The sequence below is a fragment of the Schistocerca cancellata genome, chromosome 6 (genome assembly GCF_023864275.1).
Source record: "Schistocerca cancellata isolate TAMUIC-IGC-003103 chromosome 6, iqSchCanc2.1, whole genome shotgun sequence".
Taxonomy (NCBI): Eukaryota; Metazoa; Arthropoda; class Insecta; order Orthoptera; family Acrididae; genus Schistocerca; species Schistocerca cancellata.
Genome location: NC_064631.1, coordinates 122,679,506 through 122,751,594, shown reverse-complemented (window position 1 = coordinate 122,751,594; position 72,089 = coordinate 122,679,506). Strand labels below are relative to the sequence as shown.

The 72,089-nt window shown below is 40.4% G+C and overlaps 1 non-coding gene across 1 annotated transcript; it reads left to right on the top strand.

Moving 5' to 3' along the window:
* The first annotated feature begins 50,531 nt into the window (after positions 1–50,531).
* Positions 50,532–50,606, top strand: Trnas-cga (transfer RNA serine (anticodon CGA)). Its single transcript has one exon. It is a non-coding gene; the product is annotated as a tRNA-Ser (tRNA).
* Positions 50,607–72,089: the final 21,483 nt, after the last annotated feature.

Sequence of the window (72,089 nt, the reverse complement as noted above, 5' to 3'; positions counted from 1 at the left end):
TTCACTGTATGGCTCACTTAAGTATTGGTTTTGTTGGACCATGTGTTCAAAAAATTGCGTGACAGTGGGAAAATTTGAGTTCTCATAATTCGGTTAACTAATTTGTTGATCCTTGATTCCGCGCTGTGTCGTCTTCGACCAATACGCTGACAGAAAAGCATTCTGAAATTCTTCTACCGAATAGCATTGTCTCGCGATCGGTCTCATACGAGTTGCCGGTTCGCCTTCCGAAAAACTGCAAATAAATTCAAGTGTATGTGTTACGGGCCAAGTCGGTGGAAAAGCAAAGCTAAATTCTTGTATCCAATCTAATGGGTGAATCTGTGTTCTGTCATTTTTAAATACTTTAAATTTTCTCATGGATAGAAAATGCTTGTAATCAAAATTATCGTCTCTGTACGTCTGAACAGGTTCAGGATTGTATGAGAATCTATTTGTCTGTGACTGTTCGGGATCCAACTCACGTACTCTCTGTAAATTACCTAGATTATACTGGCTGTGTGAGTCTGACAAATGTTCGGAGAGTGGCGTATGCTGTTATGTGTTAAAGGCTGAAACATTTTTCATCTCTATTACCTCTTGCTGTATAGTTGACAATTTTATACGTAATGTATTATTGGACGAACCTATCTCACTGATAGTCTGCTGTAAATTTTCGAATTCAGGTGTAACGAAATCGGTGAAGTATCGTCTGATTTGCTGTCCTTATTACTTTCGATAACGTCAATACGACTGGCTAATTCATCATATTTTTCAGTCAGTGCTTTTACCTAATCATCGTTTTTATTACCACAAGCATTAATTTGTTTTTGTATTTTACGTGTGGTTTCGTCAATTTTTTAACGTCTGCTCTGAGGGCATCAGGATCCTGTATTAGCTCCAACTTTTCAAGTATGTTGGTCATTGTCTGAAAGTCTTATGTGTGTGTGTCTGTTATTGTTTTAAGATCGGAGATTTCATCATGCAATTCGGTATTCAACTGTTTGATTTCGTCTGATACCGTAGCAATATTGTTGTCTACGAATGTTTTTGCTTTCGTAAACAATTTGTAAGTAGGCTGCTTATGTTTTCTTATTGGCAACGTTACGTAGCGCTCTGTATGAAAATCACTGGCTCTACTGTGTGCAGTCTGTGGCTAGTTTGCATTGTTGTCTGCCATTGTAGTGTTGGGCAGCGGCAGCTGGATGTGAACAGCACGTAGCGTTGCGCAGTTGGAGGTAACCCGCCAGCAGTGGTGAATGTGGGGAGAGAAATGGCGGAGACTTGAAATTTGTAAGACTAGATGGCATATATATTATGATTATTAAGGTAAATACATTGTTTGTTCTCTATTAAAATCGTTCATTTGCTAACTATGCGTATCAGTAGTTAGTGCCTTCAGTAGTTTTTATTTAGCTGGCAGTAGTGGCGCTCGCTGTATTGCAGTAGTTCGAGCAACGAAGATTTTTGGTGAGGTAAGTGATTTGTGAAAGGTACAGGTTAATGTTAGTCAGGGCCATTCGTTTGTAGGGATTTCTGAAAGTCAGATTGCGTTGCGCTAAAAAATATTGTGTGTCGGTTTAAGCACAGTCTTGTGTAAATGTTCAAATGGGGACGTTTCATATGTCGACCCTTAGCCGAGGATACCTGACTGGAATCTTATGATTTTTTCTTGTAGTTTGTGTAATTAGTGTAGATTTTGTTTATTGCTATTGCGTAATTGTAGAGAGAATCTCCTTTGTAGTTGCAGTCTTTCATTGTTGTACAGTAAAACAGTTGTGGTATGCATGTAGATTTGCACCAAGTATTTCGCAGCTGCGCTTGCAATTAACTAGACATTATTTTCAGTGCTATGTTAATGTGTTCCCCTATTTTTTCTCTTCAAATTGTGTTTTTCTGTGTTGTCGTGTGAAATATTGTGACAATAATGGCGTGTGAAAAACGTAACACTAGGCTCCAAAGTAAACTGAGAAATGACAGTGAAGACGAAAGCAGTGTGTTAACGTCACCATGTAATCAATTAACTAATATTCAAAGTTGTAATTTGGTAACTGTTCATAGGGAAATGGAGCGGGCGTCAAATAATGGTGTAGACAGTGAAACAGGTAGTAAACAGGGAAGCATTATCGATCGATCGGTCGGCAACAGCTCGCCTCAGGAATCGGGAATGACAGAACACAATATTGCAAATACTGTAGTCTCAGGTTTTGGGTTCTCACCGTTTTCTCAAATGAGTCAAGACACATTTTCCGCTTGTCAAAATGTGAATGTTGCCGGTGCAAATTCACTGCCGAAAAGCACTGAGGAACATGTTTCAGACACCAGTGCATTGTTATTACAATTTATGCAACAAATGGGACAAAAGCTTCAAAAGTTAGACACAATGGAACAAAATCAGAGACAAACACAGCAACAGTTAGACACAATTGAACAAAATCTTCAAAAGTTAGACACAATGGAACAAAAGCTTCAAAAGTTAGACTCAGTCTAACATAAGCTTGAACAAACACGTGGATATTTAACTACTGAGTTACGTAACATTGAATCGAAATGTCAAAAAGTCTGTAATGATGTAAAAACACAAATTTGTGAGCATTTTCAACCTATTTTTTCGCGGCATGAAAATGTATTACAGGATCACGAAGCAGCCTTAAAAGAACTCCAAACTATTGTTCATGAAAATCACGACACCTTGCAAGCTAAAATTGACTCAGTTGCATCTGCCGATTTGGTTACTCAACTTGCAAAAACTCAAGAAAACTTAAAGGACACAGTAGATACGATTTCAACACAAATGGACATTCTGAAACTTGGTTCAGAAAAACACACTAAGGAAATAAGTACACTATCGGAGAAAGTAGCCGAGCTTTCGGATCAGTTCACTAACTTATCTGCAAAGGTAGATGATGATCTGAATGACACAAGACCTGTAGCCATCACTGACACAGAAGAGTGCGAACAAATTAGGAAATTCATACAAAATCAGAATCAAATTAATACGCAACACCAAAGAGAAATCCGGGAAGCACAAGATCAGCTGAGACAGGTAATAGAAGAATTACATATTTCAGAGGCCACTCGCGCTCCAATACGGGAAGAGGGACATAGAAATACGGAACAGCCACAAAATAATAACTCAGGGCACTTCGGAAATTATGAAAGAAATTGGCAAGGTACACCGAATTTTGAGATGGAACCGCCGACACGACGTAACAATGACCGATATGCTACTCGCCGACACGATGATTTTGACTATAAGCTGTTCATTACTACACATAAATTCAAAACGTTTAAGAATTCTGCCAACGACATTCATCCACAAGTGTGGCTCAATCAGTTCTCTCAATGTTTTCCTCCCAACTGATCAGTGGAGCACAGGTTAGAATTTATGTGTGGCTACTTGGAGAATGAACCAGCTGTAAGAATGCGATCGGTCATTTACGATTGTCACAGTGAAGGAGAATTTTACCATGCGTTCCTCTCAGCATATTGGTCTCAAGCTACACAACACCGAGTAAAACATAGCATCATAATGATGAAACATTTCGAACAATCTGAATTTTCCAGTCTTGTGTAATATGTTGAAGACATGTTGCATAAGAATCAGTATCTTTCAAACCCATACAGCCCCTCAGAACTCATCCGCATTTGCTTAATCAAACTGCCTGAACATTTACGACATATTATTTTGGCAGGACGTTGCAAAGACGACATTGAAGCTTTTCAGGGACTGTTACAAGGACTGGAAATTGACACTGACAATCGCGGAACGCGAAAACAGGAGCACAACAATTACAGATCACAGCCGTCACAATTCCGCAATGACAGAAATAATATACGACAAGGCTATTCTTTCAATGTAAATCGTGACCGAAACAGACACCACCCGTATGACAACCGTTGGCAGAGTAGTAATAATCTCAGGGAAAGATCACCTCTCCGTGGTAATGACTATCACAGAGACAATAAGAGAAACAGACAATATGGGAACCAAAATAATTATTATCAAGGGAGACAGAATAACTTTAGATGCAACGGTCCAGCGCGCAGTTACGATTCAGTGAGAAATTCTCCACCACGTGACTGACAAGAAAGAAACTATGGAATCTACCAACATGACGACAGACGATATGATCGTAACGACAGATCTGAACTGCATCAGAACTGGCGGGATTTAAACAGGGCAGGGCCCTCTCGTCATGATGAATTTGTAGAAGTTAGGTCTCCAAATCCCAATAACGACGCGCGCCAACAAAGAGACAATAGGCAATGACTCACACCGCTGGCAGCCACAAAACGTACTTATGAAACTGACGACGCAGCTGCCGTAGCTAGTAATTACGTAAAAATGGAAGACATTAGGGACATCTTACTCCAGGAACACGACGTAAAACATAACAACATTTCATATCGTGTGATTCACATTTCTGTAAATGACGTAAAATTTACGGCAGTACTTGACTCTGGCAGTCCCATTTCAGTAATTAGTGAAACAGCTTTTAGCAAATGCAACAAATCGAACGATTGCCCGACACTTCCGTTACGTAAGATTAAACTACAAGGTGCAATCTTTGGAAAAAGTGTAGATGTACACCAACAAACCAATTTAGAATTCTTTTGCCAAAGCTACAGCTTCTCTATGAACTTTCTTATTGTTCCATTATTCTCGACGGAAATTATACTGGGAGTAGACTTTGTGAATGAATACAAAGCAATCTGAAGCTTTCACGATGCTGAAATAAGTTTAGAGAAAGAAGGTAGGTCAATAGCTTTGAAATTTGAAGACTGGCTCTCAAACCATTATGAAGAAATTAATCGGCTTTACCTTCTGTTAGACAACAGTTCGGAATTTTCTACGGAACTAGACACTAACAATCAGTCTGCAAGTACTGACAGGGATGATATCGATGGCATATTTGAAACTAATGAGTTAATTCAGAATAAAATTCAAACAATTGAGAATTGTAATGACACTGATAGGCAGGAACTTTTTGAGATTTTAAAAGCACATTCCACAGTTTTTACTTACAAAACAGGAACAATCAAGGGATTTCAATACCAATTTCGTGTTCGTGTTTTTGTGTTAGACCATACATAATTCCAGCACATTATATGGACCGTGTTAGAACAGAAATACAATCAATGCTTGATGAGGGCATTATTGAGCCTGCAGTAAGCTCATACAACAATCCATTACATGTTGTTGAGAAGAAAAATGGATGGATCAGGCTTGTCTTAGATTCGAGACAAATCAATACTATCATTATTCCTGAAACAGACAGGCCGCAGACGATGGAAGAACTTCTTCAAAATTTTAATGGTGTAAAAGTGTTGTCTTCCATTGATGTCAGATCCAGCTTTTATCAGATCGAACTTCATCCAGAATGTAGAAAATACACAGCTTTCCTTTGTTTCGGCGTTTGTTATCAGTTTCGGAAACTTCCTTTTGGTTTGAACATTTCTTCGGCATCATTCATTCACGGGTTAAATTCCATATTACCTGAGTTTTTAAAACGTCACATCACCTTATATGTGGACGATATTCTAATAGCAGAAGCTTCATGGGAACAACATAACCGCATCCTCAACAGTTTGTTTCGTATTTTTGCAGAATCTGGAATTACAGTTAACTTGGAAAAGTCTGAATTCGGTAGGTCTAAGGTGAGGTTTTTGGGACATATTATTTCTTCTGAAGGCATGCAGCCAGATCCTGAAAAGTTAGAAGCAATCAGAGCCATTCCAGTTCCACCCACAAAAAAACAAGTCCGCAATTTTCTAGGTCTCGTAAATTTTTCCGTCGTTTTCTGAATATGCAAATTCATGTTACACCAAAACTGTGTTCTCTCACTGGAAAAAATACTATTTGGAACTGGGACGAACAAGCACAGTTGGAATTCAATTCTTTGAAAGAATCGCTACTTAATGCGCCAATACTAGCTCATCCAGATCTGTCACAAGATTTCTGCCTTAGCACGGATTCTTCTAAAGTCGGTCTTGGTGCCCATTTATTTCAAGAAGCCATAGACGATTACATCACTGTTCAGAAAACCATTGCTTTTGTTAGCTGAGTGCTAACAAAATCTGAAAAAAATTATTCCGTTACTGAATTAGAGGCTTTAGCTATCGTTTGGGCATTTAACAAATTCCGTTTCTTTCTTTCTGGCAAGCACGTAGAAGTATACAGTGATCATCGTGCATTACAATTTCTTATGTCTTCAAAATTAAATCTTGACAGGTTAAAACGTTGGGCATTGTTTCTGCAAGAATTCCGCTTCACAATAGTCTACATTCCCGGCAAGGAGAACATTGTTGCGGACGCGCTGTCACGCGCACCGGCTGGGCTTGAGAAAAGTAACACAGAAGGCAACCTTGAGAAAAATTTCAGTATTCTTTACATTCAGAAAGTCGCCTTGAAAACTTCATCACCACATCTTTAAAGGACATTGCTCATGAACAAGATAAAGATCCGATTTGGAAAGACATCAAAAGTAAATGGCATGAAAAGACACACACTCAGATTCGGCATTATTACCTGGTTAGAAACAACATACTCTTCAAACGCTGCACTGTTGATGACAAGCTATGGGTACTTTGCATTCCAGACGATTTTGTTAATAAGCTCATTTGGTACATTCATTTCAGCTACGCACATTTTGGCCCACGAAAATGTTATCATATTCTTCGAACGACTTGTTATTTTAACAATATGGAAAAGCGAATTCGAAGAGTCTTGTGTATTTGTAAACTTTGTCAAAAGGCGAAACCATCTACTATCTCACATCGTGCTCCGTTGTTTCCTATTATTCCTTCTAAATTAAAAGAATTTGCTGCTGTTGATCTCTTGGGACCGCTTGTCAGAACATCTAATGGATTTTCGTACGTTCTAGTCGCTGTTGAACTTACTCCAAAATTTGTTTCTTTCACACCGTTACGTAATGCCACTGGACGGTCTGTATCCAACACCTTTGTTAAAAATTTCTTACGTGAAGTTGGACACGTCAGTAAAGTCATTTCAGATAACGGACCGCAATTCAGATGTGCTGTTTGGTCACGCATGCTTCGGAACAATAAAATCAAACCTGTTTTTATTTCATTGTACTCACCACATTGTAACCCGTCTGAAAGGATTATGAAAGAAACCAATAAGCTTTGCAGACTTTATTGTCACAGAAAGCATCAGCATTGGGACAGATATTTACACTTATTTCAAAACATGCTGAATGAAATGCCTCATGACTCCACTGCTTTACCACCTACTCTTGTACTGAAGAATGAAGAACCACCGAACAGAATCAGGGAGCTTGTACCTTTCCAGAATACACGTAAACTTCGACACAAAGACATAATTGATTTGGCTCTTAAAAATATAAAATCTGCAGCAGACAAAAGGAGAAAACTACACGGTAAAGCAAATGCAAAGAAATTATATATTGGTCAGAAAGTTCTCATTAAAGCTCATTCATTGTCACATAAGAAGAAACACTTGAGTCACAAATTCTTTCTAGTTTACAAAGGACCTTACAGAATCCGACGTATACCACTTGATAATTGCGTTGAAGTTGAAACTCTGCGTACTAGGAAGAGTAAAGGTATACACCACATTTCACATGTAAAACCGTTTATTGAAAGATAATATGCTTTTTAACTTTGTCTTTACCATAAAACGTTTCACTTCACGTTACTAGTATGCTTTAGAAACTGTTGCCATGCAACAATGTTTGAAGTTAAATATCCAGTCAAGAACCAAGAGAACTTATTTAAACAGAAATTAAGAATGCATTGTTATTGCGAACAGACGACACAGTGTTATTGTCTGTGTACATTCTTGCTTGTTAGTTGCACGATTATGTAACGACTATAAGGCTCACATACTTAGAACATATACTGGTACTGCTAATGAGATACTAATGCAACATTTTGGTTTACTTGAAAATACATTCTGGATTTTAGGTACTTTCTGTGAGATACCAGATGAGACAGTGGTTAGTTTATGTGACAGCTACACGATTTTATCACGATGCTACTAAAGAGTGACAGTTTACAATGTTGCTTTTGCGGTGTATCTGTTTTATACCTGCACAGTTTTTCTGAATTATTCTGGAAAGTAAAACATGTTTTAGTAGTAACTTTTGTGGTATAGCGACAAGGAGACAGCCTTTTCCATAGCACAACAATACGTTACAGCACAGTACTTACATCATCACAACAATAAGCGTAATAACTAAGATATCTATACGCAAAGCATTTCACTTTTGTTTATCATGAGGTAAGTACATTGACTTCTGCAGAACTTAGCTTTCGGAGGACAATAACTACGACACTTCCACAGAGATTATCTTACAGCAAGACGCACATTTAGCGCTACAGGACACGTATTTGAGTGATTAATTTTGTACTTAAATCATTTATTTTTAAAGATATTTGAAGTACAATGATACAAAGGTTTTCCGTAATACATTTCATTCCATTCTTGTAATCTGTAACACCAGAGGGTTTAATTACATTAATCCTCAGGGGGGTACATGCTTACTTTGTGTATCATAAGTTTGGCAAGCACAAGGAGCCCTGGCTAATATGGTATTTGCTTATACAACTTTACACATCGGTACCATATTCCTCTAACACATAAATTACATAGGTATCTGATCATTTAACTGAGAGAGACAAACTTTTTTACTACGGCAGTGACAGATGTTTACGTAATTACACAGTTGGAGAACTTCACACTTACGAAATTGTATTTTGTCTGTACTTTGTGAACTGTTCATATTTTTTTTGGAACCATTGTGATACTATGACAGCTTCGAATGTCGCATTTGGTATGGGGTCATGATTTTTAAAGTATGTTTGAGGTAGATGACACTTTTGACATGAGCAGAGAATTTTTTTAGGTTTTGAAATTATTGGAGGAAGCTACGACGATTTTGAGAGTTGACTGAAGTGTTATGATGTTATTATTACGATGACTATGTGTATTATGCTGTTGCGGTATGTTTATGAACAATAAGCTGATGCTATATGAGTTATTTGATTATGCTACGTATCTGTTATGATGAAATATTGAAGTGTCGATGATTAAGGTAAGGAATAATGAGTAGTGGTTAGGGACTCTGGTTTGTGAAAAAGGTTGTTGGAAACCAAGAATTGTACTTTAAGAGTTATGAAATGTATGTAAATGCGTGAATGTATTACAATGCCGACGAAAATTTTTTGGACACTGTTATATCAATAGGATTTTGTTTCTACAGCTTTGTAACGCAAATTCTTGACCTGTGAAATATTTTTATATGAGACTGTCACTGTATTGCAAACTGGTGTCGTAAATATTTCGGTAAGAAAGCCAAGTGACCTTGACGAAATGCGTCTTGAGCGGCCAGCTGTGCGTCGCCTGGAAAAAAGCCATTAGTGCCTTTCAGAGGCACAGGTAGAAAAAAAAAGGGAGGCCATTTCCTCGCTATTGACATTCCTTTGTAGAAAGCATCGTAAATACAACGCCCTCAAACTTGAAAACATGATAACACTGTGGAGCTCTTAATTTATGATATTTACTGCAATGCCTAATGAAATGACGAGAAATATTTTTATGTCTATACACCTGATTATGACTACTGTCTTTCTAGTTGAGAGAAATGCCATATGGCTTGCTTTATGTATTTATTTACTCATTTTGTTTAATATCTTGTTTCTAGGTGCCCTGCAGCATTGGTTAAAATAAAATTTTATAGATGTACTAATATAAATATTTTTTGCCTACAGACCCAGTAAAGAATAACTTTGATGTACTTCAAAAAAACGAAGGAGCACAAAAACACATTTCCCTTCACAGGAATTGCATACAGAATTTTCTTTTCAAGTAGTTGGTAATTTCTTTTGTAGAATATATTGTGATGCATCACTCTAGTGTTAAGAAGTGACATAGGTATTAAACATGGCCATTTTTACTGTAATATTTTTTCTGCTTGAGCTTTTTCATGTATAGATATAAGTTATTGCATTTGCTGCTGCTGTTTGCCAGGAATAGTGCTACTGAATTTTAATTTGTGTTACTCTTCTAAGCTAGTTTTACTACTGATTTATTTTTCTTGTTTGCTGCACAGTGCCTTATCTTAGATGTAATATTGCAATTGCTTTGCCAATTTGAATTTTTTGTCCTTGTGGTTTGTGTTAATTTGTTATGTGCTGCTGCATTGCCTCGTCCCTTGGTATATATATCTGAGTTCAGTAGATTTAATTTAGCTTAAGAGGGGGTAGACTATATAAGAAACTAACTATGATGAATTGGAAGAAATGCATTGAGAATATATAAGAAAATGGTTTGGCCAAAAAAGTAGTGTACAGTGGCGAAAAACTATTTTTGAAAGAGGATGTGAACAGAATACAGAAAGCAGGGTTAGATAGGACTTTTTGTGAATAATGATGAACGAAGGGAGATCTCCATGCAAAATACTGCCATAAAACAAACCCTTCCTTTCTATTTGTCTTATCCCTCTATGTGTTTGTGTACCATTGTGTATTTGTGTTTTTCCTGTCTTTATGTGTTTAGCTGATGTTGTTATGTTGTAGAATTTTTCTAATACTATGTTATTTACTTTGTAAATATGCTTAGACATTATTTATTCTGTTTTGTTTTAATGCTCATGTGTAAAGTTGATGTTTCAAAAGTTATTATGATCTTTTATGTATTTAATTATGTCATAATTCCTGTAACACTGATGTATATGTTAGTTCAATTCTTTTGTAATGTCCATATTACCACAAATGTTATCTGTATTGTTATGTTCTTTAATGATGTATTTTGTACCTTTCTTATTGTATTCTTATGTTATAACATTGTAATTGACACCAGTTCATCAAATTAAGTAACTTGTAAGCATTCATTTCACTGCACACATTTCTGTTGGTCATAGTATATGGACAATATGTGAGAAGTAGGGACTGTTAGTGTTTGCACATGTGTTAATAATTTAGCAAGTGACTGGTTAACAGCATTTCTGGTTCTAACGACAATTCCAAAAACTTTGTGAGTGCACAAGTGGTAGGTTATGGACTTGCTATATTATCCGCAAGACTCTTCAATGGTGATTGTGCACCTGCAGAGTCACAGCAGATGGCTGCTGGCCATCTCTACAAGGACTACAGTGGGTCTGCATCTCTGATGGCCCACCAATATCATTATTTCTACAAGGACTGCAGTGGGTCAGCACCTCTGGTGGCCCACCAATACCGTAATCTCTACCAGGACTACAGTGGTCTGCTCTGTGATGACCTACCTACCAATATTCTTCGAAACTTCGAATGACCCTGCTGTGGGTTTACTCTGTTGTGGCCCATTACCTGTCTGCATGTCGAGAGTCAGCACTGTCTTTCTGTTAGAAGGACAACACTACTTCTTCAATACTGCATGGAAATCCACTACTTCCATGTGCATTCTCTTTTACTACAAAGACTTTGAGAAAAAAAACGGCAGTTTCACTGTGATGAATGATCAGCACTGTCTTTATGGACTGTGAGAAAATTTTAGCTTTTGACCAACATTCTATCAATAAGTGTGTGCATTTGATATCTTTGTTATAGTAATTATGAAAAAATTTATCAAATCATTACTGGCCACTGCCCAAAACAATTTGTAAAATTTTTTGTGGGGAGCATGGGGGCTAAGTAAGTAGGCTGTTTATATTTTATTATTGGCAACGTTACGTAGCGCTCTGTATGAAAATCACTGGCTGTGCTGTGTGCTGTCTGTGGCTAGTTTGCATTGTTGTCTGCCATTGTAGTGTTGGGCAGCGGCAGCTGGATGTGAACAGCACGTAGCGTTGCGCAGATGGAGGTGAGCTGCCAGCAGTGTTGGATGTGGGGAGAGAAATGGCAGAGACTTGAAATTTGTAAGACTGGATGGCATAAATATTATGATTATTAAGGTAAATACATTGTTTGTTCTCTATTAAAATCGTTCATTTGCTAACTATGCGTATCAGTAGTTAGTGCCTTCAGTAGTTTTTATTTAGCTGGCAGTAGTGGCGCTCGCTGTATTGCAGTAGTTCGAGTAACGAAGATTTTTGGTGAGGTAAGTGATTTGTGAAAGGTATAGGTTAATGTTAGTCAGGGCCATTCTTTTGCAGGGATTTCTGAAAGTCAGATTGCGTTGCGCTAAAAAATATTGTGTGTCAGTTTAAGCACAGTCTTGTATAAATGTTCAAATGGGGACGTTTCAAATTTACGCTTATCTTCCTGTCTCTGTGCAGTAATTGTTTCCATTACTTGTTGCTTTACTTTATTCTGTACCTGTATAAATTTACGGTAACGCGTTTCATTGGTGATTAAAACGTTCATCAATTTGGCTGTTCTGTTGGTCAAATTTCGCGTCTACTTTGACATCCATTGTGCGTGAAAGTTCTGCTGGCATTAATTTAAACTCGTCGCGTAACTGTGTTGCGTTTTCAGAGCATAGTTCAGCGACTGCACTAATTTCATCTCTGAGTAATTTAGTTGTGGCTGCATGTGTACTACTTAATTCTTAAGCAACAGACCTAATTTCTTCACTACTGTTACTAGCATTAGCCTTAATCTCCTCACGTAATTGTTCTTTAGTATCATGACATTGAGCGGCAACGGCTATAATCTGTTCACTAAGTTGTTTGTTCTGTTCATTAAGTTGTTTGAAATTGTTATCTTGTTTACCATTAAGTTGTTTGGAATTGCTGTCTAGGTTTTCATTCAACTGTTTGGAATTGTTGTCTAGTTTCCCACTAAGGTTGTCATGTTTTTCATTAAGTTGTGGCAATACTGCCATCATTTGATCCAAGCCAAAATTAGCTGCTGTATTCTCTGTGCTGCGTGATGGTGTATATGCATTTGTCACGTTTTGTGTACCGGTAACCATTTGGTCATTCTGTGATTCTTGAAAAGGTTTGCCAATCGGATGTGCACTGTGGGTCACTACCTCGGAATCAAATAAATCTGACGTATTTTGACTACATTGTTCATCTTCGTGAGAAAAATTTATCTGTTCACAATTCAAAGCGGGTGTGTCAAACTGCGCAGCGTTCATTGTATCGGAACATGCCGCGTCACCAATTGTTACATTTACGGTGGACATAGTTGAATTTGTTTGCTCATCATTAGCATTAAAATCATTACTAGTGATCGGTATGCACTGATTATCTGTAATTAGGGGATTATCGCTATTAGACTGAGTGTCGCTAGTATTATCCGTCAAACTATTCGAGTCGGCTATATCACACATTGCACACCGCAATGTACTGTTAACAGTTTTTCGCGGCATTTTTCTCAAATCAAAATTAAGCACAAAAAATGAAACAAAGGCTAAGCAAAAGTGGAACAAACACAATTACAACAAAGACCAATAAACTGCCGATGATCTGTGAAAGTAAGAGTGACAAATTAGTAAATGCGTTGCACCAGATGCAAACTACATTTAAGTAAATAAGAGCAGATATATGACTACTTCTCAGAGATTCACAAAGAAATACGTTCCTATCCGGTTGTCGCCAAGTGAAACCTCCCCACAGAAAATAAAAATGAATATTATTGGGTTAATGATTCTAACTTAAGTGTAACGTCCCCACAAAATTCATTCCTTTCACATTTGTAACCTCAGAACAAATTTCATTCACATTTAACATCCACACAAAATTTGTTTCCCATTTAATGTAAGCTCGAAACAGAAAAATTCCTAAACCTCGTAATATAAAATAAATTCAGTAACCTGGTAGAATTTGGACAACAGCAACGCTGCGTCATGGCCCTGTAAGATCATTCTGAATAAAAAAAGGAAAAAATTCTTACCTTAATAAAAACGGCGAATATATCTGCTCTTATATAAAATTTTTCCGGGACAGCTCTGTGCAATGCTGGCTGATAGATTTGTCATTTTATGAAACGAAGCAACTGATGTTTCTTTTGCAACAATAGGAATGATCATGGATTGAAGAAATTAGTAAATTCTTTAAATTGAAATGAATGTTTTTTAGAAATTACTTTATATCACGAAGATTATTATTAGGACATTTTTAAAAGATTTACATGGGACTTTACATAACATTACTAGATATGCGCGAGGCTGCTTTTTACCTTATACAATAATACTCAGGCTCCGACATCGCTGCACCGCGACCAGCCCAATCAACATGATACACCCGACTGGACAGACTAGCGCAGACAGGCGACTGCTCACCAGCAACAACTTACTGCTACTGCTACACAGTTCGTACTGCAGTCAACACTGCTCTTTGGTCTCAGAATCTCTTCTAGCTAACATATCGCAGGCTGCACATACCTCTTACAAGTTACACTTTTACAGTTATTCCTTAATCCCCTCGCCCTCCAACGCACACACTACTACAATGAAAACGTCTAGACAGTCAATAAACGTAAGTGGTTTCAGTCTAGGAAGTTCTGTCTAATGACAACTGGTACTCGGAGTGTTATGGATCTTAGGTCACTTTGGCTAAAGGTGGCCAGTAAATCTTAATTTTGTTGGCGTAACACTTCGTTGACGCCAGATCTTTCCAGTCTTGGATCTGTCTAAACAATTTTCCTAGAACGTTTGTAACAAATGCGAGTGTCCACAGTTAAACTGAAATCTTTTCTTTACAGCATTCGTATTCATAGCTGTGTGTGTCACTCTTCTTCAGGGAACCTATATCGGAAGAGAAAACAACTTTGCAGCCTAATATTCACAGTAATATTTTAGACTGTGACGAGTGCCTGAAAGAAACCCATCACTTCCAAGAGTTAATTTACGTGGCGGCCCTTTCCTTGGTGACAAAATAATATTAACAATAATTTATTAGTTATCAATAAAATGTCTTATGTTAAACTAATCACACTCCCTTCACAAGACACTCCGCACAACCTTACGAACAACATGTTGCCACTACTGTTTTACCAAAAATGATGCTGTAAAAGCCGTTGATGTGTTTGAATCAAGAAAATGTTGACATGCCCAGTCGACCAATATCTGTAGAGGAAATTGCTGACGTAGCCCAGAACGTGTATATTCAGCAGACCACTTAAACACACCAACCTGTGATCTAATAAAGCCGGCCGCAGTGGCCGTACGGTTCTAGGCACTCAGTCCGGAACGGCGCAACTGCTACGGTCGCAGGTTCGAATCCTACCTTGGGCATGAATGTGTGTGATGTCCTTAGGTCAGTTAGGTTTAAGTAGTTCTAAGTTCTAGGGGACTGATGACCACAGATATTAAGTCCCATAGTTCTCAGAGCCATTTGAACCATTTGAATTTGATCTAATAAAATATTTTCCCATACACGAGTCCTTGCGAAATTTTATGTAGTGTTTCACATTAAAAATAGTTAACTGCTGGATTGGTCTTAGTTATATACTTGCAATGGTATCAGATATATTCAAATTTAGGTAAAATCTACATTTTATAATTTCTCATTAAAATCAACATAGTGACATATTATTATCTTGATACTGATATTAATATTGTACATCAGGACATCGAAAGATGGCTTACAACAAACATTTTGTCACTCAATAGTCAATTAAATAATATTTGGTTCATAACTATGTAAGTCCTCAGTTTTCCACTTCTAATTATTACTTTAAATAGTTTGATATTATTAATTTAATTTGTAATGTTGTCAGAGGAAGTTTGGGTTGAATGAGTCATGTATGGGACATATGATGTTGGAATTTGTTGATAACTGATCATAAATCAGTGTGTGAATGGTATTGTGCAGTCGAGCAATGAGTCGTATACATATTGTCATATTCTCAATGTAAACAGTTTATGTATTTTAGCTGAGATATCTTTACTTCCCTCCTTGAATCGATTTCCGTATACCTGTTTCAGCAAACATACAATGCAAGGATAATCACTAAATTAAATTTAGGACATAACAGAACCTGCCAGTGAAATGCTATGAAGCTGACTGCTGCAACCGATTAGCGAGGAGAGCGATCTCCAGTCCTGAAGGCGAGAGAGGTTTGCATGTGTCCGTCTGTGCCGTTTTCGTGTTTCAGTATTTCTGTGAAAATTTATGAGTTGCTCTCCCCAAGAAGCAGGAAAAAAATCATAAGAAAATGTGTAAAATTTATTTCCGAAAGTTTTGATATTTATTAGAACATTTGGTGACCTTCTTGGGATGAGCTAAATAATCCCGCTTCACATACTATGAAGTCGTAGCCCTGAAATTTCAGAGTACGAAATATGAACCTTGTAGCATGTGAGGAAGCTCAAGAAAAATATTCGAAAGGAATAATAAATATCTAGAACGTGAATGGATGACTCTGGTTTTCGTTGCTGAAGGACAGCATCAGGTGACGGACGATGGAGACTAAGCAGGCGGTATCGAGTGATCGAGGTTTAACTGGGTTATCGAAAGGAGAGAAAATGATAGTGTAGACGTGGAGAGAGAGTCACATATAGTCATTCAAGTACAGTGGCGGTGGAAAAGAGACAAGAATTAAAACAGAGCTTATAACGAGTCGTGTACTGTTTTTCATAACTGTACACGTAGTATGGTTTTGATCTATGTAATATGAATGCAGAAAGATGTAAATTTATTTGGTTTATGTGTCATGGAAAGTGTAACTAGCTCTACGAAAGTTGAGTAAAGTTGGTCTGAACAAATTTTGACTTAACTGTTACTTGTGATAGTTCTCTTAGTATTTCGTATATATTTGTAATTTTTTGAAAATAGTGTGACAAAACTAAATATGGAAACTGTTTTGTATTAATCTGAAATTTCCAGCTATCTAGTTTTGAATTTGCTGAAAAGATGTACTTTGACGATAAGCAATAGTCACTAACAATCTAACAATGGTCTCCTGTGTGTAGCATGGACGTATTTCTTCATCAAGTAGTGGGATCCTACAACGGACAATGCATAACTTTTAGTGCAGGCAAAATAACTGCATTAATTATTCACGCAGTATCTATTAATTTTCCGTAACTAAAATTGCTCAGATTTCATAATGAAACTGTCCTTTTTAACGTGAGGAGTTATTTTTTTTAGTTTATGGTTATCGATTATGGCCGTTAATGATACCAAGTGGGGTGAATACTTTTGTGGCGGCGTTCGTAGCGACAAACACTTCGCTGTAGAAATGGCTTACGAAGTCACCGCCACACTTTTAATAGCGGGCCGACCGGTCCGCTGGAACAGTGAACAGAAAGATGAAAACCCAAACACTCTGATTAAATAAAAGTCGGTACTTATCTTTATTAACGAAGATACAGAAACACAGTAGTGAACTCCGTGTCTACAGAAATCTGTCTAGTTCGAGTCGGAGCGGCTAGGTCAGCGTCGGCTGACGACAAACAACAACTCTGCTGCGATGAACACACAACTGACTAGCAAGTACACACATCGGTGGCGAGTATACCACTGAGCGGCGAATACAGAACTGTCCTAGCGCTCGCGACTCCAGCGCTTAAGAAGCCAGAAGCCAGCGGTGGCGCGCGCAGACTTGCGGCGATTTCCTGTATCGCTGGCGCTGCTTATGCGGACGGCGTCCGGACTTTGATGCTGCCAACCTTTTGGCAGCGGGCTCGGTTGGCATTACTGGCTAGGATATAACAAATACCATTTTACGTTTTAAATGGTAATAAAAACAGAAAGTGTCATCTTCATATATTCTTGCAGATTGTCAGTTCGTGGGAGAAATATTAATGAATTTTGGAATGGCGAAGTTAACGTTTGGTTGGGCGTACTGAATAGTTCAAAGAGTTTTGTCACCATCACATACCAAATATCCCATTACAATATAAATCACGTGAAATATCCAGTTGTTTATTGACTGACAACAGTGGCGATTCTTTGGACAGCTAGTCGCGATTTCTATACTTATGCTGGCTGCCGGTGAAAGACTATGGTGCTTGAATGGAATAGAGCAAAGTCTCATACATTATTTCATTTTGGGTTAAGAATTGCATAACAGGGGTACTTGGTAGCAGCATGTCTATTTGGTTCAAATGGCTCTGAGCAGTATGGGACTCAACATCTTAGGTCATAAGTCCCCTAGAAATTAGAACTACTTAAACCTAACTAACCTAAGGACATCACACACACCCATGCCCGAGGCAGGATTCGAACCTGCGACCGTAGCAGTCCCGCGGTTCCGGACTGCAGCGCCAGCACCGCTAGACCAGCATGTCTATTTCAACAATGAGAATACAGGAAAAAGGTTTTCTTGAAACATGGTGTTATTAAATAGCTCCATTTCCACACAATAGAATGAAGCTACAGGAAGGTAAACGACAGAAAATTTGATGCATCGTACTGAAGCAAAATGCAACTCGTATTTTGAACAGTCTGGATCACATTATATGTCTCTTCAGGGTAAGCCGTACATCTCAGAAGCTAACTAGTAAAAGTAAAAACTTTCCAATGGGCGGAAATGTCGCACGCCACGACAGATAATATAACGGAATGTTCGGTGAACAGAGTGAGAATTATTGAAATTAAACTGACAGTATTCTCACGAAGCTAGATGGACACCGTGCTGCAGCCACCGTAATACATTACGCGAAGTGAATAGGATAGGTATTAACTATTATTGACACTAATTATCCTTACCACACAACTTTTATTTCAAAAGGAAGAAAGGTAGTTGTACATAGGTCCTAATGAATTGGTACTATACCAAACTCCTGCGTTACGTTCTATATCTGTCTGCCTCATAGCAGGACGTCTTAGAATAGCACTGGTGATGGTTCGTTAAGGCGGCCGCGGTGGTCGTGCGGTTCTAGGCGCTCCAGTCCGGAGCCGCGCTGCTACTACGGTCGCAGGTTCGAATCCTGCCTCAGGCATGGGTGTGTGTGATGTCCTTAGATTAGTTAGGTTTAAGTAGTTCTAAGTTCTAGGGGACTGATGACGATAGCAGTTGAGTCCCATAGTGCTCAGAGCCATTTTTGATGGTCCGTTAAACTACGAGGTGCATTCAAGTTCTAAGGCCTCCGATTTTTTTTCTAATTAACTACTCACCCGAAATCGATGAAACTGGCGTTACTTCTCGACGTAATCGCCCTGCAGACGTACACATTTTTCACAACGCTGACGCCATGATTCCATGGCAGCGGCGAAGGCTTCTTTAGGAGTCTGTTTTGACCACTGGAAAACCGCTGAGGCAATAGCAGCACGGCTGGTGAATGTGCTGCCACGGAGAGTGTCTTTCATTGTTGGAAAAAGCCAAAAGTCACTAGGAGCCAGGTCAGGTGAGTAGGGAGCATGAGGAATCACTTCAAAGTTGTTATCACGAAGAAACTGTTGCGTAACGTTAGCTCGATGTGCGGGTGCGTTGTCTTGGTGAAACAGCACACGCGCAGCCCTTCCCAGACGTTTTTGTTGCAGTGCAGGAAGGAATTTGTTCTTCAAAACATTTTCGTAGGATGCACCTGTTACCGTAGTGCCCTTTGGAACGCAATGGGTAAGGATTACGCCATCGCTGTCCCAGAACATGGACACCATCGTTTTTTCAGCATTGGCGGTTACCCGAAATTTTTTTGGTGGCGGTGAAGCTGTGTGCTTCCATTGAGCTGACTGGCGCTTTGTTTCTGGATTGAAAAATGGCATCCGTGTCTCATCCATTGTCACAACCGACGAAAAGAAAGTCCCATTCATGCAGTCGTTGCATGTCAACATTGATTGGCAACATGCCACACGGGCAGCCATGTGGTAGTCCGTCAGCATTCGTGGCACCCACCTGGATGACACTTTTCGCATTTTCAGGTCGTCATGCAGAATTGTATGCACAGAACCCACAGAAATGCCAACTCTGAAGGCGATCTGTTCAACAGTCATTCGGCGATCCCCCAAAACAATTCTCTCCACTTTCTCGATCATGTCATCAGACCGGCTTGTGCGAGCCCGAGGTTGTTTTGGTTTGTTGTCACACGATGTTCTGCCTTCATTAAACTGTCGCACCCACGAACGCACTTTCGACACATCCATAACTCCATCACCACATGTCTCCTTCAACTGTCGATGAATTTTAGTTGGTTTCACACCACGCAAATTCAGAAAACGAATGATTGCACGCTGTTCAAGTAAGGAAAACGTCGCCATTTTAAGTATTTAAAACAGTTCTCATTATCGCCGCTGGCGGTAAAATTCCGTCTGCCGTACGGTGCTGCCATCTCTGGGACGTATTGACAATGAACGCTGCCTCATTTTAAAACAATGCGCATGTTTGTATCTCTTTCCAGTCCGGAGAAAAGAAATCGGAGGCCTTAGAACTTGAATGCACCTCGTAATACCGATCTTAATATTATCCAACTCCGGGGGACGCTACTCTAAAGGTCCAGGACGCGTCCAATCAGAATGTTTCCATCGGATTATCTAAATCATAGGAACAACAATCAACACTTCATTAACACTTCGGAGGAAGGTAATGACAAACCGCCTCCTAAACAGTACGCACTGATCGGCCAGGACATTATGAACATCGACCTACTATCTACATAGACCCGTCCAGCGGATAGCAGCGTCACCTGGTGAGAATTAATCAGACACGTGCGCGGTGCATGCAGTATCAGTGAGCGTGCTGACCGTGTCTAGAATGAGGAAGGCACGCGATCTGTCTGGGTTTCACCAGTGGCAGGCGTCATGGCACGAAGGCTCGGCACAGTTATTTCTGAAACTACACGACTTGCCGAGTGTTTCGAAGAGTGCAGTATGAGTGTCTTCAGAACGTGGCGAAAGCAAGGTGAAGCCACGTCCAGACATCTTTTGCGGAACGGGGGGGGGGGGGGGGGTTGAGGGATTGGATGGCCACCTTTCAACACACATGTCGGACATCGTAGACTGGATAGACAGGTGAAGCAAGACAGGCGGAGAACTATGGCGGAACCATCATCAGACTTCAATGTTACGCAGAGTACAAGTTTTTATGAACACACTGTACACCGAACACTAATAACAATGGGCCTCTTCAGCAGAGCATTCATACATCATACATGTGCCAAGTACGACTGAAATGAGCACTTGACCATCGGCACTGGACGCTGCCACAGTGGCAGAAAATTGCATGGTCTGATGAATTCCGATACCTTCATGACGTCGATGGGAGGGCGCGAATCCGTCGTTTTCCGGGGGATCAGGTCCTTGACATCTTTACAGTGGAACAGAGACAATACGGCGGCGGCTCCATTCACGTGGGCACCCATGGGTCCAGGATAGCTCGTGGAGAACATCACTAGGGCCAAACGGTGTCTTACAGTGGATGCACGTTTCCCGACGGCAGTTGTATTTTTCAACAAGATAATGCTCAATGTCACAAGGCCAGGTATGTGAGGGAGTGGTTCGAGGAACACAGTGGCTACTTCTTATTGATGTGCTGGCCATCCAACTCGTCAAATCTGAACTCGATAGAACACATCTGGGATTTGACTTTACGTGGCGCCAGAACTCATGGCCCGCCCCTCGGAATTTTCTGGAATAAATTGAGTTGTGTGTGGCGATGTGGTGTCAACTCCCTCCAGCGACCTACCAACGTCTCACAGCTTCCATGCCACGTGCCGTCACCGCTGTTATCCGTGCGAAAGGTGGACATACCGGCTGTTAGGTAGACAGTCATAACGTTCTGTCTGATCAGAGTAAGTAGATCACAGAATTTGATGTCATCGGTTTAACAACTGTACCCACTGACCTTTGTAAAATTTACTATAATTCTTCATCTAAATCGCATTTCTGCAGTTGGAGTGACTCTTACGCAGAATCTGCTTAGAATGAATGGCGCATTTTCAGTACACGAGAAAGTTACAACTTATCGGACCGCTGTCCTTAAAATCTGTCAGACTGTGTCTAGAGAATCTCCCTACTACAACCAAGAAAATTATTTGAAGCATTCTCATTCACAGTGAGCCACCTGCCTGCGTTCACACACTGGTACATGCTCGCATACGTGCGTATGAATAATGGTCCCACTCACAAGTAGCAATGCACCACTAACTACGGACAATACGCCTGTTTTCCCGTATGAAGTCTATCTGCCGGGACTTGGCCACAAAACGTGCTTTCATTATAAAGCACGCAAAACTGACGTTGCGCATTCCAAAAATAAAAGCTTCCAGTTATTACGGTTGAACAATAACAGGGGCGTTGTTCCATGCACACGAACAGTGCTAAGTGAAATACGCAGCCGCGGGCCATTAGGATTATTCTTCTGCTGCTCGTACGTGGACGCTACTACAGCAGTAATACTGTGTGGTTGTCATAACAAATTATTTGTCACTTAATTTCTCAGTATAACGGTCGTCTAATGGTAAACATTTCTACTGATCGATTTTCCACCTACAAGAGTTTCATAATTCAACTTACTCAACACGCAAATGATTACTTCGGTAGCAGGCGTCTCCCTAGAAAATGAGTAATGGAAATCCTGCAATTTATCATCTCGTAAAGCTCATTTTATTCAAACTGCAGTATATATAGTCAAAAATTTCGAAACTGTCACTGCACTCATTTACAACGTGTACACGTATTTTATTGCTTCTACTTTGACACTTAATGAGGTGTACATAAAAAACGTGGAACTTTTGCTACGCGTCAACTTCTAGTCGACTCAGAGATAATTTAGCTACTAATGTTTGCGAAATACTTTATGTTGTTCCTTATTTTAAATGTTCTGAAGAACCTAATTTCCAAAATCCTCTGACCAGCATTGGTTGTCACGCAGAAATAAGGGAAAATACGTGCAGTGTTTTACGAAACTAAAAGCTGAGAAACCAGCATAGTGAAATCCACAGATGGCAAAACACAGTGCAAAAAATCTGTAATTATAAATGGAGACAAGTTTCTCCTTAACACGTTAAAATATCCTAGTCGAAGGGAGGTATGACCTCATGTAAAATAAATAAAAGTTGTTGAAACTTAACTTCGATGTTATTCCATACTCTCAACCTGCAAATGACAGCATATTAGATAAAAGACAGAGGAAATGTGACAAACTAAAAGGATTTTCGTTAAAGTTGCACTTTTCCCTGAAGCTGTAATAAAACAACAGAAATGGAAGGTGCCGGTGTAACGATATCCTTTGTACTCCAATCAAGTTTCATGTATGAGCGACACAAGATTTTGGATCCTATTAAACAATAGCCGTTGAAGCAAGACTGTGCACATAATAACGAACAGTTGCAAACCAGGATTGTAATATAAGGAAGAAAAGATATTGCTACGAACTTTTACGTGGAATTTATAACACGGATGTAGCAATATGATGTAGAGGAAGAAAAAATATTGTGAGGTACTTGCTATAAGTACCAAGTTGTAGCCGGACGCTGGCGGCCGAGCGGTTCTAGGCGCTTCAGTCTGGAACCGCGCGACCGCTACGGTCGCAGGTTCGAATCCTGCCTCGGGCATGGATGTGTGTGATGTTCTTAGGTTAGTTACGTTTAAGTAGTTCTAGGTTATAGGGGACTGATGACCTGAGATGTTAAGTCCCATAGTGCTCAGAGCCATTTGAACCAAGTTATAAAGTATGGGATGACATCTAAGAAGTATAGTTATTAATGACATGTCGGCCATCTTTGACATTGTCAATGTATTTCCAGTGACATGAGCAGAACTGTCCATTTAGGCCAAATCAAAGATTTTGCGAGGTGATACTTGCCGAATCTGCAGCGTTCCGTTAAGTTCCGTAAATGACAACGAAGTGTTTCGGAGAGAACATAACGGATTATTACAAGAACAATTGCGGCTGCGTACAAACCTTGTGCCGCCGCGTATATAGATATGAAATTTCGCACAGTAACGAAAGCAATTAATCGTCAGCCAATCCACAATCAGAACTCCGAGCCACGCGGGGTAGCAGCGCGCTCTGAGGCGCCTTGTCATGGTATGTGCCGCTAGCCCCGTCGAAAGTTCGAGTCCTCCCTCGGGCATGGGTGTGTGTGTAGTCCTTAGCGTAAGTTAGTTTAAGTAGTGTGTAGGCTTAGGGACCGATGACCTCAGCAGTTTGGTCGCATAAGATCTTACCACAAATTTCCAAAAATTTCAGAACTCTGAAGTACTGGGCTAATATCGAATAGTCACAAAACTAAATGGACAGTGTTGTACCATATGAAGGCTTAATACAGACTAACACTTGAGAATAAGAATAGGAATGGCAAGCAGATTACATTATTGACGAGAAGCATTACGGCTTAACGGATGTTGCCATCTACCATAGTCTGAGGCCATGCAGCCTAAAATTCAAGGTGTACTTCAAACGTCAGCATCCTGAACACATCATTGGTGTAAGGAGAGGCCACACTTGAAAAGGAACACAGCAAAAATAACAACATTAGGAGTAGATAACGGTGTGTTTTCGAAAGTTGCCGCACGGGATTAGCCAAGCGGTCTAGGGCGCTGCAGTCATGGACTGTGCGGCTGGTCCCGGCGGAGGTTCGAGTCCTCCCGCGGGCATTGGTGTGTGTGTTTGTCCTTTGGATAATTTAGGTTAAGTAGTGTGTAAGCTTGGGGACTGGTGACTTTAGGAGTTAGGTCCCATAAGATTTCACATACATTTGAACATTTTTTTTTTACGAAAGTTTGGCCGACTTTTTGTTGGCTATTGTTGGTCTCGCTCCACTATTTATAACTGACAAGGGGGGCCACGACGTTGGGATCACAGATTTACTTCAAACGTTGTACACCTTTCGTTGGCTGCTAAAAGAACCTAATCTGGAAGTAGTAATGTGCGCTACTCTGAAAATTTGTAGAAAATCGCAAGAGAAGTTTTACGCGTCTGCTATGTAACTGATGTACGTGTGCGAAGGTACCACCTACAAAAAGTCAGTGTGATCAAGTGGTTAGCGTTCGAGCTTCGCTAGAGAGTTATGGACGACCCAACTGTTCGAATTGTCATGACATTCATTATCTGCGGTTGTTGAAGAACGCAGAGTCAGTTTCATTTTTATAGTACAAGTTTATATTCTGTGACATTCATAGAATGGGCGCCTACCTATTCCTGCTTGCTACGTTAGCAACGTCTCACCGCTAGGGAGGTTAACTGCCAAATAGTTCCTGCCTCTGTGTGTGCTATGTCTGCAGCTCGCAGCGTTGAGGTGCAAAGTAATTCCGGGTACCTTACCAGACTGGTTAAGGGATTTCGCAAACCACCACATACATACATTTTCAGGAAAATCCTATGCGTTTCTTGGGTTTCTTGTCGACTGTTGTAAATATGTTTATTCTATTAATTAAATTTAACTAAAACATAATAATTAGTCAAATAACATGAAGTTTATACCTGAACCCGCGATTTTTAATTAGCTTACCCCTCAAATGTCATATAAATTAAGTAATATGATCTGTGGTGAGGAAAGTACAGAATAAAAATTATGTTTGAGCGGAAGTCGAACCGTCGATTCATAGACGTTCGTCTTACGAAGCTCGAATGCTAACAACTTTTTTTCCCCATTTTTTTCGGTATTGTTCATTGCGTTTGCCTGGGCGAGCGTTACATGATATCCGTTCAAGGTGATCGTTGATTCATTTACTCAGTTGATTAATTACAGAGGGCAACCAGCCCTCTGGCCGAATACGCTGAGCTACCGTGACGGCACCATTTGAAGACCATGAACTCGAACGTTCAGCGTCTATGCACAGATTCATCAGTTACCTAATAGACGAGTAAAATTTCTCTTGCGATCTTCTTGGAATTGCCTGAGTAGTGCACCTTACTACTTACACATTATATTGTTTTAATGGCGTGCTAAAATCATACCACGTTTTTAGTAAATCTGTGAACCCAACGTCGTGGCCTCCTCGTTGATGCTCTTTCGCCTTTCCGGAACCGCACTGACAATCCGTGGAAGCCATTTTTCTCATCGTTTCCCACTCTGCTAAATGTCATGAGCTGAGAGCTCTTCAAGTGTGTGTGCGTGTGTGTGTCAATTACTAAGGGACCAAACTGCTGAGGTCATCGGTCCCCAGACTTACACACTACATGAACTAGCCTGTGCTAAGAATGACGCATGCACACGCATGCCCGAGAGAGGACTCCAACCTCTGGCGGAAGTCGCCGCGCAATCAGTGATATGGCGCCTCTAAGCACGCGGCCACTCCGCTTGGCGAGCTCTTAATAATACAAGTCCCGGACACCAAGACTTGTTCAGATTCAAACCACAACAACTCGGCTGTTCTCCGGGAAGCACACCGTCAACGAGGCACGCCGAGGAAACCAGCCAGAGCAAATAATAATAATTATTACTATTATAAATTAAACAATCGACCACCACCTTCGAAGTTATATATAGCATGAATACAAGAATGTCAACTATGTAATATCGCTATTATTATAATAGAGTATGCAGTTCTAGCCTAGCTACTGTAATATCTCTTTATATTCTATGAATTATTCTGATACAATTCTACCCTTGAATGACGTTTACAAATTTTCTATCTGCATACTCGCAGAATCCATGCGCAAAATAGTTTCATACAATAGCTATGCCATGAGCGCATAAGTATTCTTTGTAGTACTCTCTCTGGTGGTTGTTAGAAAAAAAAAGAGAGTGGGCTTCCGAGATTGTCTTCGTGCCGATTAGCCTGAGCTTGGTTTGGAAGAACTGTAATTTGATTATTGAGATTTATCACAGAAGATAACTGATACGAACTGTACGATTAAAAAGGAAATATATATATATTGCTCCTTCAAATAAAAGGTGTGTATTTTAAATTTGAGAATTAATGATATTTATCGATATATTGCGTAGTTGTTAATCAGAAGGGACTTCCGAAAGACTGGATACGAACCTGCATTTAATAATCCAAGAGCTCCATTACTTCTTCGGAAGGTTAAACTTCATCAAAGCCAAATATCCGCTTGATCTGAGGTTTCCCGACTGATTATACAACGCTCCCAAAATTACGAGGCATTTTATTTGTACAGATTAGCAGACTGCCGCAAAGCACGAGCCTGCAGAGAAGAAGAATCATCGCCTGATTTCATTCTAACAAGTAAAATTTCAGAATCATTTTGAGTGACTGAGCTATGACTGTGTTTCCTATCATGAATGATTGATTGCTCGAACGAATTGAGAGCTACAGAATTACGTAGATAGGAGGAAAAATTACACTACCACTCCTCATTCAATCAGCCCACTTTTTTGTCTAACACAGTAATGTTAGCATTACAATTCCCTTTTATCGCATTTAACACAAAATTTGGTTTATAGCGAAAAAATATCAAATTTCTCACCACTTACCTAGGACGACTTCTGCGAGTGTCAGATAGCCATAATGCGATACCACACTCATCCATCGGTGGCAAACTACGACGGTACGACGGACGTTCGATAAATAATGCAATCTTATTTTCTCGTGCGAAATCGTTTGAAAATATGAGCAGTTTGTTGTGGGACATCGTGCTTCAGCCCCCATAGTTACATGTAGTTTCGATAGGTAGTGGCGCTTACGTAGCCTTAGAGTGGGGTCTATAACGGAGGTGCATTCCATGCAGAGAGCTGTCATTGAGTTTCTTTTGGTGGAGAAGTAGAGCATCGCTGATATTCATAGGCGCTTGAAAAATTTGTACGGACACCTGTCAGTGAACAAATGCTTGGTAAGTCGATCGACGAGATGGCTGTCATCGACGGGGTCGATCGTTCCATTCTCCCGCGTGCTGGCTGTGGCTCCTACGGTGTTGCAACATGAGTACACTCTCATCTGAGGTGATCCATGAATCACAGTCAAACACCTCACTGCTCAGCTGGACTTCTGTGTTGGTAGTGTTGACACATTCATCCTCTTGTTTGAGTACTCAAAAGTGTGTATCCGCTGGGTTCCCCGCTGACTACGTAAGACCATAAGACCATAACATCATAAAGAGCGTCTTCGCGGAACTGCTCGTACGTTACGAGGCTCAGAGTCAAAATGTTCTGTAGAACATCGTCACTACTGATGACATTAGAGGTCATTACTGCGAACCTGAAACAAAACGGCAATCCTTGGAGTGGCGCCACACCACTTCTCCTCCGAAGAAACAGTCAAAGCCTCAGTCTATGCAGTCATGACGACAGTCTTTTGTAACTCTCAAGTTGTTGTTCTGTTTGATGACGCTAGCGATGCAACGACAACTCTAACGATTTTGTGCCACCCCGAAAAACATGAATAAATGTCTTCATCGTGCTGGTTGCCACAAAATTACAAACGACCTCCTCCCTCTCCATGACAACGCTAGACCTCACACAAGTCTGGGCACCCGAGAGGAGCTCACTGAACTTCACTGTACTGTTCTTCCCTATCCTCTCAACAGCCCGGACCTCCCACATTTCCACATCCCGATTTCGATCTGTGTGGCCCAATGAAGTTTGCACTCCACAGGAAACAGTGCGTGGATGATATTGAGATTACTGTGCAGCAAGACGTTGGTTCCAATGATTCTAATGCCTCTGAGCAATATGGGACTTAATATCTGTGGTCATCAGTACCGTAGAACTTAGAACTACTTAAACCTAACTAACCTAAGGACATCACAGACATCCATGCCCGAGGCAGGATTCGAGCCTGTGACCATAGCGGTCACTCGTTTCCAGACTGAAGCGCCTAGAACCGCACGGCCACACAAGCTGGCCAAAACGTTGACTCCGACGTCGACCAGTAGAGTGCTACCATGTGGGCATACAGGCCCCTCCAGTAAGGTGGGATAAGGGCGTCGCACTGACCAGAGATTATGTTGAAAAACAGGTTTTTGTAGCAGAAAGAGCGGTGTACTGGAAAACTGAATAAAACTTGCCGACAGATCTTTTTTTTTTACATTTGTAAGTAGGCTGTTTATGTTTTCTTATTGGCAACGTTACGTAGCGCTCTGTATGAAAATCACTGGCTGTGCTGTGTGCAGTCTGTGGCCAGTTTGCATTGTTGTCAGCCATTGTAGTGTTGGGCAGCTGGATGTGAACAGCGCGTAGCGTTGCGCAGTTGGAGGTGAGCCGCCAGCACTGGTGGATGTGGGGAGAGAAATGGCGGAGTTTTGAAATTTGTAAGACTGGATGTCATGAACTGCTATGTATATTATGATTTTTCAACACTATTAAGCTAAATACATTGTTCGTTCTCTATTAAAATCTTTCATTTGCTAACTATGCGAATCAGTAGTTAGTGCCTACCGTAGTTTGAATCTTTTATTTAACTGGCAGTAGTGGCGCTCGCTGTATTGCAGTAGTTCGAGTAATGAAGATTTTTGTGAGGTAAGTAATTTGTGAAAGGTATAGGTTAATGTTAGTCAGGGCCATTCTTTTGTAGGGATTTTTGAAAGTCAGATTGCGTTGCGCTAAAAATATTGTGTGTCACTTTAGTGAATGTTTGAGTACGTTCAGTTTTGCTCAGCTGTTTGAAAAGCAAATAGTGTAAGAGGTTTATCAGCACAGTAATTCTGAAATTTGTTCTAAGGGGACGTTTCATATGTCAACCCTTAGCCGAGGATACCTCACTGGAATCTTCTGATTTTTTTCTTGTAGTTTGTGTAATTAGTGTAGCTATTGTTTATTGCTAGCGCGTAATTGTAGAGAGAATCTCCTTTGTAGTTGCAGTCTTTCATTGTTGTACAGTAAAACAGTTGTGGCATGCATGTAGATTTGCATCAAGTATTTCGCAGCTGCGCTTGCAATTAACTAGATATTATTTTCATTGCTATGTTAATGTGTTGTCTTATTTTTGCTCTTCAAATTGTGCTTTTCTGTGTTATCGTGTGAAATATTGTGACAATAATGGCGTGTGAAAACGTAACACTAGGCTCCAAAGTAAACTGAGATATAATAGTGACGACGAGCGTAGCTTATCAACACCACCGTGTAGTGAATTAACAGACATTGGAAGTAGTAATTTTGTAATTGTGCATAGGGAAATGGAGTGGGTGGCTAATAATGGCGTAGACAGTGAAACAATTAGTGAACAGGGAAGCATTATCGATCGACCGGTCGGCAACAGCTCGCCTCAGCAATCCGAAATGACAGAACACAATATTGCAAATTCTGTAGACTTAGGTTTTGGGTCCTCACCGTTTTCTCAAATGAGTCAAGACACATTTTCTGCTTGTCAAAATGTGAATGTTGCTGGTGAAAATCCACTGCCAAAAAGCATAGAGAAACAGATTCCGGACACTAATACATTATTATTGCAATTAATGCAACAAATGGAACAAAATCAGAGACAAACACAGCAAAAGCATCAAAAGTTAGACACAATGGAACAAAATCAGAGACAAACACAGCAAAAGCTTCAAAAGTTAGACACAATGGAACAAAATCAGAGACAAACACAGCAAAAGCTTCAAAAGTTAGACACCACACTTGAACAAACACGTGAAGATTTAACTACTGAGTTACATAAAATCGAAGCGAAATGTAAAAAGGCTATAATAACTTAAAAACACAGATTTGTGAGCATTTTCAACCTATTTTTTCGCGGCATGAAAATGCTTTACAGAATCACGAAGCAGCCATAAAAGAACTGCACACTATTGTTCATGAAAATCATGAGACCTTGTGGGCTATAATTGACTCAGTTGCATCTACCGATTCGGTTTCGCAACTTGCAGAAACTCAAGAAAACTTAAAGGACACAGTAGATACTCTGAAAATTGGTTCAGAAAGACACATGGTGGAAATTAGTTCATTATCAGAGAAAGTAGTTGAACTTTCGGATCAGCTAAATAATTTATGTGCGAAGGTAGATGATAATCTGAATGACACAAAACCGGTAGTCTTTTATGACAAATAAAATGGCTCTGAGCACTATGGGACTTAACATCTGTGGTCATCAGTCCCCTAGAACTTAGAACTACTTAAACCTAACTAACCTAAGGACATCACACACATCCATGCCCGAGGCAGGATTCGAACCTGCGACCGTAGTAGTCTCGTGGTTCCGGACTCAGCGCCTAGAACCGCTAGACCAATGCGGCCGGCCTTTTATGACACAGAAGAGTGCGAACCAGTTAAGAAATTCAAACAAAATCAAAATCAAATTAACACGCAACACCAAAGAGAAATCCGGGAAGTACAAGATCAGCTGACACAGGTAATACAATAATTACGTATTTCAGAGGAAACTCGCGCTCCAATACGGGAAGAGGGGCATAGAAATACGGAACAACCACAAAATAATAACACAGGACACATCGGAAATTATGAAAGAAATTGGCAAGGCGCATTGGATTTTGAGATGGAACCGCCGAAACGAAGTAACAATGAGCGATGTGCGACTCGCCGACATGATGATTTTGACTATAAGCTGTTCATTACTGCACGTAAATTCAAAAAATTTAAGGATTTTGACAACGACATTCATCCACAAGCATGGCTTCATCAATTCTCTCATTGTCTTCCTTCCAACTGGTTATTGGAGCACAGGTCAGAATTTATGTGTGGCTACTTGGAGAATGAACCAGCTGTAAGAATGCGATCGGACATTCATGATTGTCACAGTGAAGGAGAATTTTATCATGCCTTCCTCTCAGCATATTGGTCTCAAGCTACACAAGACCGAGTAAAACATAGCATCATGATGATGAAACACTTTGAACAATCTGAATTTTCCAGTCTTATCAAATATTTTGAAGACATGTTGCACAAGAATCAGTATCTTTCAAACCCATACAGCCCCTCAGAACTCATCCGCATTTGCTTAATCAAATTGCCTGAACATTTACGACATACTATTTTAGCAGGACGTTGCAAAGACGACATTGAAGCTTTTCAGGGACTGTTACAAGAACTGGAAATTGACACTGACAATCGCGGAACGCGAAAACAGGTACACAACAATTACAGGTCACATCCGTCGCTTTTCGGCGATGACAGAAATAACTGGACACAACAAGGCTATTCTTACAACGCAATTCGTGACCAAAACAGACACCACCCATATGACAACCGTTGGCAGAATAATAGTTACAGAGAAAGATCGCTTTTCCATAGTAATGAATGTGACAGAGATAACATAGAAACAGACAATATGGGAACCAAAATAATTTAATCAAGGGAGACAGAATAACTTCAGACACCACGGTCCACCACGCAGTTACGATTCCGGGAGAAATTCTCCACCACATGACCGACAAACAAGAAACTATGTAAACTACCGACAAAACGACAGACCCGAATTCCATCAGAACTGGCGGGATTCTAACAAGGCTGGGCCCTCTCGGCAAGGCGAATTTGTAGAAGTTAGGTCTCCTAATCCCAGTAACGATGCGCACCAACAAAGAAACAGACAATGACTCGCACTGCAGGCAGCCACGTGCGCCCGCTGGCTCAGGGAAAAATAACATAGACGCTAACCTTGAGAAAAATTCCAGTATTCTTTACCGACGTATACCACATGATAAATGCGTCGAAGTTGAAACACTGCATACTAGGAAGAGTAAAGGTTTACACCACATTTCACATGAGAAACCGTTTATTGAAAGATAATCTGCTTTATAACTTAGTCTTTGCCATAAATTTTTTCCCTTCACATTTCTAGTATGCATTCTCAGACTTAGAAACTGTTACCATGCAACAAAGTTTGAAGTTAAATATCCAGTCAAGAACCATGAGAACTTATCTAAACAGAAATTACGAAAGCATTGTTATAGTGAACAGACAACACAGTGTTGTTATTTGTACATTCTTGCTTGTTAGTTGCACGATCACGTAACGACTATAAGGCTCATATACTTAGAACATTTACAGGTACTGCTAATGAGATTTTAATGCAACATTTTGGTTCACTTGAAAATACATTCTTTATTTCGAGTACTTTCTGTGGGACTAAAGATGACTTAGCATTTGGTTTCTTTGACAGCTACACGATTATATCACGACGCTACTAATGTGTGACACGATTTACATTGTTGCTTTTGCAGTGTAACTGTTTTTCTGAATTCTTCTGGAAAGTAAAACATGTTTTAATAGTAAGCTACAATGTGACAGCCTTTTTCGTAGCACAATAATACGTTACAGTATAGTACTTTCTTGATCACAGTAATGTACGTAATAACTACAATATCTATACACCAAGCATTTCACTTTCGTTTATGATGAGGTAAGTACATTGACTTAGCAGAACTTTGCTTACAGAGGACGATAATTACAACACTTCCACAGAATTATCTTACAGCAAGATGCACATTTAGCACTACAGGACACGCATTTGAGTGATTAATTTTGTACTTAAACCATTTATTTTTCAAGATTTTTAAATTACAAAGAAAGTTTTTCGTTATACATTTCATTCCATTGCTGTAATCTGTAACACCTGAGGGTATAATTACATTAATCCTCAGGGGTGTACACGCCTACTTTGTGTACCATGTGTTTGGCAAGCACAAGGATCATTAGCTAATTGGTATTTGCTTATACAACTTTACACATCGGTACCATATTTCTCTAACACATAAATTACACAGCTATCTGATCATGTAACTGAGAGATAAACATTTTTTTTTACTACATCAGTGGCACATGTTTATACATAATTACACAGTTTGGTAACTTCACACTTATGAAATTGTATTTTGTCTGTACTTTGTGAACTGTTCATATTTTTTCAGAACCATTGTGATGCTATGAGAGCTTTGAATTATGTATTTGGTAAGGGAGCATGATTTTAAAGTACGTTTTAGGTAGATGACACTATTGAAATGAGCAGAGAATTTTTTTTAGCTTTTGACATTATTGCAGAAAGCTACGACGGTTTTGAGATTTTACTGAGGTGTTATGATGTTATTTTTACGATGACAATGAGTATTATGATGTTGAGGTATGTTTATGATCAATAAGCTGATGTTATATGAGCAATTTGATTATGCTACGAATTTATTAAGATGAAATATTGAAGAAGTGTCGACGAATATTTATATGTGTAACAAGGTAAGGAATAATGAGTAATGGTTAGGGAGTCAGGTTGTGAAAAAGGATGTTGGAAACCGAGAATCGTACTTTAAGAGTTATGAAATGTGTGTATAAGCGTGAATGTATCACAATGCCGACGAAAATTTTTTGTACACTGTTGTATTTATAGGATTTTGTTTCTACACATTTGTAACGCAAATTCTTGACCTGTGAAATTTTTTATATGAGACTGTCACTGTAATGAAAACTGGTGTCGTAAATATTTCAGTAAGAAAGTTAAGTGACCACCTTCATGTAATGAGTCGTGGGCACCCAGCTGCGCGACAGCCGCCTGGAAAAAAAAAAAAACCATTAGTATGTGCCTTTCAGAGGCACAGGTGGAGAAAAAGAAAAGAGGCCATTATCCTCGCCATTGACATTCCTTTGTAGAAAGCATCGCAAATACGACACGCTCAAACTTGAAAATATATGGTTATACTGTGGAGCTCTTAATTTATGATATTTACTAAAATGCCTAATGAAACGTTGAGAAACATTTCACGGCTATTGTCTTGCTAGTTGAGAGAAATTCCATATGGCTTGCTTTATGTATTTATTTACTCATTTTGTTTAATATCTAGTTTCTAGCTGCACTGCAGCATTGGTTAAAATAAAATTTAATAGATGTACTAATATATTTTATGCCTATAGATCCAGTCAATTATAAATTTATGATCTACTTCCAAGAAAACGAGGGAACATAAATAGACATTTCCCTTCACAGGAATTGCATAATTAATTTTTTAATGACTTGGTAACTTTTTTGCAGAGTAAGTTTTTGTTGTGCATCACTCTACTGTTAAGATGTGACATAGGTATTAAACATGGCCATTTTTACTGTAATATTTTTCCTGCTTGAGCTATGTCATGTGTAGATATAAGTTATTACATTTGCTTCTGCTGTTTGCCAGGCATAGTGCGACTAAATTTCACTTTGTATTACTCTGTTAACCTAGTTTACTACTGATTTATTTTTCTTGTTTCTGCACATTGGCTCATATTAGTTGTAATGTCGCATTGCTTGGTAATTTCGATTTCTTGCAATTGCTTTGCCAATTTGAATTTTTTGTCATTGATGTTTGTGTTAATTGTTTTGTACTGCTGCATTGGCTTGTCCCTTAGTTTAGCATCTGAGCTCAGTAGATTTAAGTTAGCTTAAGAGGGGGTAGACTATATAAGAAACTATGATGACTTGGAAGAAATGCATTGAGAAGTTTTACAAAAAAAGTACAGAAAGCGGGTATAGATAGCCCTTTTTGAAATAATGAAGAACGAAGGGAGATCTCCAAGAAGTAAAGAAAGTATTGTTTGCAAGTTACTGCAGTAAAACAAACCCTGTCCTTTCCCTTCGTGTTATCCCTCTATGTGTTTGTGTACCCTTGTGTATTTGTTTTCTTCCTGTCTCTGTGTAGTTTCATAGAATTTTTTCTTCTTCTAATACTAAGCTACATTCACTATGATGCGGAATACTGTTATCCTCAAATATAATTGGCATTAATAATATGTTATTTACCTTGTAAATATGCTTAGACATTATTTATTCTGTTTTGTTTTAATGCTCATGTGTAAAGTTGATGTTTCGAAAGTTATTCTGATCTTTTATGTATGTGCTCATGTCATAGTTCCTGTAACACTGATGTATATATTATTTCGATTCTTTTGTAAAGCCAGTATTACTACAAATGTTATCTGTATAGTTATGTTCTTTAATGATGTATTTTGTACCTTTGTAATTGTATTCTTATGTTATAAAATTGTAATTCACATCAGTTCATCATATTATTAACTTGTAACTTCCATTTCACTGCACACGTTTCTGTTGGTCATAGTATATGGACAATATGTGAGAAGTAGGGACTGTTAGTGTTTGCACGTGTGTCAATAATTCAGCAAGGGACTGGATAACAGCATTGCTGGTTCTAAGTACAATTCCAAAAACTTTGTGAGTGCACAAGCGGTGGTTATGGACTTGCTATATTATCCGCAAGACTCTTCAATGGTGATTGTGCACCTGCACAGTCACAACAGATGGCTGCTGACCATCTCTACAAGGACTACAGTGGGTCTGTATCTTTGATGACCCAGCAATACCATTATTTCTACAAGGACTACAGTGGGTCTACACCTTTGCTGACTCAACAGTACCATTATTTCTACAAGGACTGCAGTGGGTCTGCACCTCTGGTGGCCCACCAATACCGTAATCTCTACCAGGACTACAGTGGGTCTACTCTGTGATGACCTACCTACCAATCTTCTTCAAAACGTCGATTGACTCTGCTGTGGGTTTGCTCTGTTGTGGCCCATTACCTGTCTGCATGTCGAGAATCAGCACTGTCTTTCCGTTGGAAGGACAACACTACCTCTTCGACACTGCATGGAAATCCACTGCTTCCGTGTGCATTTTCTTTTACTGCTCAGCCTTTGAGAAAAACACTGCAATTTTACTGTGATGAATGATCGGGACTGTCTTTATGGACTGTGAGAAAATTTTAGCTTTTGACCAACATTGTATCAATAAGTGTGTGCATTTGATATCTTTGTTATTGTAATTATGAAAAATTTTATCAAATCATTATTGGCGACTGCCCAAAACAATTTGTAAAATTTTTTGTGGGGAGCATGGGGGCTATGTAAGTAGGCTGTATATGTTTTCTTATTAGCAACGTTACGTAGCGCTCTGTATGAAAATCACTGGCTGTGCTGTGTGCAGTCTGTGGCTAGTTTGCATTGTTGTCAGCCATTGTAGTGTTGGGCAGCTGTATGTGAACAGCGCGTAGCGTTGCGCAGTTGGAGGTGAGCCGCCAGCAGTGGTGGATGTGGGGTGAGAAATGGCGGAGTTTTGAAATTTGTAAGACTGGATGCCATGAACTGCTATGTATATTATGATTTTTCAACACTATTAAGGTAAATACATTGTTTGTTCTCTATTAAAATCTTTCATTTGCTAACTATGCGTGTCAGTAGTTAGTGCCTACCGTAGTTTGAATCTTTTATTTAGCTGGCAGTAGTGGCGCTCGCTGTATTGCAGTAGTTCGAGTAATGAGGATTTTTGTGAGGTAAGTGATTTGTGAAAGGTATAGGTTAATGTTAGTCAGGGCCATTCTTTTGTAGGGATTTTTGAAAGTCAGATTGCGTTGCGCTAAAAATATTGTGTGTCGGTTTAAGCACAGTCATATATAATTTTTCAAAGGGGACGTTTCACATTACTTATTGAACGACCCGCTTATTGTAGTCACATCAGTATTAGGCTGATTAGAGATTAACAAGCCTATGGGCCAGCACCGGTATTTTTCAGTTTTGACCATAATTAAATTGGTGATGTCCCGATTTAGAGGTATTGTACATAATTTTTGCTGGTCGCAAAGGTAATGCACTCGAAACTTAGTCATTTTCGGTAAAATGTGTTGTCTCTTGTGAAGGAGTCTTTGTGCTGGGTTTGAACGGTCCTTAGCGCCTGAATGGCCTGTTCCAGAGGGGCGCCAGAGAAGCAGTTCTGCGCATGAGTAGAAATCACAGTCTGCAACCTAACCCAAGGAAGCAACTTCCCTAAACTGTGCAAATGAACACAGGTTCGCTGTGAAATGAATGTACCCCTGCACAGACGGCCGTTCTCTTCGAAACCCGAGATGTTAAATAGCCCCAAAGCAAGACCTCTGCCTCTCTAAGATTGGAGTTCTCACGCCGTCAAGACGCGTTGCGTTTGTGTGGCTGGTACAGTATCCAGACCACGTGGTTCTGCCTTTCAGGCGCCACGTTCTGATAATTTACGTGAGTGCTACCAGAACCTGAAGGTTCCTTAACTGACTGTAACTTGTAAACAGTATGCGATCTTGCTGCTCCGTATTTGCGACAATCAGATCATCCGGAATTACGAAGCCAGCTTGTAATTAACACTGAAACTCTGCGAAAGACCTCTACAGTCCGCCGCGGTGGTAATCTGTAATGTTCTACTGCCATGTAACATCATTGATATCTTGCTCGCTCGGGCTCAATTACGTGTTCTATTTCTCTACTATTTCTCTATTTTGCGGCCTCTGATTACTTATGAGCGTATTATTATGAAGGTCTATGATCGGCTCTTATTTAAATAGGGATGCGCTAGCGCCTTCCGTCCTTAATCTCTCCACTGGAACTGTGGAGGCAATGTCGAATCACGCCTGTACCAGGAGACGAACTCGAAGCTTCAAGTATAGTCAGGCTAGGGACAAGTGTGTCGTCAGTACTGCCCCAGGGAACTATGACACGACCGCTGCTATTCTCTGCATACAGAAACGATCAGACGGACCGGATGAGCACGAATATGGGGCAGTCTGCTGATGACGCTGTTGTATACGTAAAGGTGTCATCGTTGAGTGACTGGAGGTGGCCAAAGGTGATAGGACACAAGATGACTTAGATTAAATTTCTAGTTTGTGTAATGAATGGTGGCTAGCTCTAAATATAGAAAAATTAACTTCCGGCATTTGAGGAGAAAAAAAAAAACAATTTCGTAATGTTCGAATATAGCATCAGGAGAGTCGCGTCGGTTAAATAATATGCGTAACGCTACAAATCGATACGATATGGAACGAGTACGTAGGGATTGTACTAGGGAAGACGATTGGTTGATTTTGCTTTATTGGGACATTTTAGGAATGTGTAGTTCATCTTTAAATGACACCTCTTATAGAATCCTAGTACAAGACATCTTACAAGGGAACCTCCCCATCGCACCCCCCTCAGATTTAGTTATAAGTTGGCACAGTGGATAGGCCTTGAAAAACTGAACACAGATCAATCGAGAAAACAGGAAGAAGTTGTGTGGAACTATGAAAAAAATAAGCAAAATATACCAACTGAGTAGTCCATGCGCATTATAGGCCACATGAAGGTGTGCTGTGGTCCCGTGGTTAGCGCGATCAGCCGCGGAACGAGAGGTCCTTGGTTCAAGTCTCCCCTCGAGGAAAAATTCTAATTTTTTTTTGTTGACACAATTATCAAAGTTCAGGCACTCACACATAATCAACTTCGCTCTCCAAAATTCTAGGACATGTTCAGATTTGCTTGGACATATGCAGGATTTGACGGTCTACACACGGAAAAATTTGATAACGTTAAAAACATATGTTTCGACAGAGCACAGGGGAAACTGTGCGACTGTGAAACTGTTGCATTCATTTTTTGTAGTTTATTTGACAAACTCTTATGTTTTCATCACTTTTTTGGGAGTGATTATCACATCCACAAGAACACCTAAATGGGGCAAGGTAGAGGAATCTTTTCACCCATTCGCCAAGTGTACAAGTTAGGTGGGTCGACAACATCTTCCTGTCATGCGACGCACATGCCGTCATCAGTGTCGTATAGAATATATCATACGTGTTTTCCTGTGGAGGAATCGGTTGACATATGACTTTGCGATCAAATGTTCTCGGTTCCCATTGGAGCGGCACGTCCTTTCGTCTACTAATCGCACGGTTTTGCGGTGAGCTCGCAAAACACAGACACTACACTCATTACAGTGAACAGAGACGTCAATGAACGAACGGACAGATAATAACTTTGCGAAAATAAAGAAAGTGAACTTTTTACTCGAGGGAAGACTTGAACCATGGACCTCTCATTCAGCCGCAGCTCGCACTAACCACGAGACTATGGCGCTTCTTAGCTCAAATACTCCTTAATGTTACCTAACTTGGGCATGGACTACTCAGTTTGTACATGTTGCTTATTTTTTTCATAGTTCCACACAACTTCTTCCTGTTTTCTCGATTGATCTGTGTTCAGTTTTTCAAGGCCTATCCACTGTGCCAACTTATAACTAAATCTGAGGGGGGTGCGATGGGGAGGTTCCCTTGTTAGGGTAATGCTCGAGTGTTTAGGATCACCACCACGTTGGATTAAAGGAAGACACCGTAGCAATTCAGAGGCGGGCTCTTAGGTTTTTTTACCGGCAGATTCCACCATCCCGCACCTATTACGGAGATGTGTCGGGAACTCAAATAGCATTCCCTGCAGAGAAGGTTACAATCTTCTCAAGCAACGCTAGTGTACTGAGAATGTTTACAGAACCGGTATCTGAGGCTGACAGCAGGACGATTCTACTGGGGCCAACATACATTTCGCGTGAGAACCACGAAGATACAGAAATGAGGGCTCGTACGGAGGTATGTAGACAGTCGTCTTTCAATCGCTCTACTTGGCATGACAAGTAGTGGCACAGGGTACCATCCGCTGCGCCCCATATGGAGGTTTCCGGAGAACGTATGTAAATGTAGATGTAGATACAGATGTAAATGTAGATGAAGTAATGTAGTGACTTTCCGTCTCCAAATCATGCACCTGGGAACGCGGTTTCACCTTTGCACATTAGACTGTGTATAAATATTATTCTTTGCCTCTAGTACGCTGCATATGCAAGTGGAAATGTATCTCAGTAACGATAATTAGGCTCATGTATACTTGAAACAAGTCATTAAATTCGAAAATTTAGCTCTGTGAAACAAATCCATCGCTCACAGAACATCACATTTATTTTGATACTGAGGATTATCTTTATCCCTCTCTTTGCTTACCCTTACGCTGCACTACAAAATGAATTAATACTGTTTCATTTTTTAACCGAATTCCTTTTTTTAACTCAATGCTGGTTTGGGTTGAAGAGAATATGAACATCTTGCACTATAAAAACGATTTTCGATCGGTGTTGTTGAATGAGCATTGTAACTTCATGTTCATTCCGCTGTAATTCTGGCATAGAGAGGAATTCACACTAAGCTCTTGTCCATACACATAGCTAATCAAGACGAACGAAATTCGTAGCCGGTCGCTGTGGCCGAGCGGTTCTAGGCGCTTCAGTCCGAAACCGTGCTGCTGCTACGGTCACAGGTTCGAATCCTGCCTCGGGCATGACTGTGTGTGATGTTCTTAGGTTAGTTAGGTGTAAGTAGTTCTAAGTCTAGGGGACTGATGACCTCAGATGTTAAATACCATAGCGGTCAGAGCCATTTTAACCATTTGAACGAAATTCGTGAAGTATTTTAACTGTTCCTGTCACCAGCTTGTACTGAATATTTCCCTTATTCCTTCGTGCGATGAAGCTGACAGAGAAAGTACTGGTTTAAAGGCCTAGTTGTGTATGTAAAACCCTCACATATGTATCGACTTTGAGTTTTTCATCGCAAGCTGTTAGCATTGTTCGCAAATGGATTACATTTGTTATAATGTTCGGGATAGATGGGGAGAGATAGCATGTTAACAGATGTTTACGTGTCATCGTTTTGTCGTACGCCGTGTAGTCTCCATTAACAAGTTCTGCTTGTGTGTTTTAACGTACATGGGTGGTCACTGGAACTCCGCAAAGCTACTCACGTACTATCTGCGTGTTAATCTGATCAGTTGCACACGGAATGTGACACGAAAACATCCATATGAAAACATAACGAACATTTTAGCGGTACTTACAAAATGAAATCACTTTGCTTAAATCATGACTAAAGCTCACATTGCTCAAACTGGTAGCATTAATGGCACATTATTAGCGCTCTGTGAACAAGTAGTTCACGATACATGCAGATTTTGAAGAAAAGGGACTACATAACAAGCACTTGACGTCTCAACATAAATATCTCACTCAGACAATAGTTCCACAAATTGAGCAATCAGATGTTATAGCTCATAATTCCTAAGTACAATTATGAGTTACTATAAAGTGATAGAACTCCCTTTCACTGGTTATTCGTGTAGCTCAAGGTCCGTTAGTTTAAATGGCTCTGAGCACTATGGGACTTGACGTCTTAGGTGATCAGTCCCCTAGATCTTAGAACTAATTAAACCTATCTAACCTAAGGACATCTCACACATCCATGCCCGAGGCAGGATTCGAACTTGCGACCGTAGCAGTCCCGCGGTTCCGAACTGAAGCGCCTAGAACCGCACGGGCACTACGACCGGCTCCGTTCATTCACCTGCTCGTGAAGAGTAATAAGTCTTGTACTAATTGTGTTTCTCATACTTTCGGTAGTGCTAGATTTAATGAGTTTTCTGTATGTTGGTTATAATAGGTACAGAAATTATCCACATCAAAAATAATAAAAAGCTTCTAAAAGTTTTACATGTGTTTGTCAGTTATAAGCTTACGAAACGTTATTCACCGTGTGGAATTAAGAATAATATGTTGAAAATATTTAATTTTTCATGTTAGTGGCGATAGCATATACAACATACTTCTTAGTAACGTGAAAGTCCTTATACAACAAAACCTTACGTAATACGTTTGCTGTTTATAAAGAGATATACTTACTATGAATAAATATGTGTAGGGGTAGATCCCACATTCTCCGACATGCCTAGTATCTCATAATGCAGATCATAAGTGCTGATTTATTATATCATAGTAGACAATTACAGTCAGTTTCTTGGTAACTATCTGGTTTCATGCTACAACCAAAAGATGTTTTGGATTTTTAGTTGCTTAGAGGTAACAAACAACAATAAGAATGGTAGACCAAGAAAGCAACTGCTCGGATTAACAAGGGTGCCAACCTAGGATGCTGTCAGTCGCCCTTACCGCCCATTATATAGAACAAATTACAGATATATAGGAGAGGATCTAGAGTGGAATTAAAATGCATTATGAAAGTATTTCAATACTTAGATTCACTGATGACATTGCTACCCTCGGTGGAAGTGAGAAAGAATTACTGGACCTGTTGACGCAGAATACAGAAATGTGAACTGCGAGACACTGAATATCAAGCATGCAACCTTAGGATAGTAGTATTTTGCTCCCTTGGAAGCATGACGAACGTAGAATGGAGGATTGAAGAACCAGAGTAGCACATGAAAATAGGGTATTTCTGAGCAAGAGAAGTCTACCAGTACCTAACGTAGGCAATTGTCTTGGGAAAACAATACGACAATGTACGTTTGAAACACAGCGTGGTATAGTAGTGAGTGTAGGACTGTGGCAAAACTGGATAAGAATGGAGTCAAAGGGTTTGAGATATGGTACTAAAGAATTACTTTGAAAATTACTTAGGCTGATCAAATAAAGAATGAGGAGGTAACCTGCTGTATGGGTGAAGAATGGAACATGTGGAGATGATACGACATGTGTAAAGGCATCAGTGAATAACGTAATTGGTACTAGTGTGAACTGTAGAGGCTATAAACCTTAGGGAGTCGTAGAGATTGCAATAAATCGAGCAAATACCTGAGAGCGTTGGGCAAAGATGCCACTCCGAGGTTAAGAGATTGGCACAAGAGAGGAATTCGTGGCAGGCCGCATCAAAACCATTGAGAAGGCTGATGACCCAAAACATATAAATAAATAAATAGAAAATTATTTGTCTCATATAATACGCTTTCTGCACCAATATAGTATTTAGTGGAGCGAGATAAAATGACTGTCAGACTGAGAGCGTGTACTAATTTCTCTTACTTTCACATATCCTTCCGTGAGGCATACAACCAAGGCAGTAGAATTTTAGCAACGTTCTACATCAAGCAGTGAATTTCTGACAACGTCTTTCCGATACCTACATCTAAACAAACATTGATATGATAAGACATTTTGACCACTGCCCTCCGCGACGTTGGACGCCGCCTGTTGACGTTGTGGGCACATGACGCACTATGAAAAGCGTGTGAGGGATCACCATAGCGAAGATATTGGCTGCAAGTGGGGAAATCCACTAAGCTAAGTTACATTGCCAGGGACCAGAATATTATAGCGCAGAGCCTGTGATCGAGTATCTCGGAAATGACGAAACTGGGACAAACTACGCTTCCTATTGTCGTGAGCATCTACGGAAAAAGGCATAAGGACAGTGAAACTACCACTAGGCGCTAAATTGTTGTACTTTCACGACTCTTTACAGCACGTGGGGCTCGGAGCCATGTTTGCTCTGTGAAGTACGTTAGGTGGTGATCCGTTGCGTCTGTGGTGAATGTGGTTGGAAATGGTTCAAATGGCTCTGAGCACTATGGGACTTATCATCTGAGGTCATCAATCCCCTAGAACTTAGAACTACTTAAACCTAAATAACCTAAGGACGTCACACACATCCATGCCCGAGGCAGGATTCGAACCTGCGACCGTAGTGGTCGCGCGGTTCCAGACTGAAGGGCCTAGAACCGCTCGGCCACTTCGGCCGGCATGGTGAATGTAGATAGTGCTTGTGCACACACATGTATTTCGGAGTACACCGTTCATCGTACATTGTTGAACATGGAAATCCACAGCAGACTATCCCTACGTGTTCACACGTTGACCTAACGACGTCGCCAGTTCCGATTTCAGTTGACACAGGACATCGGTACTCGACCGTCGGTCAATGGAAACGTGTTGGCTCTTCAGGGTGAATCACATACTTGCTACATTATGTCACTCCATAAACGCCGTCATCAAGGTGAACTTCAGCTATGGTAGACAATCTCGCGCTCTTACATGGGACCTGTGGTGGTAATCCAAGACACTCTGACAGCTGCGGATCAGCTGCATCCTTCACGCTTGATGTCTTCCCCGACGGCGATGTCATCTTTCGGTAGTGTAACTGCCAGCAGTGTAATTGCACTTATCTCGGAGCCAGAACCGTGCTACAGTGCATCGAGGAGCATTTTTGTGATCTCACGTTGATGTTTCGGCAAACAAATTGGCATTATGTATATACTTTGAAACCCATCCTGGTCGTTTTGGGCGATATCGCCGCGTATACAAATCAGTGGCCCCTTAATTTTGGCGAATTACATGACCTAAAAATCTAACGCCACGTAACTCCACAAACCTATCAATAAACTGTCCGATACTTGATAGGCAGAATAAGTAACGTATTTCGTTCGAAAGGCAGACAAACAAGTTATTAAGCTGGTGGTCACCTTTTTTTTACTCATCAGTGTATTTACCGCCAGCCACTGTGCTGCTGCCCGCATCTCGTGGTCGTGCGGTAGCGTTCTCGCTTCCCACGCCCGGGTTCCCGGGTTCGATTCCCGGCGGGGTTAGGGATTTTCTCTGCCTCGTGATGGCTGGGTGTTGTGTGCTGTCCTTAGGTTAGTTAGGTTTAAGTAGTTCTAAGTTCTAGGGGACTTATGACCACAGCAGTTGAGTCCCATAGTGCTCAGAGCCATTTGAACCATTTGAACTGTGCTGCTCTTGGCATATCAGTCTTGAATAACAGTAAATAAATCTGGAGATGCAATATATGCATTCTGTGGCATTCAAAGGAATGGGATAGATAACAGAAATATTTAGGTATAACACTATAATGTAAAAAAAAAACCTTGTTTCCTGTGCGCATGTCTTGTGCATTTGACACGTTCCACATCATAACGGCCTTCCGTGCTATTGATCAATGGAACACGTAACTAACTGACTAACTAACTAACTAATGATTTTCGGTCTTACTTCATTCACGAATTAATTGAGTGACGACTGATTATACGCAACCAAAAACTACCTAATCTCTCTTACCTTACTCGTATCTTTCCTAAGCGAGTAAAGAGGTAGTGGCTGCTGTACTTATGATAGAAACATATTTTATGTTGATTAACATCTCCGCTACACCCTGTTATTGGCAACAGAGATCATTTGGGATCATAGTTACGTGTCTCAGAATCCATATACGGCATTATTATTTCACTAGTAAGTTCTTATTTTTCTTCTTCTTCTTCTGGTGACTAGCGTTGCCCCTGACGTCTGCCTCATTCCGCGGATGTTCAGGAACAACTAAGTCTCTTCATCTTGGATTGTCGCTCAAATTTACAGATTTCCGCAATTCTTCTGGGACGCATCCTTTCCACATGATCCTATCAGTTTAGTATTCTTGTCTTCATCCACTTATTTGTATCTTGTATTCCACACCCCTATCTTAACGATTTATTTGTTCTTTTGTCCCTCATGGTTGCTCCTTGGATCTGTCATAGTACCTTCATTTCCACTGCCGTTAACTATTGCTTCAATTTTTCCGTGTTTGCAATGTTGTCTACTGCACATGTCATAACGCGGTGCTCCAATGTTTTATTTATTTATTTTTATCTTGTGACCTTACTTCCACTTACTTTTGTCAGGCTTCTTTTGTCTCCTTTTACACCACCGGTCGTGCCGACTCTTGGTTTTTGGAGCCCAAGGTTTGGAGCCATAGGATGCCTTTAATTTTAGTCACCAATACCTACCTGCAGGGTAGGTGGGGCTCTGAGAGCCGTAGTGAAGGCAGGCTACCTAGGGGAAGGAGAGCCCCGAAGAACGAAATCCTAGTGCGCAGGTTGGGGTCCTGGGTGAGGTTAGATAATGACTGGAAGGAAAAAATATTAAGACTGTTCACAGAAACAATAATAAGCTATTGAATACGACAAACCAGGCGTTCACGGTTAGTTTACATGAAAATATTTCAAACATCTAGGTAACTGAATTTAGTCCTGAACAGCTCTTTAGTAAGTATTAAACTGGCGACCTGCGTAATTTCTATACTACCTGTATGCAACCAACAAAAACTTCTTCAACTCCAGGCAACTCTGAGTACTGAGTATTTGTTTTTACTTCTACGTACTTACGATAATAACAGAAGCTGAAGAAATGTTATTATCATTATAGACAAAGTTATGACTGATATGTTTCACAGAAAATTTAATTATATCAGTACTACGCCTTTATTTCCAAATTCAGGAGCTATGTATGCAAGTAATGTAATCCATGCATACTGTAAAAATGTACATATGGTATGTATGTGTGTACGTTCCACATCTCTTCTCAAACCACTGGACCCGTTTCAACCAAACCTGGTGCACATATCCCTTGTTGCCACCAACAATCGCCGTGTGGTTAAAAACCACCTACATATCATAAGTCAGGAGATATGCCGTTATAAGATGCGTGACTAGCCGCCGCATCATGCAAGATGTATAAATTTATTACATTACTTCTGTGCTCAAACTTCTATTCTCTTTACATTTCGCAGAGAGTATCCACAAATCTCGCTAAATGTACCTGCACAATCATATCATGGTACCGTACATAGATCAATAGAAATGACGTCATAAATACTAAGATGCGTGAAAAATGACGCATCATGCTGCAAGTTTTAATATATTTATTCTTTGCTACGAAGACTCTTCTACAGTCGAGTCGACTTACTGACATTCCTGGTTCCAGCCAGAGCTTTGACAGGTTTCAACTGAGAAGCGGAAATGGCTGTAAGCTAAAATAATTGCCGTCTACAGAGCTATGAAGAGGGGTTGCGATAAAGGCGTTTAAAAAGTCATGTCGTAGAAACGATAAGCAGTTACATGTAAGTCTCTTATCTAACAGAAAATTAGGAAAAAGAATATCCAGACAATTCCAGTTCGTCAACTAGTAATTTAATAAAAAAATGAATTAAGTGAAACTTCTGCAACTTTAATTGACAATAAATCGACGTAGATTCTGCCAGTTTGTTTACTAGGCCATCGAGAAGATAGGGCTGATCCTGTCAGCATGTCATTTAAGAGGAAAGTCGAGACACTTGTAGAACTAAAGGGTCTTTGAAGTGTGCTAGTTGTTGGTTCCAGCGTCGTCAGGTTAAATAAGCAGAAAGAAAACTATTCTAGTCTGAGCACTGAAGCCAAACTAAAGCGTCCTGGTCCACGTCTACGTTCCACTCTAACTGTTACAGTGGCTGAAACATCGCCTGTTACCAGGCAAGCAGGTGAACTACAGCGAGAGCAGCTGGTGTTGCAATTTCACGGATAGGTCGCGTTCCATGGGTCATAAATTGTGAAAGATGTGTACGAGCGCGTCGAGGGCTGCAGTCAGAACGAGAATGCGATTCACGCTCACCTGCGTTTTAATTACGCAATCTGCGGACGCCGTGCGCGTCATCGTTCATGCGCAAGAGGAAATGCAAACACGGTAGTCTCGGCAAACGGTTGATCAAAAAAGTACGTGGTGTTTCACGGAATTACATAGGGGGACACTAGAGAATGCGTAGTGGCTGTTTGTGTATGTTGTTCCGACAAAAATCATTGTTGGAAGTTTGCCAAGACAACAGACAACGTGATGTACCGTCTTTCAACTACTGTTCTGTACTACCAGTGGAAGAGTACAAATAAAAACGTAGCCCTCTTAACTGTCTGATATCAGGGAATAGGTATTAGCATCCCCACTTTTGTAATTGTATGGTAGGTCGCACTTGCGCCCTGTAGTAGGAACGTTTCGTATCTGCAAGCTTATTTTTGAGCAAGTACAGTGTTTAATATTGTCTGCCTGCCCTTAAGTTACACATCATCTGAAGTTCCACAAGTCTGAACTGAATTTTAGCCCTAGTTTATACTACAAAGAAAAACGTGCAACGAAAATCTCACTATAGAACTACAGATCGACAGGCAAGACCTTGCCCTTCACTAAATATTAGGTTGGTACGTAAGTTCACAGCGTTTTTCCGTAAGTGTAATCAAAAATATGGTTCAAATGGCTCTGAGCACTATGGGACTCAACATCTTAGGTCATAAGTCCCCTAGAACTTAGAACTACTTAAACCTAACTAACCTAAGGACATCACACACACCCATGCCCGAGGCAGGATTCGAACCTGCGACCGTAGCAGTCCCGCGGTTCCGGACTGCAGCGCCAGAGCCGCTAGACCACCGCGCCCGGCAAGTGTAATCAACACAACAGATACGCGTAATACAGAATTTAGTCACAAATAATATACTACTGGCCATTAAAATTGCTACACCATGAAGATGACCTGTTACAGACGCGAAATTTAACCGACTGGAAGAAGATGCTGTGGTATGCAAATGATTAGCTTTTCATAGCATTCACAGAAGGTTGGTGCCGGTGGTGACACCTACAACGTGCTGACATGAGGAAAGTTTCCAACCGATTTCTCATACACAAACAGCAGTTGACCGACGTTTCTTGGTGAAACGTTGCTATTATGCCTCGTGTAAGGAGGAGAAATGCGTACCATCATGTTTCCGACTTTCATAATGGTCGGATTGTAGCCTATCGCGAATGCGGTTTATGGTATCGCGCCATTGCTGCTCGCCTTGGTCGAGATCCAATGACTTTTAGCCGAATATGGAATCGGTGGGTTCAGGAGGGTAATACGGAACGCCGTGCTGGATCCCAACGCCTCGTATCACTAGCAGTCGAGATGACACGCATCTTATCCGCATGGCTGTAACGGATCATGCAGCCACGTCTCGATCCCTGAATTAACAGATGGGGACGTTTTCAAGTCAACAACCATGTGCACGAACAGTTGGACGACGTTTGCAGCAGCATGGACTATCAGCTCGGAGACCATGGCTGCGGTTACCCTTGATGCTGCATCAGTGACAGGAGCGCCTGCGATGGTGTATTTAACGACGAACCTGGGTGCACGAATGGCAAAACGTCATGTTTTCGGTTGAATCCAGGTTCGGCTTACAGCATCATGATGGTCGCATCCCTGTTTGGCGACATCGCGGTGAACGCACATTGGAAGCGTGTATTCGTCATCGCCATACTGGCGTATCACCCGGCGTGATGGTATGGGGTGCCGTTGGTTACACGTCTTAGTCACCTCTTGTTCGCATTGACGGCATTTTGAACAGTGGACGTTACATTTCAGATTTGTTACGACCCGTGGCTCTACTCTTCATTCCTTCCCTTCTGATAACGACATCCTCTTGAGTAGTCCCCGCCCGGAGATCCGAATGGGGGACTATTTTACCTCCGGAATAATTTACCCAAGAGGACGCCATCATCATTTAACCATACAGTAAAGCTGCATGCCCTCGGGAAAGATTACGGCCGTAGTTTCCCCTTGCTTTCAGCCGTTCGCAGTACCAGCACAGCAAGTTCGTTTTGGTTATTGTTACAAGGCCAGATCAGTCAATCATCCAGACTGGTGCCCCTGCAACTACTGAAAAGGCTGCTGTCCCTCTTCAGGAACCACACGTTTGTCTGGCCTCTCAACAGATACCCCTCCGTTGTTGTTGTACCTACGGTACGGCTATCTGTATAGCTGAGGCACGCAAGCCTCCCCACCAACGGCAAGGTCCATGGTTCATTGGTTGGGGGGGGGGGGGGCATAAAGACGTCACTTCTATCGCCAGTAACAGTACAGGATAGGAATGTTCTGTGTCGTTCACCAGTCAGTTGAAACTTCCTGGCAGATTAAAACTGTGCGCCCGACCGAGACTCGAACTCGGGACCTTTGCTTTTCGCGGGCAAGTGCTCTACCAATTGAGCTACCGAAGCACGACTCACGCCCGGTACCCACATCTCTACTTCTGCCAGTATCTCGGCTCCTACCTTCCAAACTTTACAGAAGCTCTTCTGCGAACCTTGCAGAACTAGCACTCCTGAAAGAAAGGATATAGCGGAGACATGGCTTAGCCACAGCCTGGGGGATGTTTCCAGAATGAGATTTTCACTCTCCAGCGGAGTGTGCGCTGATATGAAACTTCCTGGCAGATTAAAACTGTGCGCCCGACCGAGACTCGAACTCGGGACCTTTGCCTCGGTCGGGCGCACAGTTTTAATCTGCCAGGAAGTTTCATATCAGCGCACACTCCGCTGCAGAGTGAAAATCTCATTCTGGAAACATCCCCCAGGCTGTGGCTAAGCCATGTCTCCGCTATATCCTTTCTTTCAGGAGTGCTAGTTCTGCAAGGTTCGCAGGAGAGCTTCTGTAAAGTTTGGAAGGTAGGAGACGAGATACTGGCAGAAGTAAAGCTGTGGGTACCGCGCGTGAGTCGTGCTTCGGTAGCTCAGTTGGTAGAGCACTTGCCCGCGAAAGGCAAAGGTCCCGAGTTCGAGTCTCGGTCGGGCGCACAGTTTTAATCTGCCAGGAAGTTTCATATCAGCGCACACTCCGCTGCAGAGTGAAAATCTCATTCTGGAAACCAGTCAGTTGATGGTCAGTTGATGACGCGCAAGCAGAAATACAACGTTGACTACCCGCTTATTTTTGTGATTTAGGATTAGACGATGTCATATGCGTACATACGGTTTTTGAGCCTCCCCCACTGTATGAAAATATCGCACGATGGTGCACTGATTACACTTCATCACATCTGCTAGTTCTCTAGTATACTGGCATGGATCACTGTCCATTTACGTCTTTAAACGATCATCATCAAAACAGAAGAATGTATCGGACACGTTCAGTAATCTCTAGTTGAAACTATATTTTCTAGCATCAACAGTTCCGCTCACTGCCTCCAAATTACAAAATTAGAACATGCAAACTCAAATAACAACAATGAACTACAAATAAGAAATGACAATCGATAGATAAACTCATAGCAACCAGAATACCAACAAGTAAAACTAAAACTGTACGTTCTTCGGCACCAACTTCATATTTCCTGTTAATTCTCTCCCGCTGGGTACGTGACGTTAGGGATCACAGCCGGATGGAAGATCCTTTGGTATGCTCATTCTTGCGAAGTTTAACGAACACAAGGGTGGTGTGTACTCTGAACTCTTTTGACGTGTAATGCATATGCCAACCGAACTCTGTTTTCTTAACTCTTTGGTTCCTTCCAAACAAACTGTAATAACTTACTGATCATCATAATTCAGTAAGGATTAATGTGACGAGGGAGTGTAATGGGGCACCCAATTGCACACCCAAAAAAATTAGAACTGACGGAGATGTGAAAGCAAAATTCACAGATTTCCAGGAATGGTAGAGTCGTCAAAGGCGATTTGTGACTCGCAATGGAAAAAAAAAAAAAAACATGAGAGTTAACTTGACGCACAATGCATGTAGTGAGGCATATCCAATTACGGAACAAGTTTTGTTACGTCTGAATCTAAAAGTAAAACAGTAGCAGGAAGATCACTCATTAATATCCCACACTGCTCCTAACGATAGAGGTTTAATGTTACAAAGAACACTAGATCGAATCTGGACTAACTCAAATCCAAGATCACCGTTCAAGTGCGCACACAGACAATACGTAATACCGTAGGAAGAGCAACTCTTTGTTGTTAGATGTAACTTAGTTTAGTTTTCAGTCAGAATTCCCTACAACGATTAACTTCTACAGTTAGGGGCAGTAGAGGACCACTGCATCCCCGAACAACTCATGCATCCTACATCCTTCTGAATCTGCTTACTGTGTTCATCTCTTGGTCTCCCTCTCCTTTTTTTACCCCTTAATCTTTCCTGAATTACTAAATTGGTGTTCGCGTGATGTCTCAGAATGTGTCCTGTCAACCTGTGTCTAATCTGGTAGCGCCACAAATTTCTGTTCTCTCCATCTTTTATTTAGAACCTCCTCATTAGTCAGTTGATCTGTCCATCCTACCTTCGCATTTTTCTGTGGCATATAAAGGAACTTAATAATTTTTTTCTGATTGACAAATGTATAGATGATTATTCGACTCTCATACCAAAGATTAATTTGAAAACTATTGAACACTGAGGGACAAAAGAAGATTTACGCTCTTCGTTTATTAGTTTTAGTTACCTTTCGTTGTTCTCAGGTCCTGGTGATAAGAAGAGCTGCGTAATTAGTAGTGAAATTGTGCTAAATAAAGAAAGCGACTTCTGAAACCAAACGACTGTCTCATTTTCGATAACATGGATCACAGCTCCTGTAACTTTGGAAGATTATTATTTTTTAATTTTGTATGGAGAATGTAGATGGAGGCGAATCTGCACGACGGCGCTGCTCAACAATAGATGTACGTGGATGTGTTCCTCTCTTCCCCTTCGTGGCCGCCAATGTCAATTGTAATATTTATGTCATATTTGCCGCGACATTCAGAACCTGCAGTCTTTGTTATCATTTAATTACGAACTCCGACTAATTTCTTTCTTCAATGAAAAAATGCCTTTTAACCATAATTCTTTTTACCCAGGCCACAGGGAATGATAGTACTTAGAAAGTACGAGCCTCTGTCCTGATCGTACGTTCGCATATAACTGAGTGTGTACCGACTAACTATACTTATGACCCATTCCCCTTACAGTATTAATTCTTATTTTGAACCACTCACTCGCGAATGTACGTGCCCTCTTATTTTGTATAGTCAGTCCGTTGTATTCTTTAATAACGTTACTTTTAACATTCAGTGGCTTAGTTTCCACATGACTTTTGCCTGTGTCGCATTGACGCTTCACGCGAAATATTTATTACGCGACATTCATGGGAACTCTTATTTCAAAATTACGACACCGGCTGACTAAGTTTCTAACAATTTAACAGGGCGGTTACAATGTGCCATGACCTTTTTCCCACAAAACAATAGTAAAAATTTTAAGTAGAAATATTTAAATAATTTGTTTTCATCCATTACTGTGACAAAACCGATTGTTTCTGTTACATGTTACGCCAACTGCGTATCAGATAAGATAATTATTACCGAAACCAGTCCATAATATTCACAAATGTTTATCCCAAAGATTTGGAGAAAAAGGAAGGTTTGGGACGTGACGTTAAACTTTAAACCGACTACAACAAAACCGACCGGCAAAAGAAAATACGTAAGGTAAGAGCAACAGCACTACTACGCTTTTGGTTCATCGTAAATGTTGGATAGAAATGCATTTTTGGGACACTCACTGGGAAGCATGCATTTTTTTTCTAAATTTCTTTTTAACTTAGTTTTTAAGATTGTTGGAAATATATTATACGTGAATGTATGACAAGATGGCGGGTAATTTTCATTGACTGCGCGTGTAGAAGTAATTTGTCACTCTTCTGTTTCACCAGAGACATATTTTACTACATTGAATTTCAAGAACGAGCACGACGTCATCTGTGATTTATAAATGCCTTCTGGTTTCTGTACAAGTTGTAAACAGCTTTTTTTTCCATGCATTTTACTCTTGCTACCTTCAGAATTTCAACGTGACTATTCTACAAACGCTATAAAAGTAGCTTTGCCTTTCCTTAAACTATCTCCTAAGAGAAGCGGTAGGGTCAGTGTTGCCTCTCGTGTTCCTACATTTCTCTGGAATCCAAGCTGATCTTCCCCGTGAACGGTTCCTTCTGTAAGGAATTCATGTTAGCACTTTGTAACCATAACTTACTAAACTGATAGTTCGGTAATATTCACACCTGTGAGCACCATCTTTCTTTGGAACTGGAAATTTTTAATTCTTTTTGAAGCGTGAGGGCCGGCCGGAGTGGCCGAGCGGTTAAAGGCGCTACAGTCTGGAACCGCACTGCTGCTACGGTCGCAGGTTCGAATCCTGCCTCGGGCATGGATGTGTGTGATGTCCTTAGGTTAGTTAGGTTTAAGTAGTTCTAAGTTCTATAAGTTCTAGGGGACTGATGACCATAGCAGTTAAGTCCCATAGTGCTCAGAGCCATTTTTTGAAGCGTGAGGGTATGCCGCATGTCTCATACATGTTACGCTATAGGTGGAACAGTTTATAATGGCTGGCAGTCCCAAAGCTCTCAGTAGTTCTGACGGAACGTCGTCTATTCGTGAAGCCTATTTCCCACTTAGGTCTTTCAGTCCTCTGTCAAATTCTTCTCTCAGAATGATATGTCTTGTTTCATCTTCATTTACGTCCTCTTCCTTTTCTATAATATTGCCTTTAAGTACATCTCCTTTAGTGACCCTCTGCAAACACCTTCCACCTTTCTGCTTTCCCTTCATTGTTTAGTTTTTGATATTCATATGTCTGCTTCCCTTTCTTCCACAGTCCTCTTTAATTTTCCCGTGGGCAGTATTCCCTTAGTGATCTACTCTTCTAAATATTTAAGTTTGTCCCCTAACCATATCTGCTTAGCCATTCTACATATCCTGTCAAAAAAATGTTTCAAATGGCTCTGAGCACTATGGGACTTAACATCTATGATTATCAGTCCCCTAGAACTTAGAACTACTTAAACCTAACTAACCGAAGGACATCACACACATCCATGCCCGAGGCAGGATTCGAACCTGCGACCGTAGCAGTCGCGCGGCCCCGGACTGAGCGCCTAGAACCGCGAGACCACCGCGGCAGGACACATCCTGTCAGTCTCAGTTTTTAGACGTCTGCAATACCTTTCACCTGCTTCACTAACTGCATTTTTAAATTTTCTTCTTTCGTCAAATAAATTCAATATCTCCTCTGTTATCCAAGAATTTCTAGTAGGTCTTGTCTTTGTACTTATATGAACCTCTGCTGCCTTCACTATTTCATCTCTCAAAGCTGCCCTTTCGATCGTACTGTATTCCTTTCTCCTGTTGTTGTCAATCATTGCCTAATGCTCTCTCAGAGACTCTGAGAAATCTATCGTTCTTTCTACTTACCCAGGTCCCATCTCCTTATTTTTCTACCTTTTTGCCATTTCTTTAGTTTTAACGTACAGGTCACGACCAATAAAGTACCCAATAAGAGTCCACATCTGCCTCTGGAAGTGTATTACAATTTCAAATCTGCTTCCTAAATCTCTGTCTTTCTGTTGCCACTACCTGTTTTTAAAGTTTATAGAGAATGAAGTTCATTTCAATGAACAAGCCTCGAGTCTCGTCGGAAGTGGAAACTACAGTTCGTAGAAAATCTGAATAAACAAACCGAGCAAACAGTCACTCCCAACACGCATATATGCCGTGTGACGCCACCTCTAACCTTTATAACAGCGTCAGTCTGGCCAGGAGGAGCGTCCTGCGGTTTCTTCAGGTAATACCATGTGCAACTGGAGCTGCTTATGACTGACTGGATCCCGCAGAGCTACCAGACAGGGAGTTACGTTGTTGCTAGTTTTCACTCTATATCTGGGAAAGTTCCAGTTATTTTCTACGGGTTTATAATCGCATGATTTACCTGCCCTGTCAGGGGCACGATAAGGCGCCTGAATGACGTCAAACCAACAAAGTATGTGTAGAGTTCTCTGATCATTTTGTCACCCTGAGGGACGTGAGTGTCCACAGCAAACTGATAATGAAAGTTGAAATAACTTTTGAGAATACAGTAGACCAGCGTACTATACTACCACCGATATTTCGACATGGGAAGCTTGTCAGTGACGACCTCTCCATTTGTAGACATGGCGGTGGTTGTCGACTAGAGTACCATTTTGCTTTTCCGTAAGTTACGTCTATGACTATATTTACATCTATACTTCGCAAGCCATATCACTGTGAGTGAGCGAGGGTACTTTGTGTGCTTCCTCCCTTGATGTTCTAGTCACTAATGGCCTTTTCTCGAGATATCGACTACGTATGAGAAAGCTAAATATTGGTTGACTCTTCTAGGATCGTACGCTCACGGACTTTCAACAGTAAACTATACCGCGGTGCAGAACGTCACGTTTGCAGCGTCTGCCAGTAGGGTTGGCTGAGCGCCTACGTGACGCTTTCACGCTTAGTAGTTGATCCTGTAACGAAACTGTGGTGTCACCGCCAGACACCACACTTGCTAGGTGGTAGCCTTTAAATCGGCCGCGGTCCGTAAGTATACGTCGGACCCGCGTGTCGCCACTGTCAGTGATTGCAGACCGAGCGCCGCCACACGGCAGGTCTAGAGAGACTTCCTAGCACTCCCCCCAGTTGTACAGCCGACTTAGCGAGCAATGGTTCACTGACAAATACGCTCTCATTTGCCGACACGATAGTTAGCATAGCCTTCAGCTACGTCATTTGCTACGACTTAGCAAGGCGCCATTACCAGTTTATATTGAGATTGTAAAACGTACCGTCAAGAGCGATGTACACCAATTATGGATTAAAGTTAAGTATTCCAGCAGCAACGTACCTTATTGGCTATATTAATTACATTGTCCTCTTCCAGACCTCACGCCAGTTTGCGTGAGCTTAAACGCGTGCATTTCGGCCTCCTCTAGCAAGACGATGTTGGCTCTTCTGCCTACACAGCAGAAACATGCTGCTCTTCTTTGAATCTTTTGTCTTTCTTCTATCGTTTCTATCATGTACAGACCGCAGACTAATATGCAATATCCAAGTATTTCTCAAACGAGAGTTTTGTGAGCTATATTCTCTATGTGGAGACTACAATTCCTGAGAATTCTTCCAAAGAATATCAGTCCGGCAACTGTCTTGCCTACGATTACCTTTATGTAATCGTTCCACCTTAAATCTCCCCGTACGCCTACTCCCTGATACGGATGTTACTGTTTTCAGTGAGTTTTCAGCCATCGTGTAATCTTACAATAAAGGGTCTTTCGATCAATTTCAGCGCATTACGTTACATTGGTTTATGTAATTTATTTCCAGCACTTTTCGATAGCTTCAGTTTTAATTACAGGTTCGGTGTTTATATTATTTTTTAATTCTAAAATATGTGCAATGTCTCCGGCCGGGGTGGCCGAGCGGTTCTAGGAGCTACAATCTGGAACCGCGCGACCGCTACGGTCGCAGGTTAGAATCCTGCCTCGGGCATGGATGTGTGTGATGTCCTTAGGTTAGTTAGGTTTAAGTAGTTCTAAGTTCTAGGCGACTGATGACCTTAGAAGTTAAGTCTCACAGAGCTCAGAGCCATTTGAACCATTGTTTGTGCAATGTCAAACTTTAATTTTTAGCTTTGTTAAAAACGTATGTTTTAATTACGCTACATAGCACTAGAAGAGTAAATCACAGAAGTACCGCCGACTTATAACTTCCCAATAGAATGAATAAATGCCGATAAAAGTAAAATGGAGAAAACGTAAGCAGGCACCTTCACAACGGACCTCTTGTTTGCATGAAAACGAAATTCAGTGCAAATGAGACATGGTACGTTACGTGTATCCATTATTCGTAGCTCGTCACGTTCGAGTAAGGACTTTACGTCAAATAGACGGCCTCATTTCCAGCCAGGTATCATCGCTACGCCTCTGTCTGCCGTATTCTCGAAGTTATAGCGCGTTAAGGGGTAGATGTACTGCCGTAGCGTGCGTCTGGTGCTACTGTCTTTCGCTGCTGCGCATGAAGTAACGTTTGTTTTGGTACTCATGCCTAGCCAGTTGCCTAAGTGATAAATGGCTCATTTGGGTTAACTTCTCTCCCTTGCGGCTGTGAAGTGCTTAACCAGGAATATCGCAGTATAACCGAGTTTCATGTTCTGCAGTTTTGACACATTTGACACTGCATTAGAAAATGAGTGCAGTTATAGGGAAGATCGTCAAGATCCATGCGGTGAGCACTCCAAACCTTCTACTGATACCTATGCTGAAGATTAGCAGTTAACACGTTACCATCCCTTTGTTGCGTGTTTCAATTTGCATTTTTTATTAGTTCATAGAAATTTTCAACTACTTATCTACGTTAGAAGAACCGGAAGTATTAGGAACTATCTTCAGTTCCTGCTTCGTAAAGCACGTTTGGCAGAGAAACAGAGGGTAGGACTAATTTTAAATGTTCATTTGCTCAGATAAATAAAAGAGATTCTCTGGTCAAGTACGGTGCCTATCCTGGAATGTATACAGGATATCAACAAAAACAACAATCAGTATCAGTAAAACCTTAAGTAGCTAAATGTAGCGTCAAAATCTTTCACTGAAATTGATATAGTTACAAAAATTCTAAAAAACCTAAGAACATATGGGACTTAATAAGTAATGTCCTTGGTGGTGTGTATCTATATTGCGTCACCGCCACTGGGAACTTTCCCAGACGGATTAAGCTTCTTTGTAAGAAAATTGGCAAGAGTGACTGAAATAATTACACTACTGGCCATTAAAATTGCTACACCACGAAGATGACATGCTACAGACGCGAAATTTAACCGACAGGAAGAAGATGTTGGGATATGCAAATGATTAGCTTTTCAGAGCATTCACACAAGGTTGGCGCCGGTGACGACACCTACAACATGCTGACATGAGGAAACTTTCCAATCGATTTCTCATATACAAACAGCAGTTGACCGGCTTTGCCTGGTGAAACGTTGTTGTGATGCCTCGTGTAAGGAGGAGAAATGCATACCATCACGTTTCCGACTTTGTTAAAGATCGGATTGTAGCCTATCGCGATTGACGTTTATCGTATCGTGACGTTGCTGCTCGCCTTGGTCGAGATCCAATGACTGTTAGCAGAATATGGAATCGGTGGGTTCAGGAGGGTAATACGGAACGCCGTGCTGGATCCCAACGCCTCGTATCACTAGCAGTCGAGATGACAGGCATCTTATCCGCATGGCTGTAACGGATCGTGCAGCCACGTCTCGATCCCTGAATTAACAGATGGGGACGTTTGCAAGACAACAACCATCTGCACGAACAGTTGGACGACGTTTGCAGCAGCATGGACTATCAGCTCGGAGACCATGGCTGCGGTTACCCTTGATGCTACATCAGTAACAGGAGCGCTTGCGATGGTGTATTCAACGACGAACCTGGGTGCACGAATGGCAAAACGTCATGTTTTCGGATGAATCCAGGTTCTGCTTACAGCATCATGATGGTCGCATCCCTGTTTTGCGACATCGCGGTGGACGCACATTGGAAGCGTGTACTCGTCATCGCCATACTGGCGTATCACCCGGCGTGATGGTATGGGGTGCCATTGTTTACACGTCTTGATCACGTCTTGTTCGCATTGACGGCACTTTGAATAGTGGACGCTACGTTTCAGATGTGTTACGACCAGTTGCTCTACCCTTCATTCGATCCCTGCGAAACCCTACATTTAAGCAGGATAATGCACGACCGTTTGTTGCAGGTCCTGTACGGGCCTTTCTGGATACAGAAAATGTTCTACTGCTGCCCTGGCCAGCACATTCTCCAGATCTCTCACCAATCGAAAACGTCTTTGTCAATGGTGGACGAGCAACTGGCTCGTCACAATACGCCCAGTCACTTCTCTTGATGAACTGTGGTATCGTGTTGAAGGTGCATGGACACGCCATCCAAGCTCTGTTTGACCCAATGCCCAGGCGTATTAAGGCCGTTATTACCACTAAAGGCGGTTGTTCTGGGTACTGATTTCTCAGGATATATGCACCCAAATTGCGTGAAAATGTAATGACAATGTAGTTCTAGTATAATGTATTTGTCCAATGATTACCCGTTTATCGTCTGCATTTCTTCTTGGTTTAGCAATTCTAATGGCCGGTAGTGTATCATCCATTTTCCACATGCAACTCGTTTTCCCAAATATTCGAAAAAGTAATGTACTAAAAAGCAGTCTCAGCAGAAATGGTACTTTGTACACATGACACTAGTTTTATAATGAACTAATAATGAAGCGATTATTTGAAAATTGACTCTCCCATAATTTTGAGAAAACTCAGTATATTCAGTTTCATAGAAAAGTCATGCCAACAACTGAAGTGGCACATGTGCAGCAGTCAGCTAATTTTTGGGGGTATATATTGATGACAACCTGAACTGGAAGAAGCTCAAAACTTATCTTCTAAAACAACTGAGTTTAGGTACTTCTGCTCTTCGTATAATTGCCAGCCTCTGAGACAGCCAAATCGGCCTCCTGCCATACTTTACATATTCTAAATCAATAATGCCTAACGGAATAACTTTCTGGAGTTACTCATTACTTAGAAAGAAAATACTGAGCTGGCTGAAAGAATAATATTCGTGTTCACCTGCAGTCAACATGTAACTACCGCCTTAAATCCCAGGAACGCCCATTTTGCCAGTGCTACTCTCCTTTTGATGTCCTCCTTGCTCCGTCCGCCAGTGGTTATTTTGCTGATTAGGTAGCAGAATCCCTTAACTTCATATACTTCGTGACCATCAATCTTTATGTTAAGTTTCTTACAGTTCTGATTTCTGCTACTTCTCGTTACTTTCGTCTTTCTTCGATTTACTCTCAATACATATTCTCTTCACTCATAAGCGAATCGTATCATTGACATCTTTTCACCATGAATTAAAATCCCACTCCTGAATGTTTCTTTTGTTTCCATCATTGTTTCTTCGATGTACAGTTTGATCAGTAGGGGCGAAAGGCTACATACCTGTCTTACAAGTTTTTCAACCCGAGCATTTCGTTCTTGGTCGTGCACTGTTATGATTCTCTCTTGTCTCTTGTACATATCGTATGTCACACGTTTCTTCATATAGCTTATCCTATTCTCTCAGAATCACGAACAACTTGCATCATTTTACACTGCCGAACGCTTTTTCCAGGTCGACAAATCCTATGAACGTGTCGTGATTATTTTTTTAGTCTTACTACCATGATCAGCCGCAACGTCAGGATTGCGTCTTTGGTGCCTTCACGTTTCCTAAATGGAAATTGATCGTCGTCTAACGTACCACAATTTTCTTTTCCATTCTTCTGTATATTATTATTGTCAGCAACTTGGATGCATAAGCTGTTAAGCTGATTGTGCGTTAATTCAGCACTTGTCAGCTCTTGCAAATCTTTGAAATTATGGTAAAGATGTTTTCTGAATGTCAGATCGTATGTTGCCGGACTTACATATTCTACATACCAAAGCGAATAGTCGTTTTCTTGTCAGCACCCCAAATTAATTTAGAAATTATGATGGTATGTTATCTATCCCTTCTGTCTTATTCGATCTTAAGCCTTCCACAGTTCTTTAAAATTCTGATTATAACACTATCTCCTGTAAATCCACCTCTGTCTTTCCTCTATCACATCAGCAAAAAATTTCCCCTCATAGTGGCCTTCAATGTATTCTTTCTACCTATTCTCTCTTTCCTCTGCATTTGGCTATGGAATTCCCGTTGAACTCTTGATGTTACTACCCTGCTTTAAATTTCATCGAAGGTTGTTTCGACTTTCCTATATGCTGAGTTAGTTCTTCCGAGAATCATATATTTTTCTACTGCTTCATCTTTTTCGTCTTAGCTTCCCTACACTTGCTACTTATTCCATTCCTTAGCGACTTGTACTGTATGTCCGTATTCCTGAATTTTCCTAACTATTTTTGTAATTCCCTCTTTCATCATTCATCTGAAGTATTCCTTCTGTTACCCATTGTTTCTTCTCAGTTCCCTTCTTTGTACCAATGTTTTTCTTTCCAACTTCTGTTGTTACCCTCGTTTGAGGCGTCCATTCCTCTTCAACTGTACTGACTACTAAGCTATCTCGTCATCCCTTAGTACTTCCGTATCCCATTTCTCAGCATATTGATTCTTGTGGACTAATCTCTTAAATTACAGCCTTCTTTTCATCAGTGCTAAATTGTGATCTGCGTCTATATCTATACCCGGGTACGCTTTACGATCCCGTATCTGTTTTCGGTATCTCTGATTGAACATGATGTAACCTAACAAATCTTCCCATATCGCTTGGCTTTTTCCAAGTATACCTCCTCCTCTAGCGATTCTTGAACACAGTATTCGCTATTACTAGCTGAAATCTATTACAGATTCAATTAGTCTTTCTACTATCTGAACCACTTGTCCCAAGTCCATATTCTCATGAAACTGTTTCTTCTATTCCTTTCCCTACAACTGCATTCCAGTCCCCATGACTGTGTGATTTTTATCTCCCTTTACATACTATATTAAACTTTCAACATCCTGATATATTTTCTCTGTGTTGTCGTCTTCAGCCTGCAATGTCTGAATGTGTACCTGAACCACACTGTTGTCGGCGTTGGTTTGCTGTCGATTCTGATATGAACAACCTTAACACTGAAATGTTCACAGTAACAGACTCTCTGCGTCACCCTTGTATTCATAAGGAATCCTACTCCGTCTATACCATTTTGTGATGGTGTCGATATTACGGTATACTCACCTGACCAGAGACCCTTATCTTCTATCCATTTCACTTCACTGACCCTTACCATACCTAGACTGAGATTCTGTAATTTTCTTTTCAGATTTTCTAGTTCACCTACCGCGTTCAAGCGTCTGATATTCCACTCCCCGACTCGTAGAACGTTATCCTTTCGCAGTTTATTCTATCATTTTCTCATGCTCACCTCCCATTTGGTTGTCCCCTGGCGGAGATCCGAACTGGGGACTATCCTGGAATCTTTTGCCAGTAGAGAGATCATCACAACACGTTTTCGATTACAGGCCAAATATCCTGCGGATACCCTTTAATATGTCTTTAATGCAGTTGTTTCCATTGTCATTCGCATCCTCATGCCTTTGATCATTGCTGATTCTTCCGCCCTTAGGCGCAGTTTCCCACCCCAACGACTAGAGTGTTCCCTGAACCCTCTGCCCGCTCCTCCACCCTCTTTGACAAGGCTGTTGGCAGATTGAAGGTGACTTCTTATGCCGAAGTCATCGGCCAGCAATGATGATTATTAATCAAAATTTAATCGGTGTCGGGTTTCGAACCCGGGATATTTCGTCTCCAAATCAAAGCTGCCATCCGTAGAACACGGGTAGCCTTGCCCCTAGGTGCATTTGCTAAGGATATCTGTCCACATTTTGCGAAGAATAGTGATGTCCACGCCTGCAATATTAGAGGAAAAATTACCTTTATTGCAAATGATTAACGGTGTCAGTCACTCAGGAAGGAGTTCAATATGCAGCGACAAACAATTTTGATCTTTCACCCAAATATATAAAATTTCAGACCGGTAGCAAAGCAAGTTTTATATCTAACATCATATTAATTTTCATGGAGAACTCCTTATATTTCATCAACGAATTTCTGCTTAAAAAATGGTATCTTGTAAACAAAACTTATTCTAAGTGTAGTCAGGTGAGTAGGATTAGAAAGTAATGTGATCATTAATGTTAAAGCAAAACGTCTGTCATATCGTGTAAACGGATTCGTTTCATGTTATTTAGATAGCAGAATCGTTCAAATGATGTGTGGGACATGGAAATCACTGAAGAAGGGAGCAGTCGCGTTGGGTGCTTTTCAGTGTGAGATAGGCACACGCTGTTTCCGATGACACGAATCTAATTCACTGTAGGACGAGATTCAACAAAGAGGAAACAAGCTGCCTTACAGTTAATGATGTAAGATTTTAAACATTAACTAGATAACCCTAAAGGACGATAGTTCTGAACGTAAAATGTTGAAGTCTTTTCAAGCCACACCTGCTCAGAGGCAAAGCACATGACGGCCGACTTGCAATATCACGTTAGTGTCATAAATGTTTTATAATGCACGGAGTAGGTCTTAAATCTGGATGTATGAACCGAATTTAACAGCTGAAGCAAGACAGCTTCTGTTCTCTTGCCTCAAGAAAGTTTATAATTGGATGGCAAGGTTTCATAAGTATTTGTGGCATTTTGAGGTAAACATTGACACTAGAAACACTATCAAAGATACTCTAACAGTGATGCAAGGATGAACTTTCTGCTTGAACCCTTTGATTTTAAAACGCCGGTAAGCCAAGCGGATAGGCTAACGCCTAAAGAGCCTTGTGGTGTTTCTATTTCTCTTCTGTTAATGTATGCCTTAACTCACTGCCTGAAGTTTCTGCTGCTTAGTAGAATCTACGGAACACGATCATTGAAAGAATTAATTGATTTACTCTACACAAGAAACAACACTAAAGCTAGAAGAGCTCTAAGAACAACTAGTAAAATTAAGACTTACAGATTAATCCTGAAAGAAAACAAAACTTACGACTAACTTCAAGGGTTCACTGAAGAATATAAAAGCTATGTAATTTGACATTCAAACCGTCGAAAACACAAGAAGTCTATTTGTCTGTAAAAGAATTAAAACTAGTGCAAAATTAGTCATTGAGGAAGTAATTAATCCGAAATCATTCACATGGAAAACACTAACTCAGTGGAATTGCATGATACTTCGTTTAATCATTATAAGACAAACAGATCTGGGTAGAGCAGAAAGTTTGAACTTATTGCAAAAGATTTCGAAGATTACTTGAGAATGGGAACAAAAATTCGGTAAAAAGATATTATAGCTGAGAAAATAAGAGGAGTGGAGGAGCACTGGATGAGTGATGTGTAGTATAAAGATGTGAGAGAGAATGAAGACACCACCGAGAAAATGATTTCGTTGTCGTCCTTATGTTCCGCATGAACGATAGCAAACTGACAGAAATTAATCTGACACACGTTTGAATATTATGTAGCAAGCAACACGGTAAAAGTTAAAAACTAAAGGATATTCCATAGATATTAGGAGGAAATCAAATATTTGAATGTTTGAAACTGAGTGAATAAGGAATATGCCAAAATAAGGTCAACCTTCTAACCTTTGTCGGATGACACACGGAATGCTCGTGTTAAGCGTATGGAGCGTCAGTAAAAGCGAATGAATGGAATTCGTAAATACTTGTTATTTTAGCAAGAGGTGCAGTGACTCCACCGGATTCACGCATGTGCAGGATTCCAAAGAAGTTGTGATTGCTGCCACTTCATTCCTTAACAGACGCACTTACTAAAGCAATCCGACAGATTACAAACACCCGTATACAAGTAAGTGTTGGCTTCTGTGCAGAGACATACAAGAATTGGCTGTTAGAAAATAAATTCGCAAAGGTAGTGATTCAGAAGTACGTAATATCCGTAAACCAGAACAGTGGCAGTGAACGATAAGAATATCGTTCACATACTGAACCGCGTCAGTTCAACTGTAAAGAGGGACCCGAAAGGAAACAAGGTCTCAGCTGAAGGAGATGACAGATAACAGCTCTATCTCCACGGTTTAAATGGAAGAAGCTCGGCTTGGGGTTCCACTGCTGCTGCCGAATCATAAGGGATCTGCTTACGCAATGCTAGTCCGAGGGCAAGGATCACTGCCGGGGCTGAAAGGAGTCAATCACTGCTCTCACGGCATGTGTATTCGTTGTTGCGACAGGCGGAATGAAAGCCGGCTCCCTAGCTTTCCTCTTATCACTCGCGCTTCGCTTTCGTTTCGTCCCAACTTTATCCCAGCACAACTCTCTCTCTCTCTCTCTACCTCACTGTGTGCGTGCGTGTGCGTGCGTGTGTGTGTGTGTGTGTGTGTGTGTGAGCGCAAGAGTGTGTTTCTGTTCGGTTTCGAGACAAATACGGAGGGAAAAGGCAGGAGGAAGGAAAGAGTCGCAGAAATAAGGCCAATCAAGTGAACAAAAACATGATACGAGGGACAAAAACGGACAAATAAATGACAATAGAGTGGTACTAGAGGCACAAGCAAAATATAGTGAAATGAATCTGATCTGCATAAGAGACGTTCGGACACGCATCTGATATATCACATTCCATCATTATAACTGTTTTAAAACTACATAAAATAAAAAAATTCTAAATTTATTTTCACAGATTTTCTGATAGAAAAATCAGCTGGAATACAACCTTTTTTTATTTCCATTTGAAAATTAATTTTATACTGAAATTTTACACTAATATGCTTTTAGGTAAATATTTGTAAAAGTGGCATTTTAAAAACCTTTCAGATATTCATTACTTTACAAAACTCACGCTCTTGCCAGTATCATATTGTTTTCTTTATTCAGTTGTCTACACTGCACTGCGTATCTGAGTTCCTTAAACAACTTCTGTCTTATTTCAGCACAAAATTTAGAAAAAAAATATTATCTATTTCCTTGCTACAAAGACGTTGAGCATGTCCGTTTTCGGTACCGGTGGTCTCGTTTTTGTTATCTCTGTCGTAAGAATCGATCGCGTTTTAATACAGAAGCTCAAATGAGAAAATCTGGATATCGTCAAAAATACATTGAAGAACGTTGTAATATGACTTACTACATTTACATCACAATGCCAGTAAATACATGCGATGTGCCTCATTTTAGAAGAAACAGTGATGGTGCAGAGAATTATATTCGATACACTGCATGACTGTTGTTATAACTGTTACTACCACGAAAGAAAGTGTGCAATGAACTAGTATCGTTTGTCAGTCTTCGACTTTTACAGTAAATGTCGATGTTCATTTCTTCTAGACTGACGAATTGTACGTAAACTATAGTGGCCTTTAAATTGCGTACGATGTAACAAAAGAGCCAGAAGGTGACAAAGAGATGGAGAGTCAGAGAATGTGAGTGCGTAAAAGAGAGGCAGGAATATCCAGAGAGAAAAAGACAGAGAGACAGGGGCCCCCGAGGCAAGCTGGCTAACTTTTTTCTTTGATTTTTTTTCAGTTTGTATTTTAAATGCTTCCTTTGATTATTTGTTGCGGAAACATTTGTACATTAACTCAGCACCCTTATATCTAAGTAATTAAGGCGTTCCACTGTTTTATATTTATAAAAATATTTTTAAAGCGACTTTATCGTTCAGTTTAGTTTCGTAATAGGTTATTTATTTGAAAATATGGCGAATATGATACATATTATTTCAATACGAATTCCTAAAGGTTCATGAGAAAAAACTTAATTGTTTTATTCTTATTAGAATAAGTTTGATGGAAAGGTATGTCAAAAATATTTATCAGTTTTGTCTGAGTGCTCGCTGGATCTTCACAGTTCAATCATACATGAAAAAAGTCCTTTGCCGTCACTTTTAACACATGACTGATGTGCCCACCTCTCACAACATTTCCATCGAATTCATTTATCACTTATACTGAAACATGTAAATTTGAAAAAGGAATGGCATGCGAACGAGTTTTATATCGTCGCTTATGCGCGTTGCCCTGTACTAAACTTTTATGACTGTGAGAATGTGAACTGTCAATAACTTTAAACCAAACCAAAACTGGTCCCTGTGCTTAATGTATACTATCACTGAAACAGTACAATTTCTTACCCTTATCTTCTAAATAGGCTGCATAGGTTTTTATGTTGGTAACGTCACGTAGCGCTCTGTGTGAAAATTACTGGCTGTGCTGTGTGCAGTCTGTGGCTGGTTGGCATTGTTGGAATATTCGCTATTGTAGTGTTGGACAGTTGGGTGCGAACAGCGCGTAGCGTTGCGCAGTTGGAGGTGAGCCGTCAGCAGTGGTAGATGTGGGAAGAAAGATGGCAGAGTTAACAGAGCGGACGGTCTGTGTATCCGTCAGAAAAACGAAATTTGTAAGACGCGATGTCATGAACTGATATATATATATATATATATATATATATATATATATATATATATATATATATATATATAAGACTTTTGAATATTATTAAGGTAAATACATTGTTTGTTCTCTATCAAAATCTTTCATTTGCTAATTATGCCTATCAGTAGTTTATGCCTTTAGTAGTTAGAATCCTTTATTTAGCTGGCAGTACTGGCGCTCGCTGTATTCCAGTAGTTCGCGTAACGAAGATTTTTGTAAGTGATTCATGAAAGGTATGGGTTATTGTTAGTCAGGGCCATCCTTTTATAGGGATTATTGAAAGTCATATTGCGTTGCGCTAAAAATATTGGGTGTCAGTTTATTGATGATCAGAGTAAGTAAAGAAAGAAATGTCTGAGTACGTTGAGTTTTGCCCAGCTGTTAGAAAATCAAATAACGTAAGGGATTTACCAGAACAGTAATTCAATAAATTTTCTAAGGGGAGGTTTCAATCTGCACAATGGTAACGCTCTTTGCACTGCTCTCTGTTAGTATTTTAAATTGTATAGTTAAAATACAGCTATTGTGCAAGGCCCTTGCTTACTATAAATTGTAATCAAATCTAATATGAGTGAGACAACAACTTCTTGAGCAAAATAGTTAATTAAAAATGACATAGATCTGGGAGCTGGTATTGACTTGTTGTAAGTAAAAATCTGGCACTAAGTTTAAAACTTTACTTTGACTCTTTGCAAATTAATAATGCTCAAAATTAACACACACAAGAAACTGATTATGCATTAACAATTAGCTTCACAAAATCATTGGATGTGATTGCTATAAATAGTCTCAATCATCACTTATGAATAAGCACATTGCATTGTTAACAAAATAACTTTCTGTACCTTAATTATTTACAGTATGGTATCTTGAAAATATAGAAATTATTACTGCCCGTAGTGAGTAAGTTTATATCTAGCGGACATTAGATACAACAAGTCTTTACACTTGAGAGTCCTCCATACATCTAATTTTCTAAAGTTACTCTAACACATTACCCATAACATCTTGAACCGGCGATCGCTGTTGAGCAGTGGCGCTAATACACAATCGATCTACATTAGACCCTCTCTGGTTAAATATAATATTTTCTTACAAAATTTTACCCTGTACCTGTACCTTTCAACATTGCTGTGAGGAAATATACTAAGACACTTAAGACTCTGAGCATCCTTAACCAGCTTTCTCTTTGTGTTTTATTTCAGGAGTTTTATCATTTTATTTAGCATCACCAGGGCCATCATTTTTAAGAAAGTAAGTCTTGTACGCATAACATATATATGTCCTTTTGAAGTGTCTTCTTTTCTGTGCATGGAAGCTTGTTGTTCACATTGAGACGAATCTTTCATTGCAGTGAATGTATTACTGAAGTTCTTTATCGTTAGTTCGATGTCTGTTTTCTTGGTTGACATTTTTCAAGAGATCTGACTTCTTTAAGTATTGGGAGGCACAGTTAGTCGGGCGATGTAACGTTTGACTAAACAAGCGTTGTTTTGACAGTAGAGGTCTCGCTTTTTGTTCTGGAGCAGTTGAAGAGCACGCTTCAGCAGTTGGAGCACAACAAACAGCATTAGGATGAAGTCTGTTATGTACGAAGCAGTCGGTGTAAAACATAAAATAAAACAGAAAAATTTTAAACATCTAATAGATGTTACCGCTTTGATTACGTGTAGAGCCATTACATAAAGAAAGTGGGGAACTTGGCCATATGGACCAAAGCGTTCTTGTTTAATTGGGACATTGTGCCCCATCATCATATTGGAATTATCTTAGTTTCTTTTACGAAAACACTTGAAACATGTATTGCAGTATACAGTGTCAAAATATTACCTAACTTATTGATTTTGATCGTTTTCATTGCTTATATACAGAGAGAATTGTCTTGGAGCATTGAACAAAATATCTTGAGGGGGCAAAATTTATTTTCTCTAACAAGAAAACACAAAGCCGTGCCTTCCCTCGCTTGACAATCTAACGCACTGTAGCGATTGAGCGATGACGACAGTACTGCTGCTACCAATCTACTGTGAGGCGTACGGTAAGATCGAGCTTGTTTTGTGCTAGTATGTTTTTGTTGTTGTAGTTTTCAGTCGTTAGACTAGTTCGATGTAGTTATCTACGCGAGTACATCCTGGAGAAGTTTCTTCAGCTCAGCTATAACCAATATCCATTTTAATGTGTTCACTGTAAATAAGCCTTGATTCCCCCTGCTGCTCTCGCCCAAACACATCCCTGAATCACCACATTAGTTGTTCTTCGATGCTTCAGGATGTGCCTTATCAAGATATTCCTTCTTCTAGTCAAGGTAGGTCATAATACTTTCTTCGTCGTCATTCGGTACAGTCATCTCTTCGTTTCACGATCCGTAATCTAGTCTTCAATATTATCGTATGATATCACATTTCGCAAGATTCTATTCTACTCTTGCGCATATTGTTTATCTTCCACTATTCACTTTCATAAGGGAATGCATTCCAGACACATATTTTGAAAAAATGTTCTTGTCGCATCAGAAAGAAACAGTAGAAAGAAACGTCTGCAAATCAAGGTAAGGAGATAACATAGATCTGACATCCTGTGACAAGAAACTGTCGGCACGAGTGAGGAAACCAGTTGTCCCACAATTTAAATTGTAAAATGGCCTGAAAAGCTGCGTCTAACGCTTTATTCCCTGTATTTCCATCACTTCTTTTTACCTTAGAAATGTTAGATTTTCCTATGTTTCCAGTTGTATTATTTTATGTAGCCCATTACTGTAGATTCTTATCTTACCAGCAACGTATGCATATCTTGCATCGAACAACGCTTAGTTAGTGGACATTATGCTCGACCAACTAACGCTGTATAGTCTCGGAAGATACGCTGTGGCTCTGTATTCCAGCGGAGCATGACCTAGCCAAAACACGGGCAGTTGTACTCGGCCAGGTAAAGTTGATTCACCTGATTAAGCACCGCAAGTTCATTAGGTAAGCCGCGGTCGAGAAATTTAATCCTCTGATTTATGTGCCTGCAGCTTTTGTCCGTGAGAGCTTTACTCGCAGCGGCCAGTTCTCTGCGAAATATTACACCTGGAAACTTCACAGGCGCTGGCCACTCCCCCTACTTCCCGTCGCAGGAACCGTGTTTTGTCTGCCACGTGTACCTGACAGGTCCTAACCGTCCACAATCCACCCTTATCGCGTTCAGCTCACTCTAAACATCGTATCTCCCCGCAAGCAGACACAGCTGTGTGACAAATGCTAACACAAAATAGAATAAGTGGCTAATAATTTAATGTTCGCGAAGTATCTTATATAGCGACAAGTAATATCAGGATTTTAAATTGATACCACATTTCCACTACCATGGGATAAGATTTCAATGAGGGATTATAACCTTAGATTAATAGCAGCCTAGGCTCTGATACAAGTTGTTATCTATTTAGGCGCTGAACACAATCCTAAAATGATGTGCAAGTTCACAATATGACGAAGCGCAACTCTGACATAATTTAGCAATTTGTGTTGATACAATATGCAAGCAGTCGCCTTCTTTAAATTGTTGATAGGACTTCTTTGCTGTACTGTTAACTACTTTTAGAGTAACTGCTGGCGCATTCATCATCATCATCATCAGTTATCTGCTATATTAGCAGGTCCTTTGCTCTCCATTTTCTGCAATCCATTGCTTCCTTCTTAAGGCTCCTGTACGTTGTATCGTCCATCATGTCATCGAGTATCTGGAATCTCTTCCTTCCTCGCTTCCTTTTCCCTTCTACATAACCTTCTAAAACTTTTTTATCAGTCCGTCATTCTTTCTTAATATATGCCCAATCCAATTTCTTTTTCTTCTCTTTATTACATCTAGTAACTATCTTTTCTCTCCCAATCTTCTCAGTACCTCTTCGTTTTTTACTCTATCCATCCAACTTATTCTTTCCATCCTCCGCTACGTCCAGATCTCAAAAGCCTCCAGCCTTTCTCTGTCTTTTTTCCTCATAGTCCACGTTTCAGCGCCATATGGAAGAACAATCCAGACATTTTATGAGTCTCTTTCTGAGTTCTCTGTCCAGACCGCTGCAGAAGATTCTCCTTTTCTTATAAAACGCCTCTTTTGCCATTGCTATCCTTGTTTTAATTTCTGTGGTGCACTTCCAGTCGGAGTCTATCCTGCTTCCAAGATACTTAAAATTTTGCACCTGTTCTAGTGTTTCTCCATTCAGCATAATTTTTATTTCCTTATTTCCTCCTAGTGCCAATACTTTTGTTTTATTTGTGTTAATTTTCATTCCATATTTTTTTCCGTTAGTTGCAATGGTGTCCACCAAATCCTGTAATTCTTTTTCCCCTGTGGCTAGAAGGACCATGTCATCAGCAAATCTCAAACACCCTACTCTTCTTCCTCCAATTTCTACTCCTTTGTCATCTAATGACCATTGGTCAATCATATTTTCCAAGTAGAGGATGGAAAGTGTAGGTGATAAACAGCATCCTTGTCTTACTCCTTTTCCTAGTC